This window comes from Tachypleus tridentatus, chromosome 13 (genome assembly GCF_004210375.1).
Source record: "Tachypleus tridentatus isolate NWPU-2018 chromosome 13, ASM421037v1, whole genome shotgun sequence".
Lineage (NCBI taxonomy): Eukaryota > Metazoa > Arthropoda > Merostomata > Xiphosura > Limulidae > Tachypleus > Tachypleus tridentatus.
Genome location: NC_134837.1, coordinates 17,978,129 through 18,050,217, shown reverse-complemented (window position 1 = coordinate 18,050,217; position 72,089 = coordinate 17,978,129). Strand labels below are relative to the sequence as shown.

The 72,089-nt window shown below is 34.3% G+C and overlaps 2 protein-coding genes across 2 annotated transcripts in view; one reads left to right on the top strand and one right to left on the bottom strand.

The window, feature by feature from the left end:
• LOC143239366 (uncharacterized) overlaps positions 1–7,279 on the bottom strand; it is a 7,817-nt gene extending 538 nt beyond the window's left edge. The window contains exons 1-2 of the mRNA XM_076480364.1: positions 7,199–7,279; positions 1–1,610 (exon numbers count right to left, since the gene is read on the bottom strand). The exon at positions 1–1,610 is cut by the window's left edge and continues 538 nt beyond it. Of these exons, the coding sequence (XP_076336479.1) occupies positions 144–1,610; positions 7,199–7,207 (1,476 nt within the window). The 5' untranslated portion in view covers positions 7,208–7,279 and the 3' untranslated portion in view covers positions 1–143. The remainder of the gene's footprint in view (positions 1,611–7,198) is intronic.
• A 35,521-nt stretch (positions 7,280–42,800) lies between these two features.
• LOC143236892 (lachesin-like) lies at positions 42,801–54,796 on the top strand. Its single transcript, XM_076475553.1, has 7 exons — positions 42,801–42,936; positions 47,304–47,413; positions 50,075–50,206; positions 50,729–50,828; positions 51,056–51,328; positions 52,805–53,092; positions 54,514–54,796. Exons 1-7 carry the CDS (start codon positions 42,882–42,884, stop codon positions 54,648–54,650), a joined length of 1,095 nt encoding a protein of 364 aa, XP_076331668.1. The 5' UTR covers positions 42,801–42,881; the 3' UTR covers positions 54,651–54,796.
• The last annotated feature ends 17,293 nt before the right edge of the window (positions 54,797–72,089 follow it).

Here is a 72,089-nt window from a genome sequence, read left to right as displayed (position 1 = left end):
CGGTAAATATATTGTATGAAAGAAGTTTCTGGAACTCGTAACTTGCAATAAAACCTTAAAATAATATATATCCATGCTTGTTTGTAAACATAGAGAAAAACTTTGTGGAATATTATATTTTATAAAATTATTTTGTTTAATAGCTATTTATAAATGCTTTGATACCCGTATCTTGGGTAATTATACCCATCATAGCCAAGCCCATATCCAAGACCAAAGTTGCCAAAGCCAAGGCCATGCCCGTATCCATAATTCCTATATCCATCATAACCAACGCCATAGTCACCATATCCGAGATCATGTGCACAATGGCGGAAACCATATCCATTATAGCCAAGACCATGTTTATATCCACCATAGCCGAGACCATATCTACCGTAACCAAGATCATAGATGCCATAGCCAAGACTATATTTTCTATATCCAAGACCATATCCGTCATAACCAATACCACGTCCATATCCAAGGCTGTGACTATCATAACTAATGCCGTATCTGCCATAACCAAGGCCAAGTCCATATCCATAATTATTATAGCCACCATAGCCTAGATTGTAACTACCGTAGCCAAGACTAAGGTCGTGTCCATATCCATCATAGCCAAGGCTACACTTTCTATATCCAAGACTATATCCGCCATAGCCAATACCACGTCCATATCTATAATTGCCATATCCGAGGCTACGACTATCATAACCAAGACCAAGTCCATATCCATAGTTATTATATCCACCATAGCCGAGACCATATCCACCATAGCCTAGATTGTAGCTGCCGTAGCCAAGACTAAGGTCGTGTCCATATCCATCATAGCCAAGGCCGTACGTTCTATATCCAAGACCATATCCGCCATAACCAATATCACGTCCATATCCATAATTGCCATATCCGAGGCTATGACTATCATAACCAAGACCATATCTGCCATAAACAAGTCCAAGTCCATAGTTCTTATATCCACCATAGCCAAGACGATATCCACCATAGCCTAGATTGTAGCTGCCGTAGCCAAGGCCGTACGTTCTATATGCAAGACCATATCCGCCATAACCAATACCACGTCCATATCCATAATTGCCATATCCTTGGCTATGACTATCATAACCAAGACCATATCTGTCATAACTAAGACCACGTCCATAACCATAATTGTTATATCTAACATAGCCGAGACCATATCCACCATAACCACGACCTTGTCCATATCCATAACTACCGTATCCACTGTAACCAAGACCATAGTTGCCATAACCAAGGCCACTTCTATATCCATAATCACCATAACCAAGACCATAGCTACCGTAGCCAAGACCACGTCGATATCCATATTTATCAAAGCCAAAACCATATCCAGCATTACCAGCACCATCTCTGACATAACCAAAGTCATGTCCATAACCAGAACTGCTATATCCGCCGTAGCCGTGATCATATCCACCATAGTCAAGACCATAGCCGTATCCTATGATAGGATAGCTAAAGCCATAGGCGACATATTTGTTACCAGGATAGTAGTCTCTGTATCCGTAGCTGGGATAACCGTAAACAAATTCACTTTGGTAACCTCCTCTGACGGTAACCACAGCCAGAAAGAAAGATATCACAAAGAGCTGAAAGAAAAAATAAATTCTACTTACCATAAGGATTCTTTATATTTATGAACAGTAAATGCTCTTAAAAAAACTTAATGTTTTTAAAGAAACACATTTTTTGTAACATATCTAAAAATACCATTTATCATGACACGTGACGCTATTTTTCACAAGTTATGTGTAAAAAGTAATTCAAATTTAATTTGTTACTCAATACAGGGAATACAATCTATTGAAAGGCCAATGCTACAACCTAACGTATGTTTAAAGCGAAGTAACTATTGCCTAGTTTTAAAACTAGTGACGTAGATTTCATGCAATAAGTTATTTCATTTAGAATGGGGGCGTTTAGAAGTAGCAATCAGTCTTCTGTTTTTCTGTGGACTTGTGATTTGAATACTATTTCAATAACGATGAAAGCCATATCACTGATGGACTTAAAGTGTTGGCAACATTAGCTCTTTTTGTTGTTTTTTTCTTAAATCTCGATAGAAAAGTTTTGCTAAATGAACCATTCTTTGAGTGTAGTCTGGGTTTATCTAGCATTATGTTGTTTAAAGGTTTTTTCACCTTATAAAACGTGTAATGTTTTGATTGTTTCTATCATGGTGTAGTTTGTTGGTCAGATAAATTATTGGCGACTTTTATAAACTTGCAAGTCCGATTTCGAACTTTATTATGAGTGGTACAGTAATATTGTGCAATTAGTTTTGTAAACAACTATATGTTTAAGGCTTTTGTAAATTTTGGAAGAAACAACAGAAATTCCAAGAATGAGTTGGTTCAGACATTCACTGATCTGTAGGAGACGGACACTTTTTTTTAACATTCGTGAAGAATTTTAATATATGTAACAATAATAAAAACTGTTAAGTTCTTGAGCAAACAACACGTGGAATTTTGAGAATTGTTTTCCGTTAGTTTTCTATTTCACAAACTTTATATCCAGTTTTTTCCGTTAGTTTTCTATTTCACAAACTTTATATCCAATTTTTTCCGTTAGTTTTCTATTTCACAAACTTTATATCCAATTTTTTCCGTTAGTTTTCTATTTCACAAACTTTATATCCAGTTTTTTCCTGGATATTTTAGCGTCACAGTGTGTTTTTCACTCGTTACTGTTAGCAGAAATGTCCTTTATGCAAAGGTCTTGACTATAAGTAATGCTTCTTTCGATGTGACCGGATGACAGTTTCAGTATTGAAAATACTATGATCTGACTGTGTGCTTTATGTACAAGTTACTTAGTGTGTAGACATACAACATCTGAGAATACAGTGACTTCAAGAAAATGTATTTGTTTCATAAAAATGTAAATTCTATTAATTGATGGAATCGTTTGCACATGAACACATTTTTGAGGTATTTGGTGTCAGCAGTCCAAATAAAAACAATGTCATCATTACTTAGTTTCCAAAGTTTCAGTTGGTGAAACCTTTCTCTAGCATTTGATTTTTCAATCCCATCCTTATATAAAGATGACTGCAAAGTTTATTGTCCTTAGCATTGTCATTAACTTGATTGTAGTGTTCACTATTAAATTCGAAATTATTTAGGGTTGGACGAACTGTGGATAAATAAACTACTTTATTAGATTCACGGCGAATAAAAATGTTTAAGACAGATTTAAGTGATTTTAAACTTTCATTAAAATAAAAGGTAATGTACAGTGACGAAACTTTTCCAGTATAGAGAAGATTATTATGATGAAGGGGGCCATTATTATTAATTTATACATATAAAAGTAAAAAAAAAAAAAAGTTTGTTTGTCCGTAAACTACTTCGTAGTGTTTGTATCAATCTTAACCAAACTTGGTATAATGACTCAGGAGTACGGCACAGACTTGTGGTAAGCCAGATTTACCCACCCTGAGCCACGATCACACCAAAAAGCTATTTGTTTAACCAATGATTTCAAAGTGCTGGACCAACTTTTATTCCTAAGATATTTTGAATTTTTCATTATAAATGTCAAACACATTTTTGTCAAAAAAAATGGATCCCAAGGCACAAGATCAGCCCCTTAAAGTGGTAAGACTGCATCTGGAAACCCTTTGTTTTTCACATGGTTGGTTTGAAGTTGGGTGTTCAATAGTATGGTCACCAAAAAAAAAAAAAAAAAACAGAAAAGAACAACTTTATTTTGGTCGAGAAAGAAAGAAGAATTTATAATGTGGTCTATCGCAAATATTCATAATATAAACGAACGCTGAGATTGTAGTGAAAGATCAGCACAAGTTACAAAGTAATTGGGACACCACTTCTCTAATAAAATAAAGTAGGTGTAAAATAACTTATGTGAACAGAACTTCTAGATTTAATTTGTTAGTTCAAGCTATACATTCAACTTTTATGTTCCCAGACGTCAGACAGGTAACTCAACTACTATGGATGATTTTGAGGAAATGATTAGTGTCTGATATATGAAGGAAGAGTGGGGAAAACAATATTATGTGGTAACCAACATAAGCAGATATCTTTCCAGCAACGTATTAGTGTTAGAAATAATGGTTTCTTTGTTTGTAAATTTCGCGCAAAACTACACGAGGGATATCTGCGCTAGCCGTTTATAATTTAGCAGTGTAAGACTAAAGGGAAAGCAGCTGGTCATCACCACCTACCGCCAACTCTTGGGCTACTCTTTTACCAACGAATAATGGGATTGATCCTCACATTATAACGCCCCCATGGCTGAAAGGGCGAGCATTTTTGGTGCGACGGGGATTCGAACCCACGACCTTCAGATTTAGAAATAGTGGAACAACTAAATTATTTGGTTTATGATTTTTTTTAGATTAAATAAAACCTTCTTGTCATACTTGCTTGGGTGGTAATTAGAAAAAATTATTTTTTTATCAATTAGACTGTTCTAAAGAAGATCTTTGAGTCGTTACCGGTCTTTGTAAACCTATTAATTAGATAATAAAGAAATTATGTGTAAAACATTGTATCACTGAGTTGTCGATGTGGTACAGCATTGCAGTCTTTTCAACCAAATGTAACAGTCACCCATAAAGTTAGCAGATTTTATAATAGTTAATATAATATTCCTGTCATCTGCTACGAGGTTCAATGACCTATCTACGGTTCAAACGTTCCAATGTATCGTTTTAGCTTCACAGTTGTCGAAATGTCATCTTTAGTTAACCCAGGAATAGTTCTTACACGAAATAAAACCTGGTTATGGCATCCTCCACTGACACGTGAGCACGTGTACCAAGTTTGGTGTTGCTAGTCTGTGATTCGTTGTTCATTCGAACTCTTTTTATAAGACCATGTCCGTCGATGAATTTCCATGTATTTTTACCATCTGATTTATCTTAGTTTCGTTGTGCATAAAATCTTATATTTACAAATTGTTCCTTCGTACGCACACAGATACAGATGTTCTTCTAAAATGTATTTACACATAAAATATACTTTTTAAATACAAAACTATTCAAATACCTGCAATTTAAGTTTTCTAATATTACATGGCCTCGTTCTCGTATTTAAAGCTATGTATTATGTTGGTAAATGTTTCCTCAAAGACAGTGTTAAATACCGGATGATGTATTTCGTAAGTACTTTACATAATATAGTGAGACAATCTGGGTTTTGACTGATATTAGTGAGCTCGCTAACAAAATTCGTGAATTTATTTTTGATTGCTGTGATCAGTAGATTTTGTGTGTTTAAGTTTTGATTGTTGTCATTGTGACTTTTGTGTTTTCTGTGCTGCACTTGTGTTGTGGTTTCCTTCGCTGTTGTTGTCGTTATACTTTCTTGTGCAAAAGTATATCTGATGAATGAAGCACAGGTCTCTGCTTGATCAGCTACTTTTGAGCTTGTGGAAGTAATTATGGAGGACTTTGCTTGTTTTCGTTGTCTAATTTGTGTTGATGGCGGAATTTGTTAATATATTGTAAGGCGTATTTGTTCTAGCTTATGAATGGAAAAATAAACGTAACTTTAAAACGACGCCCTCTAAATCCCGAAATGCAATCTTAGATTCAGGTTTAGAAATCCTGAAAACCCTATTTTAGACCCTCGATATGCCTGGGTGACCTTTCAGGCTCGTTGGACTTCCCCCCCCTCCCTCTCTCTCATAAAGGAAGGAAGAACAAGAACACTTCCAGACTACCCCGAGCCTGTACGCCAAGTTTAGTACTGGGGGCTCTAAGGTTTGGGAAGATTTAGAGAACAATGAAATAAACAAGACTACACACAACGTAAATCAGTAGAAGATGCTACTTTCGTATTTGAAGGGCGATTCCTTCTCTACGATTGAAATAAATATAAGTGTGTTTGGTGGATTTCAATAAATTACTTTCCAGTCAGCTAGGATGTAGTCTTATAAGTTAGTTATTTGTTGGTGGTGCCTTTATGTGTTCCTTTCAAAGTTGAACACTTGTTTCTAATTAGCAGAGGACAGCATGTCATCAAAGTATTTACTATATCTCAGTTTAAAAACAAAATTGTAGATTGTGTTAAGGTAATAGCTCTTATCCATTATCGAAGTAAAATATGTGTGTGTGAATTAGGACTCGCCTAGTATTAAGCTCAATATCCCCAGTTTGCTTCAGATAAAGACAGGTCCATCCTTTGAAACTGCTTCATATGCGTGTGTGAATTAGGACTCGCCTAGTATTAAGCCCAATATCCCCAGTTTGCTTCAGATAAAGACATGTCCATCCTTTGAAAGTGCTTCATATGTGTGTGTGAATTAGGACTCGCCTAGTATTAAGCCCAATATCCCCAGTTTGCTTCAGATAAAGACAGGTCCATCCTTTGAAAGTGCTTCATATGTGTGTGTGAATTAGGACTCGCCTAGTATCAAGCTCAATATCTCCAGTTTGCTTCAGCTAAAGACAGGTCCATCCTTTGAAAGTGCTTCAGTTATACAATTTATATTTTTATGTCATATGGAAATTTTAACCTACTTGGTTTCTTGTCGTCATAAATGAAGCTAAATTATGTTTAGAGTGAACTAAATCTTGGGAGGTGTTAAACTAAAGAAGATTGATAGTGGATCATTTCTAGTTCAGTGTTAAACTAAAGTGAGCGTAGAATAAATTAGCTCTTTTGTGTTAAATTAACGTAAGTTTAGAGTAAATCAGTTCTTGTCTTGTGTGAAACTAAAGTAAGTGTAGAATAAACTAGTTACCTCTTTTTTTTTAGGTTACACCAAAGTGAGTTTTTAGAGTGAATTAGTTCTTGACTGGTATTCAATTAAAGTGAATTTAGAATGGTTTGTTTATTTGTTTTTCGAATATCGTGCAAATCTGCACGAGAGCTGTTTGCGCTAGCCACTTTTAATTTAGCAATGTAAGACAATTCCTTGGCTATGCTTTTATCAACGAAAGGTGGGATTAACCATCACATTATAACGCACCTCAGGGAAAAAAGGAGAGCATGTTTGGTGAAACGGTATATTCAAGTCCGCGATCCTCAGCTTACGAGCCGAGCGCCCTAACCACCTGACCATGATGGGCCTGAATTTAAAATGAAAAAGCTCCTATATTGTGTAAAACAAAAGTAAGTTTACAGTGAATTAGCTGTTGGTTAGTGTTAGAGTTAACTCTAAAGTAATTTTCAAACTAAAGTAAACCAAGATTAGTACTTACCGTCTTCATTTAGCTTCGTCCTAAAATCACCTAGTGTTAGAATAAGAGAAACAAGACATGCGCTGGACAGGCTAACTATGCTATTAATGACAGTTTATTGTCTTTTATAGTATAACACTTTTTATTCTAATATCATTATTCTGGAACACTTTCTATCACACCATGACAAGGCATAATTGCTAAGTGTATCTTTAGTTACGTTTAAACGTCTTTGTCACTAAAATTAATTTCAAAACAAGATAATGTATGTAAATATTTCAAAATAAGGTTTTATTTCCAAAGTGGAGACTTGGCCATTCGGGACGACTTATTTTCTCGCCCATGGTAGTACCATAAGTGGTACGAGTTTAAGAAGAGAAATTATATCACCGTGTCGAAAACGGTAATATACCGATAGAGAGCGTTAAAGTTGGCAGTTGTTTTTAGAAGTGTTTCTGTACAAGTTTCTTTGAATACCTTATTGGTTGTACGTAACTCTGATGACCACTATATCTTTTCTATTGTATTGTAACAGTTTTAGTTTGCTATACATACAATCTAAAACTGTGTTACAAAATTGTACTCTAATTTATTAGTGAATCTTTCTCTTTAACATACAAAATTGCGTCATTTTGGAGGTTTAGGCTTATATCAACCAAAGAAGAAATTTTATCTACAATGTGAAAAACAGACCATGCTTTTTGAGCGGTTAATACCATTTCCGTATTTTCTGAAAAAGTAGTTGAGAGCGACGTCTAATGATAAGTTATTTTCAATATTATAAAATAAATATCAGACTAAACAAATAAACGCATTAATATTTCACTACTGATGAAATTTTAATGCTTGCTGAATATACGAATTGCATTTATTTACAACATAGCCCAGATAGCCCAAGTTTAGCTTTGCGCGAAATTACAACCAAACCAGACCAAATTTTCACAACATAAGACTGTGTTTATGACGATTAAAAACCTATGACAAACGGAAACACACAGTATTTTATGTGACATCTGTAACAAATTCTCCATTAAACCATTGCGATAGATAGTTTCTAATGGTGGCCAGTAAACTATAAACAAACATTACTTTTATAAATAGATGTGTTTGTTTGTGTTTTGAATTTCGCGCAGAGATACACGAGAGCTATCTGCGCTAGCCGTCCCTAATTTTGTAGTGTAAGACTAAAGGGAAGGCAGCTAGTCATCACCACACACCGCCAACTGTTGGGCTACTCTTTTATCAACGAATAGTGGGATTGACTGTAACATTATAACGCCACCAAGGTTGAAACGAAGAGCATGATTGGTACAATGGGGATGTGAACTCTCGATCCCCAGATTAAGAGTCCAGTATCTTAACCACCTGGCCATGCAGGGCCAAATAGATGTACGATTTTAAACCTGGAAGAAATGGGATTTTCAATAAATCTTGTTATGGTTCAGGTGATTAATTATTCTTATTAGAAAAGATAAATATCAAAGTTATGTTTAAGGATTTATTTTGAAAGAGCGTTACGAAACGTCTAACTATGTTAAATGGCAGAGTAATATTTTTTCAGTTCTATTTATGTACCAAGATGACGTGTAGGTGTTTGACAGAAGTTAGGTCAATTGCACGTGCGTAACCTATAATAATTGACTACTATGTAATAACGGTTAAAAATACCTTTATATAGCAATTTATCTATTTTTTGTGGATTGAACTTCAGTACGTATTCTGTCTTAATAACACACAACCTGCTTCCTCAGTACCTAACTGTAGAGAGTACAACACACAGTTCATTGTTTTAGCAACTTATCCTAGACAGAACAACACAAAGTTCATTGCTTTAACAACTTTTCCTATACAAAACAACACACAGTTCATTGCTTTAACAACTTATCCTAGACAGAACAACACACAGTTCATTGCTTTAACAACTTTTCCTATACAAAACAACACACAGTTCATTGCTTTAACAACTTATCCTAGACAGAACAACACACAGTTCATTGCTTTAACAACTTATCCTATACAAAACAACACACAGTTTATTGCTTTAACAACTTATCCTAGACAGAACAACACACGGTTCATTGCTTTAACAACTTTTCCTATACAAAACAACACACAGTTTATTGCTTTAACAACTTATCCTAGACAGAACAACACACAGTTCATTGCTTTAACAACTTATCCTATACAAAACAACACACAGTTCATTGCTTTAACAACTTATCCTATACAAAAGAACACACAGTTCATTGCTTTAACAACTTATCCTATACAAAACAACACACAGTTCATTGCTTTAACAACTTATCCTATACAAAACAACACACAGTTCATTGCTTTAACAACTTATCCTATACAAAACAACACACAGTTCATTGCTTTAACAACTTATCCTAGACAGAACAACACACAGTTCATTGCTTTAACAACTTATCCTATACAAAACAACACACAGTTCATTGCTTTAACAACTTATCCTATACAAAACAACACACAGTTCATTGCTTTAACAACTTATCCTAGACAGAACAACACAGAGTTCATTGCTTTAACAACTTATCCTATACAAAACAACACACAGTTCATTGCTTTAACAACTTATCCTATACAGAACAACACACAGTTCATTGCTTTGATAACTTATCCTAGACAGAACAACACACAGTTCATTGCTTTGATAACTTATCCTAGACAAAACAACACGCAGTTCATTGCTTTGATAACTTATCCTAGACAAAACAACACGCAGTTCATTGCTTTGATAACTTATCCTAGACAAAACAACAAACAGCTCATTTTCCCAGCAGCTAAACATGAACAGAACAACATACAGTGCATTATTTTAACAACTTATCATAAAACAACAAACAGAGCATATCATCAACAAATAAACAAAGACAGAGCACACAGCTTACTTCCTCAGCAGATAAATATAGGCATAGCAACACAACGCTCTTTGCTTGAGCAGCTAAACATAGAATAACATATATCTTACTTCCTCAGTGGCTAAACATAAACATAACACACAGCTTGCCACCTAACATCTAATCATAAACAAAACAATACACAGCTCGCTTTCTCGGCAGTTAAACATAAGCAAACGACACACACTTTATTCTGAAACAGCTAATATTAAGTAGAAAATATTTAATGTGTTTAGTACAGCTTTGATTAATTAGAAGGCAGGTTTTTCTACTTTTTTCTGACACTGTCATGACATGTGCTTAAGGGGAATTTTTCTGCCATACATGAAATAATTTACTTCAGAAGACATGAATAACAAATTATGAACTGGCTTAATGATATTTTAACTTCCAATATAATGATCTTATTTTTCTAGACTATTGTAAAATCACAAGGAGGAATATTTATATTACTTATGTCATGATAATGTTTGTAAACTATGTGCACAAACAACTTATATAAAGATATGTTTTATATTTATTGTTGTATTGTACTGTGAAATAAAATTATTGTTTTTTCTATACAAAATTGAAGGGATTTCAGTTGATTGTTCATTGCACACACGACAATCATTGGCATTTTATTAAATGTTATTCTTCTGTGTAAGACATTAGTATCTGCTTATTTAATATTCATTGGTTTGTTTGTTTATGAATTTCGCGCAAAGCTACACGAGGGCTATCTGCGCTAGCCGTCCCTAATTTTGTAGTGTAAGACTAAAGGGAAGGCAGCTAGTCATCACCACACACCGCCAACTGTTGGGCTACTCTTTTATCAACGAATAGTGGGATTGACTGTAACATTATAACGCCACCAAGGTTGAAACGAAGAGCATGATTGGTACAATGGGGATGTGAACTCTCGATCCCCAGATTAAGAGTCCAGTATCTTAACCACCTGGCCATGCAGGGCCAAATAGATGTACGATTTTAAACCTGGAAGAAATGGGATTTTCAATAAATCTTGTTATGGTTCAGGTGATTAATTATTCTTATTAGAAAAGATAAATATCAAAGTTATGTTTAAGGATTTATTTTGAAAGAGCGTTACGAAACGTCTAACTATGTTAAATGGCAGAGTAATATTTTTTCAGTTCTATTTATGTACCAAGATGACGTGTAGGTGTTTGACAGAAGTTAGGTCAATTGCACGTGCGTAACCTATAATAATTGACTACTATGTAATAACGGTTAAAAATACCTTTATATAGCAATTTATCTATTTTTTGTGGATTGAACTTCAGTACGTATTCTGTCTTAATAACACACAACCTGCTTCCTCAGTACCTAACTGTAGAGAGTACAACACACAGTTCATTGTTTTAGCAACTTATCCTAGACAGAACAACACAAAGTTCATTGCTTTAACAACTTTTCCTATACAAAACAACACACAGTTCATTGCTTTAACAACTTATCCTAGACAGAACAACACACAGTTCATTGCTTTAACAACTTTTCCTATACAAAACAACACACAGTTCATTGCTTTAACAACTTATCCTAGACAGAACAACACACAGTTCATTGCTTTAACAACTTATCCTATACAAAACAACACACAGTTTATTGCTTTAACAACTTATCCTAGACAGAACAACACACGGTTCATTGCTTTAACAACTTTTCCTATACAAAACAACACACAGTTTATTGCTTTAACAACTTATCCTAGACAGAACAACACACAGTTCATTGCTTTAACAACTTATCCTATACAAAACAACACACAGTTCATTGCTTTAACAACTTATCCTATACAAAAGAACACACAGTTCATTGCTTTAACAACTTATCCTATACAAAACAACACACAGTTCATTGCTTTAACAACTTATCCTATACAAAACAACACACAGTTCATTGCTTTAACAACTTATCCTATACAAAACAACACACAGTTCATTGCTTTAACAACTTATCCTAGACAGAACAACACACAGTTCATTGCTTTAACAACTTATCCTATACAAAACAACACACAGTTCATTGCTTTAACAACTTATCCTATACAAAACAACACACAGTTCATTGCTTTAACAACTTATCCTAGACAGAACAACACAGAGTTCATTGCTTTAACAACTTATCCTATACAAAACAACACACAGTTCATTGCTTTAACAACTTATCCTATACAGAACAACACACAGTTCATTGCTTTGATAACTTATCCTAGACAGAACAACACACAGTTCATTGCTTTGATAACTTATCCTAGACAAAACAACACGCAGTTCATTGCTTTGATAACTTATCCTAGACAAAACAACACGCAGTTCATTGCTTTGATAACTTATCCTAGACAAAACAACAAACAGCTCATTTTCCCAGCAGCTAAACATGAACAGAACAACATACAGTGCATTATTTTAACAACTTATCATAAAACAACAAACAGAGCATATCATCAACAAATAAACAAAGACAGAGCACACAGCTTACTTCCTCAGCAGATAAATATAGGCATAGCAACACAACGCTCTTTGCTTGAGCAGCTAAACATAGAATAACATATATCTTACTTCCTCAGTGGCTAAACATAAACATAACACACAGCTTGCCACCTAACATCTAATCATAAACAAAACAATACACAGCTCGCTTTCTCGGCAGTTAAACATAAGCAAACGACACACACTTTATTCTGAAACAGCTAATATTAAGTAGAAAATATTTAATGTGTTTAGTACAGCTTTGATTAATTAGAAGGCAGGTTTTTCTACTTTTTTCTGACACTGTCATGACATGTGCTTAAGGGGAATTTTTCTGCCATACATGAAATAATTTACTTCAGAAGACATGAATAACAAATTATGAACTGGCTTAATGATATTTTAACTTCCAATATAATGATCTTATTTTTCTAGACTATTGTAAAATCACAAGGAGGAATATTTATATTACTTATGTCATGATAATGTTTGTAAACTATGTGCACAAACAACTTATATAAAGATATGTTTTATATTTATTGTTGTATTGTACTGTGAAATAAAATTATTGTTTTTTCTATACAAAATTGAAGGGATTTCAGTTGATTGTTCATTGCACACACGACAATCATTGGCATTTTATTAAATGTTATTCTTCTGTGTAAGACATTAGTATCTGCTTATTTAATATTCATTGGTTTGTTTGTTTATGAATTTCGCGCAAAGCTACACGAGGGCTATCTGCGCTAGTCGTCCTCAAGTTAGCAGTGTAAGACTAGAGGGAAGGCAGCTAGCCATCACCACCCACCGCCAACTCTTGGGCTACTCTTTTACCAACGAATAGTGGGATTGACCGTCACATTATAACGCACCCACGGCTAAAAGGGCGAGCACGTGTGGCGCGACGGGGATGCGAACCCGCGACTCTCAGATTACGAGAAGCACGCCTTAACACGCTTGGCCATGTCGGGTCCGCCTAAGAAGGTAAAAACGTTGTTTTGAACTTTAAAGTTTTAATACCCATACCAGCCGTCTTGAGAATACAATTCACTTCTCGTGGGTTTCCCGTCATCATGAATATCCATATAAAGCAAAATACTGTCGCACTTAATACATTTTGTGGGATTTTACTCTACAGTAAGTCTTTGGAAACAGCTGTAGAAATATTCTGTTCTTTAAACTTTTGAAAGTGAGACAGTTTCACAGCAAACCCCACGCAGAGATCTTCGTGAACTGATTCTACTTGGTTCAAATCTCAACCAGAAACTTAGCAAAACCCAATATGAACTTTCTATTTCGGGGTGAAAGTAGGGGGACAGTATTTGCTTCATTTAATTCAAATTATTATCAAATAATTATCATATAATAATAATATAATATAATATTTATCATATCTTTCCAGATTAAGGAATTTTCGGTAACTCATCTTCTTACTGTATAAAATACACATATGAAACAAAGGAAAACATAATTATCACTGAAACACGAAGGAACGCAACTTGTATATATATCAGTAGTGCATCGTCTTTGCGCGTAACACACAAATTCTAAGTTTGTTATCATGCGTATACGAGTTTTTACCAGCTGTAACATTTGTCAGCCACAATGCTTCTGATCAATAGGAATACTTATATTTTTATAATGTTTTTGTCTAGATAGTAGAAATGACAGCCATATAACTTTTCTTCATGTATAGATCAGTACTGACTGTTTAGCAAATTTTTTTTTTTGTCTTTAAACATCGGAATTGACACTCCAACAAATGGTTTCGTACATAAAGCAAAACTGGCAGCCATACAACGTGTTTCGTATATAAAGAAATAGCCTTACAACAGGCATGCTAAAAACTATTTTATATATGAACCAAATGGCTAGCTGTTGTTAAGAACAAAACTGTACAAAGAGCTGTCTATGCTCTGCCCAACACGGGTATCGAAACTCGGTTTCTAACAGTATATGTCCGCAGACATACGGTAATGTCACTGCGGTTTTTTTTAGCATAACTGTCAGTCTTATCCTATGTTTGATGTGAGGTAGGCGGTAGCACTCAGTGCTTGTCTAGAGATAGCTCAGATCGTCGATGAAAATGTTATTTTAAATATATTTTCAACAGGTTATCAGAACTTTACAATACTATATAGTGTTTTCTGTTATAACAATATCTGTGAAGTGACTGAGTCAGAAGTTCTACAAGTGTAGGTAAATATCACAGAAAAAATTAAATTATTCGTCTTTTTTATTACATGATAAAAACAACGGTGTCAACCAGTTTCACTGAGGTGACATAGTTTTAAACGGAGAATCCGCTTTTATATGTAATATTGAGAGGTAGTAGTAATTTTCAAAACTAATAATTCTAGTGTAAACTACGTTATCATTACCCCTTAAAGTTCGCTTTCGCGCAGAAATATGCTGTTCCTTTAGACAGTTGAAGAACAAGGTGAAACAGGAAATACCAACCAATAATAGATAAACAACAAATATTACAGTTGTAACTTCATTGTATTTAGAACTCTGTTATAAACACAACCTTTCTATGTCTATTGAAATACTGCACTAAAATATGTAAAAATATATGTAAATATAGGGATGGTATTTGCATCAACCCTCATACAACCCTACCATGTTGTTTGTATTGTTTGTAAACATTGATACTGGCCATCCGTACATTTAATTCATTTTAGAAAGTTTTTCTTTACTTGTATGAAACAAGACTAGTAGTCTTACGACAGTCACGCTTACAAACATTTTATGTGTTGAGCAGAATCGGCAATCTTCCAACGTCTTTTTTAATGTATAAATCAGAACTGACGGACGCAGAACATTTTACTTCATGATGCAAGTATCACCATGGCAACGTAATGAAAGTTTCAAAGAGAAACAGAGTTAAATTCATAATTGTCACAATATCATAATTCATAATTGTTAGTGATTAGTTTACAAAAGGTTTATGTAATTCACTAAAATATTTTGATTGCTGATATATTTTTTACTGTTCTTATGCTATAGGTCTGGCATGACCAGATGGTCAGGAAACTCGTCTCAAAATTTGTATGTTACGAGTTTGAATTCTTGTCATTTACGTCGTGGCGGCGTTATAATGTCACGGTCAATCCCACTATTCGATGGTAAAAGAGTAGCCCAAGAGTTGGCGGTGGGTAGTGATGACTAGCTGTTTTCCCTCTAGTCTTACACTGCTAAATTAGGAACGGCTAGCACAGATAGCCCTCGCGTAGCTTTGCGTGAAATTCAAAACAAATCAAACCAAAATAAATGACATAATATCTAAACAAATCCTTCTATTGTTCGATAAACTATAAAATTCATATTTATATCTTGGTTCCAGTCGTAATCATTTAAAGATTTAAAAAAAAAAAAGCTTAAAATTCTTTGAATGTCTATTTTCCTTTAAAAATAAAATAGTAAAAGAATTACGTTAAGCAATGAAAGCACACACGAGTAATTATATAACATAAACTACAACTTGTAGTTTAACATCCTTCTAAACCTACAAAGTGAAAATAAAAGTTGTTTGAATTATTATATTAACATTTTATGTAATTTTCGGGTGGGTGGGTTTGGCGTTTTATGGCGCAAATCAACTAGGCTCACCTGCGCCTGTAACTTTCGGTAAAACGCTGTAACAATATTTTTCTTCCTGTTGCTCTAATTTTCGTTATTTATTCTCTGTAAAGGTTTGTTCGTTTGTTTTGAATTTCGCGCAAAGCTACAAGAGGGCTATCTGCGCTAGCCGTTTCTAATTTAGCAGTGTAAGGCGAGAGGGAAGGCAGCTAGTCATCACAACCCACCGCCAACTGTTGGGCTACTCTTTTTACCAGCGAATAGTGGGATTGATAGAAACATTATAACGCCCCCACTGCTGAAAGGGCGAGCATGTTTGGTGTGGCTCAATTAAGAGGCTTTATAATAAATTTTCTGTATGGTATTTTCAGTTGTATTTTACTCACGATAATGAACCTAGATTTATATAAAATATGAATAATGCAAACAACTGAGGTTACGAATATATTTCTTACGAATTGTTCAACAGACACTTTATTTACATTGTCGATTTCAGTTTTATATTTTTTTATAATGAATTGTTCTACAGTTTTACAGAGTACAAACATTTCATTCTACATTCATATCTACCCTTAGGTAAAACAATTTTTGGGACTTTGAACTAGAGTTAATCAGGTTTGGTTATGTATCTGATATATATCTCTGTTTCATCTGACACTTAAACTGAAATTTTAAATTACTAACCAAATAAGGGAGTCCAAATTAACCAAAGAAATCAAATGTCTAAAATTAAGGACATTTTGTTTTTTTGTTATCAGGACCGACGTTTTTTTTCGACACATATCTCAAATTTTGCTTTTTAAATTAGAAAGTTTAAAATACAGGTCAGACCACAGGCACGAGAAAAATGTATGTATGTCCTAAAACTGGATTACCAGTGCACAAAACAGTGAACTATTAAATGTTTCAGAATCATTATATCGGCCCTCAGGCTCTGAGTTACTTAGCTGGGTGTCACTCCCCTTTCTTCACGCCGGTTTCTATTCTTTGATAAATATTGATGAAGAAAGTTCATTCAGCGACGTCACATGTCCACTGTGGTATTTATAAGTATTACTGGCAGCTTGTGCCTGGTGGTGTTCTGTGGAATAAATGACACGATATTTACAAAAGTCTATACTGAGAAAGGATTGTTTTACTTTATAAACGGCCAGGTGGTTAGGCAGCTCGCCCCACATTTTGTAGGTTACGGGTTCGAGTTCCTGTCACACCAAACATGCTCACCCTTTCGGCCATGAGGGTGTTATGTGCGGTTAATCCCGCTATTCGTTGGTAAAAGAGTAGCTTATGAGTTGGTGGTGAGTGACGATGAATAGCTGCCTTCCCTCTAGTCTTACACTGCTAAATTAGAGAGTGCTAGCGCAGATAGCCCTCGTATAGCTATCAACAAACAAACAACCCACGAAGTCACTATCACATGTTTAGGTTGAAAAGGAACTTCTACACTTTAAAAATAATTCTTCAATATATAAAAGTTATACGCTGAAGAATAAAATAGCTGGATGTATTATCATGAAACAATGCTTGAAGTTAAAGTACGCGAAACTAAAGTAAGGCTATAATTTTTGTTATTTTGAATTTCGCGCAAAGCTAAGCGTGGGCTATCTGTGCTAGCCGTCCCTAATTTAGCAGTGTAAGACTAGAGGGAAGGCAGCTAGTCATCACCACCCACCGCCAACTCTTGGGCTACTCTTTTATCAATGAATAGTGGGATTGACCGTCACATTATAACACCCTCATGGTTGAAAGGGCCAACATGTTTGGTATGACGGGGATTCGAACTTGCGACTCTCGGATTACGAGTTGAACGCCTTAACCCACCTGGCCATGCCGGGCCCATAAAGTAAAGCATCTTAGGAAACAATGTTTAAGATTAAGGCACTTGAGCTCAGGGACCAATTTCAAAGTTCAGGATTTAAAAATAAGAATACTGTGTGCTACGACACGTGATTCAAGATTAAGCTGTTTTGAATGAGGGTGCTTAAGGCTATAAAGCAACTAACTTAAAAATGTCTGAAAACAATATGTATATACATCACGGGATTAGCAACTCCGCACCCTGTTTGAATTCACCTCCATTGTATATTAGTACGATATAAACAAATTACTCCAACGCAGTCCTGATCTTTGCTTAATCTGGCTTGTATGTTAGTTTTTAGTGGCTATAATTACTGTCTAGGGTTGTTTATTTTTTTGAAATTCGTGTAAAGCTACACGAGGGCTATTTGCACTAGCCGTCCCTAATTTAGCAGTGTGAGACTAGAGGGAAGGCGGTTAGTCATCACCACCCATCGCCAACTCTTGGGCTACTCCTTTACCAACGAATAGTGGGATTGACTGTCACAATATAATGCTCCCACCACTGAAAATGCGAGCATGTTTGGTGCGACGAGGATTCGAACCCCCGACCCTCAGATTACGAGTTGAACGCCTTCACCACCTGGCCATGCCGGGCCTTTCTGTCTAGGAGAAATGTGAAATAGAACGGACTTGGTGTCCTTAGTATCTTTATTTGCGGGAAGGTTCACTGTGGCTTATTCTGTACTTTTCGAACAATATTTATGACCTATGCACTTGGAAACATAGAACTATATGAGGTCTATTTTACCGACATGCATCTACACGTTTACATTCTTTCATCATTAGACCAGTTGATATATAGGTATGTACGATCTAGTCTTTCTATTGTGTAGATGAATAAGATAGATATAATGTACCGCAGAGTTAAATGAATAACGAAAGGTTTAGTATAATAATCAAAACACTCGAGCGAGTAATTGTTGGAGTGTGTTGATGTGGTGTAAACAGAGAATACATCATTATTGTATTTGGTGGTTATATTATGAACTGTAATGATGGATATTATAATGCTATGTTAATCGGTACTCAGGTGTGACTACCACGTTGGGTGGAGAGTGAGTGACAAAATTATAATTTATATTGGTGGCTATTATAAGGTTTATATTAATTGGTACTAAGGGGTAGCTAGAACAATGGGTGGAGATTTGCTAATTATATTGTAAACTATATTGCTGGGTATAATTGTGCTGTAGTAATTGGTAATACGAGATAACTACCACGATGTGTGAATGTGTATTTCTTATAGCAAAGCCACATCGGGCTATCTGCTGTGTCCACCAAGAGAAATCGAACCCCTGATTTTAGCTTTGTAAATCCGAAGACTTCCCGCTGGCAGCGGGGGGACTGATGTATGGAGATTGAGTGACTAAGTTATGAATCATATGTTGGATAGTAAAATTCTACATTAATTGGTACTCAGTGGTAACTATGAAATATGAGAGACGGAGACTGGATGGCTGCATCATGAACTATATAGTTGGGTTGGTGTTAAAAGTTAACTATTGTTTCCACAACTGACTATAGAGAACGGCCGTAGGGACATTATGGGCTACACGGCGTCATCATGCCACTTAAGTGATTTACCTATTGGTTGTCCACTAGCTTCTCACCCTCAACTGGAGATTAGAGACCACAAGAGTCAAATATATAACGAATAGTATCTTGGCTGTGCACTAACTGAGGAAGCCAGGACCATACGAGATGTAGAAAGTAGAAAATCCACAATACTGAAGAACAGCAATTACGCTGGTGGTCTCTAATCTCCAGTTATAAATCATTATTTATTAATTGTCGTCAAACAAATGATAATATTCGCGAATTTCATCTTTTGAAGGTAGTAAAATATTTTGTAAATACAGTTTCTTGAGCATTACTATTTTAAAATATTACCATAATACGACAAATATATAACATCCAAACACTGGGAATTCAAGAATCTTTAATTTCGCCTAACGTTTCGAAGGTTTTTAAAGCCAACACAGTAAGTAATATACCATCTTGGATGTGTTTGTATGATGGTGTACACAAACACACATATATAATCTGTATAAAAAACCAATTTGTGTCACGTCATGTAGCACGTGATTCCTCAAAAAATATATTGTAATAAAATCCGAAACGTATTCATCTAGAATCTAGATAGATTTTAGTCACAAAGGTGCAAGACTGTATCAATGTTGGTATATAAGCCTAAAGTAAAGTAAAGTAAAGAGCCAAGTGCATAAATTTTATCATAAAAATAAAAATATTTTTAATTTAAATTTTTTTTAGATAAACTATTTTCTGGTATATAAACTACGTTTTTAATCATATAAAAACTTTTCAGTTAACGGAGACTCTAAAATAAGAAATCAACATTATTTTTTTACCAGTTTTGATGTCCGTACATTTCATTTTATACTTTCAGAACATAGACCAACAATGTTAGGTTACACTTTTGTTGTAAAGCAACGTGACATAAAAACCATTGTTGGAAAGTTGTGTCACGAAAACACGCTGGCTCTTCTATATCTTAACTGCCCCTATTACTGCGGTAAGCTTACGGATTTAAAACGCTAAAAGCAGTGGTTCGATGTGGCTTTGCTCTTAGAAACCACACACGCATACCGAAACTAATATTTACCAATGAATAGTTTATGAATACGCCCCGAATTCATTTTATTAATGGTTTGAATTTTGATTGGCTCGCCAAGGAATTTACCAACATTTTGACTACCTCGACTGCACTTTGCTGCTTCTTCTTTGGTCAAGATTGACGTCGCAAAATTTATTTAGTTGATTTACCTATGAAATGTCAGTTTAGTGTACACTATGGCGTTGGAGTGGTACAAATAGACTCGTTATTTTTCATGGAATATAATACGCTGGAATACGTTTCTCTGTAAATTAAAAATAGAAACATCTGGAAACCAATACTGAGTTTAAATCTAAAACCAATTAGATAATAAATAAGTTACTTAATAATGCCCTAAGATCCATTAATGAAAAAAATTAGTTTTTAGTGATATATGGACAAAAGATTGTTTGTTTGGAATTTCGCACAAAGCTACACGAGGGCTATCTGTGATAGCCGTCCCTAATTTAGCAGTGTAAGACTAGAGGGAAGGCAGCTAGTCATCACCACCCACCGCCAACTCTGGAGCTACTATTTTACCAACGAATAGTGGGATTGACCGTCACATTATAACGCCCCCACGGCTGGGAGGGCGAGCATGTTTGGCGCGACCGGGATGCTAACCCGCGACCCTCAGATTACGAGTCGCACGCCTTAACACGCTTGGCCATGCCAGGCCTTTTATATACATAGTTCCCAACACCACTGATTATATTACACACAGCAATAATATGAATCTGAAATCATGTCTCTACACTACAGGGAAAGATCCTTCATTATACGTTGATGTCAGGTTCCAAGACTATGTTGTAATTAATCCAACTCGGAAGAACTCGTAGATGAGCAGTAAGATGACTTTATGGATATTTCGGAGGAAGAGGTACCTAAAAAAGAGAAAATCCCACCGTTTATTTGCTGGCTATTTTGTACGGTTCTCTTCGTCTTGTGTTTTTTCGCACCAACGTGTCTGGAAGCACGTGGTTTATGTTTCGTTTTAAATGAGCACGAGGTTTGTTTGATTGTTTGTTTTGGAATTTCGCACAAAGCTACTCGAGGGCTATCTGTGCTAGCCGTCCCTAATTTAGCAGTGTTAGACTAGAGGGAAGGCAGTTAGTCATCATCACCCACCGCCAACTCTGGGGCTACTATCTTACCAACGAATAGTGGGATTGACCGTAACATTATACACCCCTACGGCTGGGAGGACGAGCATGTTTAGCGCGACGCGGGCGCGAACCCGCGATCCTCGGATTACGAGTCGCACGCCTTACGTGCCCAAGCACGAGATATGTGATTAATTTGAATAAAGATGACAAGCAACTTTGGATTAAAATTATTAACTTCTACCCGGCGTTTCAGCTTATATCTTTTTTCAAGAGTATATAAATGTCCCAAGTTAATTAATGTGTTAAGTTACTATATTAATCTATGCAAAATGTCCTTATTTAGTCCATCAGTATTTAAATCGGAAAATGACGCCAATTATAAAAAGTTGTGTTTTTCATCTCCTGTTTTGTCTGTTATATGTAGTTTTACTCCAAACTCCACTGCTCGAATTAAAGAAGACTAGAGCAGCCATTTTGTTTCCATCTTATCTGAACAACAGTGAGTTATAATCTCATCAGCTGCTGTAATCAGATTCTATTTTTATGGACTAGTCATTATAAGTCACATTGCTTTCATTTTTTTATTACCATATTTTTGCGTCATTATTGGGTTTTGGCAGCAAAGATAGGTTACTTTTATAGAATTTAATTTTGAAGAAGTTTCATAGAACTGAAGTATAAGAAAAAAGGACTAGTCCTAAGTTAAGAAATGGATTACTGATTCCATTCTTACGATAATTTAATGAAAACGAACATCGTACGGCCTATTATTACTTTCTAACTCAATTGTTAAAAATAGAATATTATATAACACAACAAAGAAACTTTACATTACGTACTGCAACAGTAAAGTATATTACATATAACTTGCCATTATCAAAAATAATTTTTGTATAATAATTATTTCTTCGTCACATCTTAATTTATTTTTTAAAATATTAAAAATGTGTTTATTTTCATAAAGCTATTAAGAGTAACTTACTGGCTTGCTAAATATTGAATTACCAATTACAGAGAAGACAATTTGCAAGTAACACCCACTGTCAACTCATGGAGTGTTCTTCTACCAATAAATAGTAGGGCAGACTGACACATTATATCGCTCACCTGGCTAGGAGAGGACATTTCGGTGCTGAGTTTCCATCTCATGAATTGCAAGTTATGAGTCGAAGGTTCTAACTGTCAGTCCATTCCAAGATGAGTTTCCATCTCATGAACTGTAAGCTATGAGTCGGAGGTTCTAACTATCAGTCCATTCCAAGATGAGTTCCCATCCCATGAACTGCAAGTTATGAGTTGGAGATTCTAACTATCAGTCCATTCCAAGCCGAGTTTCCATCCCATGAACTGCAAGCTATGAGTCGAAGGTTCTAACTATCAGTCCATTCCAAGATGAGTTTCCATCTCATGAACTGCAAGCTATGAGTCGAAGGTTCTAACTATGAGTCAATTCCAAGCCAGCCAGCATTATCAAAACATAAAAAAGAGGAATATGCAAGAGTTAAAGTTCGAGAAACCTTGTGTTTCGTGAACATAACTTGCACGCTTTTACAAAATTCACAATTAATTCAATGCGAAATGGAATAATTCTGTAAGAGATACGTTTTATCAAATTTTCTGTAAACTTGAACTATGTATTGTTATTAATGTACAAAGATCATGGTGAAATGTATAAGTTAAATAACAAAGAATGTTTTTATTTGTGTTTTTAGTGTAGATAGAATAAGTAAAAGTAAAACTCTCGTACTTACACAGCATATCTCCAAAGATTTGTTTTTTGCTTTTCGGCCACATTACATAAGGTACTCAATTCGCGGAATCTAATTGTGATTAATTTGCGCAAGGTAACAAACATTATTGTCATAAAAATAATTTTTATATCGTAGTATTAAATTATAAGCACTTGTACCAATCATCTGTTGCTTCTCTGTACTTTATAATACAATGTCGTATGTAGTTCGGACAGAATTATTCACTCAAGTAATAATAATAAAAAATAAAATAAGTGAATGATGATTAGAAAATATCCCCATCTAGTGACAATTAAGCCTACTACGTGTAAATTACAAAACGATAAATTCAGTTCACTTCGAACGTTAGTTTACTGGTAGAAACACTTTTTCTTTAGGTTTCTTCATTGATGAACAATAAAGCGTTATATATTTTTAAAATAATATATTTCATTATCCATTAAACTCGTCTCCAAACTTTGTTTTATAAAAAACTGGCTTACTTGTTATCAAATTCAAGTCTGTGAAGCGAGTATTTTATATAGTTCATATATAATTTATTATTAATAGTTAATAGAAAGCTAAATATTCTTTCATATTAGGAAATAGATTATGAAATACCTATTCACGAACAGCTAAAATATCGGAGTTTAAAATGGAAACAAAATAGTATTATCTAAAACATATTAAATAACATTATTACGACTTTTTACATTTTTCAGAGGATTTATTTGTTTTCTTTGAAGTTATGCAGAAAGCTACAAAAGGGCTAGCTGTGTTGTGCCCACCTCTAATATCAAAACCTGGTTTCTACGGTATAAATCCGCAGACTTACCTCTGTGTCACTGGGTGGGGTGGTGATATTTGTAGTATTTATCTCAGAGTGAGAGGTTTTGTTTAAATTAGGTCAAATAAGAAATGTTCCCGTTCGTTTACAACAAATACAATTTTAGGCCGGGCGTGGTTAAGTGGTCAGCGTGTTAAACTGCCGATCAGGAGGTCAACATTTTGAGAACGTAAAACGCCGCTGGAAATGTTCATAATTTTCAGTTGTTCTGAAAATGATAACCAGTCTCCATTTATTTAAAACTATCCATGTAGATAGTAGTTAGTACTAACTGTGTTACTGACTGCTTCACCTCCTCTGATCAGCAAGCTTCCCCCCACCTGCTTACTTAGCAGTAAGACTGAGGGATTATAACACCGAAAATCGATTTACCATAACCGCAGTAGACAAAGCACAGATAGCTTTATGTTTAATAACAGCAATAATAACAGCGGATCACCAGTTGAAAATCAACCCTATCGCGACAGGTTCAATATAAAATATACAAGTTCTTATAAACATTTGCACACGTTAAGTATTTATAGATAACTTTCAATGCTGTTTGTGTTTATTTACAAAATTTTGTAGATTTTAAAAAATTTTCCAACTTTTTATTCATAAATATGCAGAATTTTTAACGAAGAATTTTTACTAAAGATTTGTTTGTGAAAATATCTTGTCTGTTTTGTTTCTAGTTCGAGTGCAAAATTATTTTAATTTTGAAGAATAGAAGCTATTTTCATTTTAAAGTATCAACTATTTTTGTGTAATTTCTAAAACCTCCTCAATGCGTTTCAAACGTTTATTTTTATGTAAAACTTTATATTTTTTCTATCCTAACTATAAGGGACTTATCAATTTGACCGACCTTGTAACCATCATAAAAATTAGGAAATTATGCTTTTTCTATTCTAGAAGGACTACAAATTATAACACGAAAAAAAGTGTTTAATCTAAATAGCTTAAATCTTATAACATTATACATTTATGTATATTTACTATTTTTATTATATTGACTTTCCAGTCGTGTCTGGCTATCACTACAGTAGTTACAATGACACGGTTCATGTGCACTCGTATTACCGTATCCAAAAATTTAAAACTGGTTTTTAGTCTTTACAAAGTGACCTATTTTGGCTATATCTAAATTGACTAGTGGTTTGTAAAATACTGTAACATTTCAATTATTATAGAGTATATATTAAAACAGATTATTACCATTTACAAACAAGCACTTACACTCATTCCTCTTAAAACACAGAACAGTAAATGAAGAAGTAAAGAAAGCAGTTATTTCTTCTTGTTAGAACCCTTTCACTCAGTCGCTGCTTAAGAAAGTTCCCACGTGGAGGATATGAAATTTAATTTTTGTTTAGGCATTATATACTCTTCAAAAAAAGAAACGCAAAAGGGATATTTTTGTTATTTTAAAGAGAAATATATGTAATAACGTTACAAGCTCAGAGTATGTGATGTTACACGTGTTAAGGCACTGATTGTCAGACCAAAATGACAATAAAAGTTGTGCACTTTGAAAACGGAGGAAAACATCGGATTTTTCGCCAAAACGCATTCGTGTCCAATAAATTTGTTTGAGATATCTACATGTTCTGCAAGTGCAACATGTGCAAAATCCCTATAAAAGTTACGGGTTCTCGGTTTCCATAGCTCAGTGTTAAGCCACCGACAGGCAATACAGTAACGCCAAGACTGACTGAAGCACAACGCAACAACGCAATTGGTCGCTTGGAAGCAGGCGAATCTCGATCAGATGTTGCCAGAGCTATGAATGTCTACCCAAGCACCATCAAAAGAATATGTAATCGTCACCAACAACATGGATCAACTCGTGACCGTCCACGATCTGGCAGACCTCGTGTGACCACGCCCGCACAAGATCGCTACATCCGGTTACGTCACCTTCGGGATAGGACCACCACTGCGACGTTTGCTGCCTCAACCATACCAGGGCTGCGTAGGATTTCCGATCAGACCGTACGCAACCGTCGACCAGATTCTTAGTCCCCAAGTGCAACCCATCATGGTGAACATCAACGACGTTTTTCAACATGATAACGCCCGTCCTCACACAGCCCGACTCACCACTGTTTCCTTGAGACACCACAACATCAACGTTCTTCCCTGGCCCTCCAGATCACCAGATTTAAACCCCCTCGAACATCTTTGGGACGAGTTGGACCGACGTCTGCGACGGCGACAACCTCAACCGCAAACTCTACATCAGCTTGCAGCAGCTTTGCAGGCTGACTGGACAGCCATTTCACAGGATGTGATTCGTCATCTCATCGCTTCCATGGGCAGGAGATGTCAAGTAGTTATTGACGCTCACGGGGGGCATACTCGTTATTGACGTTAAACTTCAACTAGTGAGCGTGGACTTCGCCTTTGCAGACTTTTGGATGTTCAGCAGTGAATGTGTAAAGTTTCACACATGTCATACAGAACTACCCGGAATAAAGTTGTTAACAATATGTCTCAAATTTTGCCTTTTGCGTTTCTTTTTTTGAAGAGTATATATACAAATGAATAACAAAAATTATAAATTATTATATCGATACCACATATTTCTATTATAATTCGTCAAGCTCAGTAACTAAGCTGTATTTTGTATTCTCAAGACGGCTGGTACGGTTATTAGCACTTTAATTGAAGTACAGAACAACGTTTCGACCTTCTTAGGTCATCTTTAGGTTAACAAAGAGAGAGTTTCCAACTGACCGTTGCCGGACACATGTCATAGAGACGTGAGTGTAAACGTGTACGGTATTACAGGGAGTCTTGATGTTAATAAAGTGTTGTTTTATTGTGTTAATGACGTGTGTTTTATTGTGTTGATGAAGTGTTCTTTTATTATGTTAATGCAGTGTTGTTTTATTGTGTTGATGACGTGTTGTTTTGTCTTTATGAAGCGTTGTTTTATTGTGTTGATGAATTATTGTTTTATTGTGTTGATGAAATCTCGTTTTATTGTGTTGATAAAGTCTTGTTTTATTGTGTTGATGAAGTGTTGTTTTATTGTGTTAATGAAGTGTTGTTTTATTGTGTTGATGAAGTGTTGTTTTATTGTGTTGATGAAGTGTTCTTTTATTGTGTTGATGACGTGTTTTTTGTGTTGATGACGTGTTGTTTTGTGTTGATGAAGCGTTGTTTTATTGTGTTCATGAATTATTGTTTTATTGTGTTCATGAAGTGTTGTTTTATTGTGTTGATGAAGTGTTGTTTTATTGTGTTAATGAAGTGTTGTTTTATTGTGTTGATGAAGTGTTCTTTTATTGTGTTGATGACGTGTTGTTTTGTGTTGATGAAGTGTCGTTTTATTGTGTTGATGAAGTGTTGTTTTATTGTGTTGATGAAGTGTTGTTTTATTGTGTTGATGAAGTGTTCTTTTATTGTGTTGATGACGTGTTTTTGTGTTCATGAAGTGTTGTTTTATTGTGTTGGTGAAGTGTTGTTTTATTGTGTTGATGAAGTGTTGTTTTATTGTGTTGATGAAGTGTTGTTTTATTCTGTTGATGAAGTGTTGTTTTATTGTGTTGATGAAGTGTTTTATTGTGTTGTTGAATTATTGTTTTATTGTGTTGATGAAGTGTTTTATTGTGTTAATGAAGTGTTGTTTTATTGTGTTGATGAAGTGTTCTTTTATTGTGTTGATTTCATCGTTAATTGTATCGGGTGAACATAGCTTTGTGGCTGTGTTTATTTGGTGTCTTAACATGTTGAGTTTTTGTTTTGTTTCATGTGCAAGGGCCCAGGGAATAAAAAGTCCAGTATTGCGATTTTTCTGTGGATTTTTGTTTTGAATTGTATATCGGTTCTTGTGATCGTGAGGTTAAGAAATGATATTTGATTAGTGTTTTCGTGTTTACAGATGAACTTAATGTTGGAAAGTACAGAGTTAACGCGATTGAAAAACTAAGTGTGTGTTCTGTAGATGTGAATCCAGCAATTGTATCATCAACATACTTGTACCAGTATAGTGGTGGGTGTGAGGCTGAATTGATCGCTTGTGATTCAATCTGTGTCATAAAAATGTTGACTAGAACTGGTGACACAGGATTTCCCATACTTAGGCCATTTATCTGTAGGTAGTGTTGGTTATTGAACATAAAGTTAGTTTTGGTGGTAGTGAGTTCTATAAGGGTTTCTAAATGGTTGCTGTGGATGTGTTAAAGCTATCATCTTGCAGGCTTCAGTAGTTATTACTTCTGTGAATAGGGAGATTACATCAAAACTAACCATTAAGAGTTTATGATTTAGTTGATTCTGAATATATTTAATGCAAAAAGAGTCTTTGAAAAAAGGAGTCGGCTTATTCAACAAGCTGTGACATGTTCCCACTAAGCCTACTAACTTCAAAACACATTTTATACAAATATAATTAAGCACGTAGCCTGAAGCTTTGCTATAAGAAAAAAAAAAAACACACACACAGACACACATAGACATATAATGTTTATTTCACAAACTTTAATTTTGACATCGAGTAAACTCTGTGGTAAATCATTTTGCTACAAAACAATGTGGTTAACCACTATTATAGAATAACAAAACGCACCATTTTCTTTCATAAATTTTTGAGAACTGAACTTTCTTGGACACTTGTCGACTACGATAATAAGTACATTATATACAATGTTGTCTACTCTTTCACGCATAAACAGGAGAAAATGGTCCTTGTAGAACTTGTTGTTGTATGTCTATGTTTGACAGTTCTTTTTGACGATTTTATTATGCTGAGATTATGTGAAGGAAGTCCAACTGGATTAAAATATTATCCTATTTCAACTCAACCAATGTAAATACTGACCCATTGAGTACCAGATTTATGAACTGAATCCAGACTATGTATAATAATTGTTTTTTTTCTGCATAATAAGGCACATGACTACAGGCAGAGCACACCTCCAGACTTCGTTCTCGTACAAATAAAAATGTGAAAATATTAAATAACTTTCTAAATATTTCATAGCTTCTTACAGACAATGTTCGATAGAATACCTGCTGTTTCGCTTTCAAAAGTCATCGAGACAACCATTATGACATGCTCTGTGTGGTCACTGATGTCCAACTAGTTATACTTTGACTGTTCGGTAATGCAAATATCTTCACATGATCACGCCCACACAGATATATAGTGCTTCTATAAAAGAAGGATGATAGTCTTATTGTCGTAACACGTCATCAACCGCGAGAAAGAAGTGCACGAGACGGTTTATTAAAATACAGTGTCACTATACATTTATACCACACTTAATACTGAAAATAAACTGTTCAAACTCTATGTACTCACGTGTTTTTTACCCAAATGTAACGTTCGTCATACTTTAACCAAAATGTTTATATGATATTCAATTTGAAAATCAGTAAACATAATTACTTCCCAATATACAGTGACACAAGATACGAAGTGTGTATTTACCATATTTGACGGGACATTTCAGTTAAGGCCCGGTATGGCCAGGTGGTTGAAGCAATCGACTCGTAATCTGAGGATCGTGCGTTCGAATCCTTGTCACACCAAACATGCTCGCCCAAGAATTGACGGTAGCTGGCGATGACTATCTGCTTTCCCTCTAGTCTTACACTACTAAATTAGGGACGGCTAACGCAAATAACCCTCGTGTAGCTTTGCGGAAGCCTGGCATGGCCAAGTGCGTTAAAACGTGCGACTCGTAATCTGAGGGTCACGGGTTCGAATCACCGTCGCGCCAAACGTGCTCCCCCATTCAGCCGTGGGGGCGTTATAATGTGACGGTTATTCCCACTGTTCGTTGGTAAAAGAGTAGCCCAAAAGTTGGCGATGGATGGTGATGATTATCTGCCTTCCCTCTAGTCTTACACTGTTAAATTAGGGACGGTTAGCGCAAATAGCCCTCGTGTAGCTTTGCACGAAATTAAAAACAAATAAACTTCTCAGTTAACATATAATGTTGCTGCATTTTCTTTCTCCCAATCCACAGCAAATGGTCAGACGTTCAAACTGTGTCAGTCAACTTAGAATATTTTTTGGCAAAATGCGTGATCTGTCCAATTATAATTCACGATATTTACATAATCATGTATAATGTATAAGATTTTATTCCACAATAAAACGAATTACGTACTTGAGTGTGAACAGATTTCGTTGATTTAAGGTAGTGTCTATAAACTAGTTCACAAGTTCTGTTTAAAACAAACAGTTTAATTTTTATCTAAATCTTAACAAGCTTCCAACACATGTTACATTTCTTCATGACTGTTTCATACTCAGAAAATGTAATTTTTTTTTTCCAAGCTGACATAGATTTTTGAAACAGTATTACAGTAAAATGTATTATTTTTTTCCGCGTAAGAAATCAGTGCTAAAACCTAACTTTATGTACAATATAATATTTATACGTACTAATTTAACAAAACATCGAACACATTTTTTTGTTAATAAACGATACTGGAAAAAGTAGTTGACAATCACAACTGTAAGTTCCCCGCTGGTACAGCCGTAAGTCTACGGATTCATAACGCTAAAATGAGCGGCTCGATTCCCTCTCGGTTGACAGAGTAGATAATCCCATGTGGCTTTGCTACAATAACACACACATAAAGAACGTTTCGTTAACGTGTAAAAGAACGTTTAGTTATAAATCAGGTGATTACGTTTCGACTATTTCGAAACAGGTAATTCCTCACGTGGATCTTGAAACAGTTGCCCTATGATGAATTATTATTTTCATAAACAGATCATCAATCATACAAAACCGTCAGTTACAAATCAGTGTTCTTCAACTTTCTTACGTAAAACTCATTTCTCATCACAGATTAATATACTGTCCTTAGTATATGTAAGTAAAATCTCAGTGTGAAGCATGTATATAAAACACATACTGAACACTTTGTTGATATGTCTTCAAGATAAACACATAAATACTCTTTCAGGCCAAGCAGCCCTAGGTGGTTAGGGCGCTCGTCTAACTAAAGATGTTCGCGTTTCAGCAGTGGGGACATTATAATGATATGGTCAATCCCACTATTCGTTAGTAAAAATGTACCCCCAGTGACACAGCGGTATGTCTGCGAACTTACAACGTTAAAAACCGGGTTTCGACACCCTTGGTGGGCAGAGAACAGATAGCCCATCGTGTATCCTTGTACTTAACTTCAAACCTATAACATACACGTATTAGTACATCTCGAAGTTTTATTTTTAAATGTTTCAGTATTTTCGTTATACGTCATTTTATTTACATATTAAAATCATATTACATCGGATTATCGCGTGTGTGTATATAGACAACATTGTATATATATATATTATATTTATTATCGGTATCAGTATGTGTCCAAACAAAGTTCAGTCCTCAAATATTTGTGAGAAAATGGTGGATTTTGCTATTCTTTAAGAGCAATTAAAAATGTAAACTATGATCTAACCCGTATAACTGATTACTTCAGATTTGTTAAATTCCTACAGACAGTAAGACTACCGTTAAAATAACGGTTTAAACGTAATTACATTTGGACATTGATGATGTAATCATATGAGGAAGTATAGTGTTCACCAGTGTAAAACTCACGTAAGATAAAACTACAAAGTATATTGTATAAAATGAAATAATATGTCAAGTTATATTGATATCATAAGGTGAAACTGGTGAAAGTGTAAGTTTTAATTTTTATACGATATTTAAATAATCATCCTTTTCAGGACAATTGAAATATAATTGGTTGGAAAGTGTAAAGATATGACTGAACTTAATGTTGTAAAGAATGGTTATTTTGTGTTTATAATTTTAGTTTGTGTGTGCGCTTGTTGTCTAATGATCCTATCAAAGTTTGGATCCCATAAAGTTAGTAATGATATCTTTGTTCATGATTTTGTTTTAAAATGTTTTCATGTAAATAAGTCCTCAATGCACATCTCTTTTTATGTAGTTCAGATAGCAAAATCTTTATTGTGAGATAGTTAATAAACTGCTAAAAGAAATATTGTGCTCTTATTTTACAATAAGGCACCGAAAATCTTTGAAATAATTATTTGATTTATAATTAAGTAACCAAAGCATATATTTTAATTATTACGTGATGTTTAAATAACCATCCTCTTAGGACTATTTATATATAATTGGTAAGAATATGTATAGAACTACTTCATTAGTGTTTTACACCGACTCCATTAATTACAGTCATGTGTAAGATACGTTGAAAAATGACGTGTGAATAAGCCGCATAGCAAGGCGCCCTTTGGTGGGTCTGGCGTGATAGGTGGTAAAGACGCTCGACTCGTAATCTGAGGGTGACAGGTTCGAATTCCCATCACACCAAATATGCTCGCCCTTTCAGTCATGGGGGCGTTATATAGTGACGGTCAATCCCACTATTCGTTGGCAAAACAATAGCCAAAGAGTTGGAGGTGGGAATTTCTGACTAACAGTCTTCATTCTAGTCTTACACGGCTAAATTAGGGACGGCTAGCGCAGATAGCTCTCATGTAGCTTTGCGCGAAATTTAAAACAAACAAACCTTCTGGTGATATTTTGTGAAACTATGACGCCATCGTCTTTGATTACATCATCCTCCATTTCTATACTTCTCGGAGGTCGACACACGTGTATCTCCCTCTGGCGGAATACCGGGGAAATGCGGGGATAGCTGCTTAAGATTAATGCGACTAAACTTTCCATCCACTTTTAAATCAACAGCATATAATAGAAGAATGAACACTACAATACCCGCATCTACTGTTTTAAGCAACACTATATAATCGAAAGATTAACACTTGTAAATCCCCCATCTAATTTTTTAGTTATTGCTATATAACAGAATAAGTAACGCTGTAAAGCATCTCGCTTATATTTAAAGTGAACACTACATAATAGTAAAATTAAATTTATAATCGTCAGTTACTTTTTAAATTAATGATAAATAATGGAAGTATTAAGGCAACAAGAATGAACTTACTTTTTGAATTTATTCTATATAATCGAATAATTAGAACAACTAAAGCTTTCATCCACTTTCAGGTTTGTTTTTTTTGTTTTTTGGAATTTCGCACAAAGCTACTCGAGGGCTATCTGTGCTAGCCGTCCCTAATTTAGCAGTGTAAGACTAGAGGGAAGGCAGCTAGTCATCACCACCCACCGCGAACTCTTGGGCTACTCAACGAATAGTGGGATTGACCGTAACATTATAACGCCCCCACGGCTGGGAGGGCGAGCATGTTTGGCGCGACGCGGATGCGAACCCGCGACCCTCAGATTACGAGTCGCACGCCTTAACACGCTTGGCCATGCCGGGCCCTACTTTCAGGTTGAGAGTATATAATAAAATAATTGATATAACAATATTCATACTTGTTTTTAAATTAGCACTATATAATCGAAGGGCTAACACTATAAACGCCAAGCTACTTTTTAAATTAATTCTATATAATCGACAGCTTCACGCTATGAGTTCCTGCTATAGTTTTAAATTAACAATGTATAACCTATAACAAAAGAATTAACGCAAGGAAGCGCTTCATCTGCATTATATAATAGAAAGATTACATTATATAATAGAAGGATTAATCCTACAACGTACCAACCTACTTTTAAAACAGCAATATATATGTAATAGAAACATTAAGATTAAAGCACCACGCAAGTTTTAAAATAATGCTACATAACAGAAAGGTGAATATTATATTATTTATTGTTCAACCCCATCCAACGTTTAGTTCAACATTATAAAATATAAGACTAAAATTACCTAAGCTACCAACAACTTGTTGAACTAAACTAACTAATAGATGGAATAGCGTTACGAAGTCCCATCTAGTTTTAGAAAATAAACACTGAATTAAGTTTGGTTTGTTTTGAATTTCGGGCAAAACTACACGAGGGCTATCTGCGCTAGTCGTCCACAATTTAGCAGTGTAAGGCTAGAGGGGAGGCAGCTGCTCATCACTACCCACCGCCAACTCTTGGGCTACTTATTCTTTCACCAACGAATAGTGGGATTGACCTGAACTTTATAATGTCCCCACGGCTGAAAGGCCGAATATGTTTTGGTGTGACGGGTATTCGAACCCGCGACCATCGGATTACGAATGTCTTAACCACCTGGTCATGAAGGCCCCATTAAGTTAGGATCTACACTACAAGATATTATGAGTTTTATTGAATTTTATCACAGTATACCTTATAGATTCTTTGAGCTTAACACGTCTGTCTATATATATCATAAAATCCAATATTCGAACTACGGTGCTGCTATAAACACTCGGGACTTTCAGCCGAGTGAATAAAGTAACAGTCAGTCTGTTATTCAATTCAAATCTAGGAAATTATTGTGATGACATGAGGCTATATTTTGATCTTAGATGTCTCGAATTTGGCCGTTCAGTTCAAGTGTCACGCGCACAAAATGAAATCCAATACCGAAACTATTTCTAAAATTTGAAATACTATAGATGTGTTAATATTTGACATTCATATGGTTTGCAGTTTTACTTCCAGCATTCACTGAACGATAATATAGTAAGGGTACTATCACCCGTTTTATGGAAAAGGAAAAGGTATAAGAAATTGTGGTGACACCCTGAACTCATGTTCTGATTGGATGTCTCAAGGGGAGCGGGTAGAGACGATGACACTACAGTCAGTGATGTCGAGAAAACCCACTTGTAGAGAAATATTTATGTAAAAACGGCTCGTTTGGGTTGAGAAAATATTTTACACAGAACAGCGAACAACGTTTCGACCTTCCTCGGTCATCGTCATGTTCACAAAGAAAGAAAGTTCACCCGAAACTGAGGTCTATACCATGTAAAAACTACACTGACAAACACCACACCAACATTATTTATAAAATACAATGTGATAACTGCCACGACTTCTATATTGGAAAAACAAGTAGAAAAATGGAAACTAGATTCAAAGAACATAAAAAGTCACCTTCACACGTTTTCGAACACTGCAAGTCAAATAAACACAACATAACCATAGAAAACACTCAAATACTAAATAAAGAAACAAACATAAACAAACGCAAAATTAAAAAAAGCCTTACTTATACAACAACTTAAACCCAAAATAAACCAATATAAAGGAACGCCTTTATACCTATATTAATATAATAAAATAAATAAAATTATATATTCAAACATCTGACACCGCCCTCTACATTCCGACACTCAGTTACACAGCCCCTTCCAAACACGTGGTCAGCTTCTGGTCAGTTACCTCTTTCTTTCTTTGTGAACCTGACAATGACCGAGGAAGGTCGTCACGTTGTTCGCTCTTCTATATAAAATATTTTCTCAACCCAAACGAGCCGTTTTTGCATATAGATGACACTACAGTGTTACACACCAGACATGATGACTGTCTTAGGGTCATAGTTCTACGAAGTGGTACCAGAGGATGCATTGCTATGATGAGTCTACAAATAGTTCACAAGCGAACCACTAGAGTGTGACGTAGATCAACATTACATCTACTTTACAGTAACGGTTAGTCTTAAAATTAATATTTTATGTAATTTAAATAAAAATGTTTTACAATTATCAGTACTGAAAAGTTTTATCACAATTACAGTTTTACTTTATAAGTAAAATATTCTAATCTTACCATCTTCATAGCTTTTCTTTCATGTTACACAAGTCTTACGAAGGTAGACTTTTTAATAAGTGGATGGTTATTGACCACTTACTCTACCAGTTTTAATAGTAGAGTGAGTATTACGTAACAACGTTTCCTACATTTTGTATTTCCTGATTTTACGGGCCCGGCATGGACAGGTGGTTAAGGCACTCGACTTGTTATCCGAATGTCGCGGATTCGAATCCCCGTCACACCAAAGATGCTCGCTCTTTCAGTCGTGATGGCGTTATAATGTGACGGTGAATCCCACTATTCGTTGATAAAAGAGTAGTCCAAGAGTTGGTGGCGGGTGGTGATGACTAGCTACCGTCCCACACTGTTAAATTAGGAACGGCTAGCGTAGATAGTCCTCAAGTAATTTCAGGCAAAATTCAAACCAGAACCTAATTTTATTTTAACCTGTTAGCTGTCTTCAAGTTTTAATGTTAGTTGAATATGTCTACTGGCATGTGTCAGTAGCAGGACTGAGAATGGGTCATATCTGTGTTAAACATCGTTTCTAGAAATTGTATGAATATTACTTATTGAGCCTCCATGTTTAAAACCGGCAAGAAACAAACTTTAAAAAAATATTTGTGAAAATATCTATAGAAAGGTAAGAATAATAATAGTTTAACATAAATATTTACACACTTGCTTTAAACCTCAATGTGTAAAAAAAGCAACTTATATAAATAAATATGAAAGTATTTATTATTAGTTAGAGATTTAAATAGGCATCCTTTTCAGGGCGAATATATCTTATACAATATATTAATTATAGAATTGAATTAGCAATAAGTGATTTTTCATATAAAACATCAACAAGTGCTTAAAGTACGTCGTGTATATCAGATGAAGCAGTAGTCTCTATAATAAATGAATATTAAGTCGATGCTTATAAACACAGTTGGCTGTATTAACTATCTTGTTCAATACTTATAAAATTATACATTACGTATGATCAAAACCCTTTAAGGACAAGTAATTGTGAAAGTGTGTACAGTAAATAATTGGCTATGCTATGATACTTACCTCATTCGAATAATGGATAAACTAAGATAGTTTGTTTGTTTGTTTTCTTTTAGCAAAGCCACAAAGGCTATCTGCTCAGCCCACCGAGGGGAATCGAACCCCTGATTTTAGCGTTGTAAATCCAGAGACATACCGCTGTACTAGCGGGGGGCAACTAAGATAGTATGTACGGTAAAAACCAACATATGTGACGTCATTATAATAGTTGTTTTCTTTGAAATAATCGTTTTAATTGTAATTTTTTTAGAACATACAATAAAATTTAGACTAGAATATTGATTGTGTAGCACATGTTGAGACATTCTACAAAGAACTCGTCATTCTATTGAGTTGTTCGCCTACACTTAAATAACCCCTAATGATACCACCTGCCTATAGTAACACTACAACAATCACCTTTGTAAAAACTTACACAATTAAATGTATAAATAAAACTACAAACATATGATGAGGCAAGTTGAAAGTTATATACAGACCTATGGGACTATACTAACAGTATCTAACTATAAAAACATAATCTATCTTTGTAAAAATACAGATATTTAATCAAATATATTTAAGTATGAAGTTGTCAGGAACTACAAACTCATATAGCAGATTTAATGTTTTATTTATAAGGTGAACTTGTAACTGAGACAAAAATTTTGCAGTACTGTCTATTGTAAAAACAATGTTGTGCAAATTAGTTACAATAATTTTAAGATTTTAGTTGTTACTATGAAGTTCATATTCACTGGTGTAGCTCACCCTTTTGGTGGTTTATTCACAAATTATTTGAATGTTTATCACACCAATTTACCATTTGGTACCACTTCACGAACCTACGGTGTTACGTCTCCCTTAAGACAGCAACGCCATTTTGTATCTACAATGTAACAGTTATGTAATCTTCATGTGTCTGCATCCTTTGTGCATTATGTAATGCTTATGTGTCAGTATATTACATAATAGTTATGTAACCCTCAGGTGGTATCCTTTCATTTTCCTAACATGACGACCCCTCCCCTCACTGAGGTGGCATTCTTTGCATGCCTAACAGGCCTGATGACAACTTGCGTATTCTAAGAAGAAGAATCCATGACATTTAGTAATCATCAACGTCAACAAAAATTTTACACAGATTTACATCTACGTCACGAAAGTGGACATTATTTTACCAAAAGTGGATGAATGTTGGTTGATGTGTACCGTGCACCCCTATCCCTTAACAAATTCTACAGATATAATTTTATAATTTTCAGTGGAAGTTGGGTTATTGTATAGACGGCATTCATGATATTTGAATGACAAATGAAATAACCACAGAAATTCTGATACTAGTCTCAAAAGACTGAAATTAGCTGGGCTTAAATCGATCTTAAGAAAATAAATGAAAGAGAAATGATGGCCACCCAGACTTAAAGAATCCACACCCTCCCCTCCCCCCAAAAAAAGGAAAAAACTAAGAATCCTCACTACCCACAAAAATATGGGTAGTTCACAGTTTTATAAGGTCTAATATCGTTGAAATTTTTCTTTGGTTTGCACCTTATTACAAATATTATAAAAGTAATCGGAAATGGCCATGCTTCTGTCACATTGTATCAGACAAGATACAGAATTTATGTGGTTTGTTGTTGGTGACTCCATATCATAGGCTTTAAATAACTTGTTAATAGAAGTCCAGATTCCAGGACAATTAGTTCACTATCGAGAAAGATTCTAATGTGTCCTTCGCCTCAACTTTCCACGCCAGAGAAACGATATTGACATCAAATCATCACAAAGATAAGAAAAATACTATTTTGAATAATGATATGATTAAATATTCGAAACCATTAGTGGCAGTGACCTTATCCATTGTAGCTGAAAATTGTATTTCATTTGTTATGAGGCCCAAATCACTGTAGTTAAGTTTTACTCTAGCTTTCATTCAGAATATTTCTTCTTGAGATGTTTTCCTGTATTATTTCTAGATGGCAGCACGCGTGGCTATACCAGTTTATTTCCCGATACTAACTAACTGCTTACAGTAGGTGTAAATAATTGCCATAGGTAATGATGTCATATCAGCTCAAATATTTATTTCTGTTGGTTGGGTTTTGTATGCGAAATTTGAGTATGAAATATTAATTCTCTTATATTCACAAGTTTGAAGTTTAGTTTTTTTTTTATATCGGCTTTATAAAACATGAAAGAAAAACCACAATAAATCTCATCAAGAAAGCAGAGAATCATTTATGGAAACAGTGTGTGGAAAACTTTGAAGACAAATAAAGCAATTTCATCACAGGTTCCTATAAGACAGTCAAAGCATATAGAAATTGTAAGGACTCATACAATCCAATAGAAATAATAATAAGAAAACAGTATAGAGAAAGAACCACTGACTTTGAAGAAAAAAATCCTAGACCATGGGAAAGAATGTTTTGAAAACTCTTCAATCCTAATAGGAGTTTGACAATAACACCATCTCCACACCTGAAACTATTATCACTTGTAAAGAAGTGTGAGAGTTACTTATCTTATATTGAAAGTACCATAGAACAGAGCAGTAAATATTGACAGTTTCACAAAAGAAATGGTAAAAGGACAAACTGAAGTAGGCGTATCTTGATTCACTAGATATTGAACATTGGGTGGAAAAAGCAAAGAAAACTTAAGGACTGGCAATATGCTCCGATGTAACTAATATCGAAGAAAAATAAAGGTATAAGAAACACTAGATAAAATATTAAGTTATTTTCCTAATAAAGAATTTTGGTAAAGTATATTCTAAAATGCTGAAAGGAAATAACGTTGTACTAATCCCATCTTTGTTCGTCGAGAGCTGCATGCAAAAAACTATCAAATATAACAAAGGACTGATTAATATCCGAATAACTTTTGATCTATCAACGATATAAACGCCTTTTCTTTGTTAATAGGGTTAATAGTTAAAAGGTATTGATGATGATCGTACAGTATGAAGTACAATTATAACCTAGAGCCTATAAACTAATAACAAAAGTGTAGTTAAAATAACAACAAGCAACTCACCATGGTTAATGTAACATCAGGAATAAGGCAAGAATTATTGTAAAGCTTTTCATTCTATATACCAATGGTATCTGTAAACAAGTAAACACGAATGAAAAATAGATTAATGAAATATTGCTTGCATGTATCAGAGTATTCTCAGCAACATCACAACTGAACCTCCAAAATCACCTGGAGTGACTGATTACGAGCTGTGACGTCATTAACACGAAAATTACCTTAGGAAAAAAATTGAAGTTGGAGCTACTGGACAAGAAATCGTCGATTTGAATATCATAGCAAACATCTACATATTTAAACAGTTTAGTATATTTAAGCGCCTAAGAGCATTAACAATGGAGAGAAAGAAATCTAAACGTGCCGTGTTTTAGTTAATGAAGTAATTAGATAGCTGTGTCTCCTCTATTCCACCATAAAAACTCCTATCAGTTACAAATGGAATCTCATATTCTTCCCAATGCTCTGCTATAATTAGAACATCCCTGTGAGTACCAATCATTAAAATGGTGTTTATTTATTCTAACTTTCTGCTGCCACTACCAAAATGGTTCTGTAGAAAAAATACCAGCAGAAAATCTAACAACTATACACCACGAAGCAAACCAAAACAAAGTTAGACAGATAACATCAAACACTTTCTCGACAACCATGACCTGGGCAGTTCAAAGGTGAAAGAAATAATGTGGTCAAGAAATATACATCTCCTTACCATGCTCGATGACAAAACGAGGTAAGAAAAGTAGTTCAGATTTGTTTGACTTTTAGAAGCGTAGTGATGGATGACGGTGGTTGGTCCACTTCAGTACATTTATAAGCACAAAATAACTTGGCTTTTAGGTAATGTTAACATACATCTTATAGCGTCAGTTTATACCACAAACAAAAGACAATTCCATATTTATGCTCGAGTTTTGTTTTGTTTTTTGGCAACTTTATTTAAATTCTACCTTGAACAATGTGACCAAAGTTACAAGTAATCACCTCTGGGGAAGGCGATTAATTACTTTGAATTATCTCGCCAGTTTCCTAGTCCATTATCCTCTTCCCAACTTCAATTCTTACATTTTAGTATAATATAATAATTTGAAGTTGAATGCTCGGTTAATGTTATGTAATAAGTTTACAAACGAAATGAGCTTTCCTCATGAGTCAGGCATGATGTTCAAAATAACATATCTGTGGCCCATTTCAAGTTTTTCTTTCCTTCTGTTTGACGGGCCTGGCATGGCCTAGCGCGTTAAGGCATACGCTTCGTAATCTGAGAGTCGCGGGTTCGCGCCCGAGTCGCGCCAAACATGCTCGCCCTCCCAGCCGTGGGGGCGTTATAAAGTTACGGTCAATCCCACTATTCGTTGGTAAAAGAGTAGCCCAAGATTTGGCGGTGGGTGGTGATGACTAGCTGCCTTTCCTCTAGTCTTACACTGCTAAACTTAGATCTACTAATCTGTTTCCAATTTACTTTATAACAGGACCTAGAAAAATTCGTCGTAAAGTGTGAATAATAATATTAGCACTAACAGTTACTTAGTGCTTTTAAGATCAATGTTAAGCTTAATAGCAATATTAACGCAATTTTACAACTAGCAATTTCGAAATAGAACGTAACTGAGGTTAATGATCATGTTAATTTTTCTAAAAGCTTATTTCTGTAATCATTATACTGTGTTTTATGTGAATAGATTTTTTTTCTTTTTCCTTGTGTGTATTATTAAGTACTTTGAAATTTTGTTCGGGAATATTCAGCAAGTAAAATAAACAGTGCACTCTTTTAAAAGTAATTTGTATAAGCAATAAGGGTAAAGTAAACATGACTTTAATGTGATAATCTTGACCGTAGAATCTGCTTGCAATGCACTTTATGAAATTTTGAGACTAAGTTATTATAATTTAAAGCTGTGGTTTTAAAAAGAAAATAAAACATGTATAAAAATCAAAATGCTTCAACTGTTTACGAAATGAAAATATTAGATTTTGTTTTTAGAAACTTGGTATCTTTTTTTTTGTTTGTTTGTTTGGAAATTTCGCACAAAGCTATTCGAGGGCTATCTGTGCTAGCCGTCCCTAATTTAGCAGTGTAAGACTAGAGGGAAGGCAGCTAGTCATCACCACCCACCGCCAACTCTTGGGCTAGTCTTTTACCAACGAATAGTGGGATTGACCGTCACATTATACACCCCCACGGCTGGGAGGGCGAGCATGTTTAGCGCGACGCGGGCGCGAACCCGCGAATTACGAGTCGCACGCCTTACGCGCTAGGCCATGCCGGGCCTAGAAATTTGGTATCAACAAATTCATGAAAATCGCTGCACTTAGGTTTACTCGCGTGGTGTTATTCCAAAGCGCCATTTTTTGGTGACGAGAAACCCATTTGAAATAAAAATGTATCTCAGAACGGCATCTCGTACTCGTTTATACTTTGGTCCCTAATAAATGTGTCCAGAAACGGTCACTTCCAAACTATCTCTTCCACAAACTGAAGATGACCTAAGAAGGTCGAAACGTTGTTCTCTCCATACAATAAAAGTGTAAATTTTCATACCATCCGTTCTGATATACAAAGCGCCATTTTTTTTTTTTTTTTGACAGGAAATGTGCAACAACTGGTCTTTCAGTGCAAGTGAATAATAACTGGGGGTGTTGTAAAAGTTCATCCGCGCATTATTTTTAAGATTTTTGCAACATTTCATCCAGCCAATGTAAGAAATTAGGCTCGTCATTTTGTCATATGTTATTTTTAATAAACAAGAATAAGTACAATTAACTAAAAGTTGAAATATACTCATATTTATTTATTTAGCGGATTAACACACTGAGAGTAGTAGTTGTTAGTTAACATATTTTAAATAGTCCCGGCGTAGATTTAAAAAATCGTTTATAACGTTTCTAGTGTATTTTTATATATGATATAATAATTTGTAGAATGTCAGATTTCAGCAGTATATTTGTCTTTGCTATTTTGACTTATTCGTTGACAGGTAATAACGTTATTTATGTTACTGATAATTTAAAATATAGATAAATTTGTTATCGAAGATGTAACAACAATAATAATAACACCAAGGTTAGAAATGAGTAATAAATGAGTAACTAAGTAACAAGGTACTTTGAAGGCAAATTTTAGGCCTAAGTAATATTAACGTAACTTTAAGACCAAATGTTTAAACATTAACCATAAGTGTGAAGTGGTAATAGTAGTACTGGCAGTTAAAACAGGTAGTTGACAAATTCAAGTAATCTTTTTGGGTTTAGCCTTCGGGTACTTTATGATATAGGTTTACGAACTGTGTTTGTAACATTATCTGTATTGCAACACTTCCCATTAACACGGTAATACTAATAGTTGTACTTTTCGCATACTTCCACGCAAAAAAATGCTACTGCTGTATCCAAATTCAACGCAAGAAAATTTTTACGGCTAGGGTTGTCACTTGACTGGGTTTTTTGTGGACTTGCAGATAGTGATAGGCAGAATAACAGTTTAAGTTTACCCTGCATAATGATTTTCATTGTTTTGATATTTTAACAATAGCGTATTAATGTCTTTGCCCAGCAGAGAGACAGTTTTGGAAATGTACTACTGTAAGTGTAAGTGGCTGTTGTAAAACATTATTATTAATGTATTTTATTGTACGTTTGTCTTTTTAAGCCCTGTAATACAGTGTTTGAGTTGTATGTGGTTTCCAGTAGCCTTATTAAAAGAGAAATCTTAAGTTGCCCCACTGTTGGCTGTTTTAATATAAATGAAGTTATACTAGTAATTGACTCATTTATTAAAACATAACTTGATAAAGCAAAATGTGAATGTGATATTAGGGAGTGTATATTAAATGATTTGGAATCGTTGTAATTTCATCTGCAGTAATACAGAGGTACGGCACAAACAATATTTGTAATCGTAACAGAAATATATACATACTAAGTAAATAATTTGAATATACAAGTATAACATAAAAAATGAAGAAATTGGCACAAATGAAACAGTTAAATAATTTGTATGAAGACTTATTTAGCGACAGAAGAGTCTTATGTGTAATGTTTCTTTTATAAGAAATTCAGTACCTTGTTTGGCTGTTGAGAGAATTTAATAGCTGGAAAGAGAAATTGGTTATCTTGTTTATGAATTGTTCTGATAGATAACAAAGAGTTAGAAGAGATTGTAATCTTTATTCCAGTTCTTGTAAGTGTGCCAGTGTGTTAATATTCTTGTACTTTAATGCAACATTTGGTTTCACCATTATAGGAGGCCTTACAGTCTCTACACATGTATATGTAGATGAGATGTGGACAATGGGAAGTCTGCAAATGATATTTATAATGGGAAAAATTTTTGGTCTGAAATTGGGTTTCCTAACATCATTCAGGCCAATTTGGGGATTAAGTGTTACATTGCTGTGTTGTTAGAGATGATTGGGGGAGATCTTGCTGTGAATTGTGTTAGAAAATTTCCTTTATTTAATATTCTTTGTTTGTTCATGTCTAACAATTTTGTTCTCAATATTTTAGTTGAAGTCCACTCATGATGCAAAGTGAGAGATGAATTCAGCTTAAATGAGAAATGATACTTATGTCAGCATTTCCTACTAAGTTTTTCTTCAAATAAGTGCTTTTGACAAGAGTGGTATGCTCTTAAGTTTTGAAGGTTTCTATTAATGAATTTGAATTGGAGAAACTTCAGTGTTAATGACAGGTCTTTGTATTCTGTTAAAATGTAGCTGTCAAGATTTTTCTGTTTTGCAGTGCAATTTTTCAGTCATCTTGTAGGTTTCCAGACAATCATTTCCTTATCGTTGTAAGAAAACACGAGTAATTGACTCTTTTTTTTTTTTTTTGAAAACGTAACTTAGCGATAAAGCAAGACAAATGTGGCAATAGGAAGCATTTATCAAACTTTTCAAAACCATCGTTATTCCATTATCAGTAATCTAGAGGTAGAAAACAAACAATATTTGTAATTGCAATAGGAATATGTACATAAGAAATAAATATTTAAAAAAAACAAATACAACACAAGAAATGAAAAATGTGGCACATGTATTTGCTATAATCATCTTGACTTCAGAATTAAATTATTAGCATCTTTGTACTGATGGAGTGCCAGGTGTAGATTTTAGCACAGACTTTGGGCCTTCAATATGATTGTTTGCCATCATTTTTATTTGAAAAAAAGGTACAAGGCCCTAATATGTGACTAGTTCTTTGAAGTAGGAATAACACAAATTGATACCAATAAATTATAGACCCTAATGTAGGGTTATGCAAGGTCCAAGTGTGATTAAAAAATTTTGGGGCCCTAATTCTGGACCATGAGTAGGAATGATAATTAGACAGGACCTTTAATTTTACTTGAGTTAACCTGTATTATATTTGTGATGTTCAATATGTAATTGTGATGTCTCAAGTACAAAGACAAATTTTATCTGTAACTGACTTAGAGAACTGGTTTGATTTACTTTGTTTCAGGTAGTATATTATTGGAAGTGTATAACACTCCTACGAAAAGTGGGGCCTAATAGGCCTCAGAGCAACTTGAAAGGTTATTAATATTAGGCTAATAAATTTGTATTTAAATGAAATTTCCATTTCATTTGATTTCATTTCATTAAATAAGGTTTAATGTGATTAAATGTGTACATTTAATGAAATGAAATGAAAAAATTTGATTTCATTTCATTAAATGAAATGGCAATTTCATTTAAATACAAATTTATTAGCCTAATATTAATAACCTTTCAAGTTGCTCTGGGCCTATTAGGCCCCACTTTTCGTAGGAGTGTTAATTAATGAGGTTGCTATAATTCAGTTTTGCACATGAGAACAAATGTTTTATTTCTATAAATTAGTGGAATATGACTTCAATGATAAGTTCTATTTTTTTTCTTTTCCTATTTGAAGTCAATACCTATGTTTTGTGGCTTTTAAAAAAATAAGTCTACTTGCATAGTTATTTGTGTTATTAGACATATACTTGTGAATATAAAAGTACTGTGAAAATCTTGTACTCATAAAAACTTCTTGCATGTTGTAAGGAATTGTTTGTAATTTGTTATATCATTTTAAAGATTGTAGATTTTATTATTTTTATTAACTTGGGATATCACTTTGAAATGGACATGAGTTCATGCTCACTGTCCAAGAATGAATGTTACAGTTCAGTGACCATTACTAAGTTTAGTCATGGTCAACTTTGTGTTTTTCAAAATGTTCAGGAAACCTTGACTGTTGAAAAGCAGTACATCCTTTACCTTAATCAGTCAACTGTGAAAGTGTATATTGACCTAAACTTTATATTAATATATTTAGATATTGTACTTTCCGTGTTTACAAATTGTAGTGATACTTGACCTTATTTGTAAAATTAAGTTCCTTTTGTTTATCTACATTTATAGGGGTTGCTACAGGTTTTGTTTGAGTATGTTGATTGGCTAATTTTGTTAATAATGGAAGCATAGTACAGTTACTTGAGATATATGTACTCAATGTTTAAACTAAATGACCCAGCATGGCCAGGTAGTTAAGGCCCTTGACTCATAATCCAAGGGTCGTGATTTCGAATCCCCATCACACCAAATATGCTTGCTCTTTCAGCTGTGGGGGAGCTATAATGTGATGGTCAATCCCACTATTCATTGGTAAAAGAGTAGCCTAAGAGTTGGCAGTGGGTAGTGATGACTAGTTACCTTCTCTCTAGTCTTGCACTGCTAAATTATGGACAGCTGGCACAGATAGCCCTTGTGTAGCTTGGTGTGAAATTGAAAAAAAAAACCAAACTAAATTTCTAATAATATTTACTTAATAGATACAGGGTTGAAGTTCTTAGATATTTCATAACATGACATTCTATGAATTGAAGTAATAATATATAGCTAATTATTTCTGCTTAAGATAAATTTAGGTATTAATCACCTGAATTGTAGTGCTTTAGTGGGTTAATGGTTTAAAAATAATCTGATAAACTTATTTTCAGTATGGATGAATGTAAAAGTTTTGTTTAGCTAAATACATTATTTGGGTTATTACATGTATGTTTCAGATTACAAATTTGGTATAAGAAAAGTATAAATTGTTATTCCTTACATGGTTAGAAACTAAAACTCTAGTAACATGTTGTATTTCACAAATGGGATAAATAATGTATGAATGGTATATTTATTATGTTTTTTTGTTGTTTGTAATTTGAGTATTCTACTTTTTTATAAATATGTTTAATGACATGAATAAAATATTCTGAATTTAATTATTTCTTGTGATTTTAATCGTTAAAGGTTTCTGGTTATACTGTATATCTGTACTTTTATATTGTTCATATTATTAATGTATTTAATGATACCTGATTTTCTTACAGCTAATGCTCAACAGAACCCAGTTATTTCCTACATCTCTAAAGAGAGAGTAGTTAACATAGGAGATAATGTTGACCTGCAGTGCTCTGTTCAGTATGCATCAAATTATCCTGTAAGTATTTTAATCATATCATACATACAGACTTGTGTACTGTTGATATAAATATCTAACAGCTGATAAAAGGAAACACAGTTGTTGAATTATTTTTAACCAGAAAATAGCTGATAAAGCATATCATTTATCATGTAGAAACAGTTTATTTCGTTATAAGTTGTAATGATTTTATCAAACATTCATTAATGTGATATCCATAGGAATTACACAAATTCATATCCGAGAACTGCACGTCTAAATTTTTAGAATTGCTTCTGGTGCTCTGTGCATGTTTGTTTAAAAATACTAATCAAATATGATACACTTAGTTAAATTTGGTAAACTTTTTACCAGCTTTGGATTAGCAGTAACAAGATAAATTACAAACTTTGTCTCCAATATGCTGATGAAATAAAAAAGAAAGTTTACTATTTAATAAATATGTTATTTAACTTTATGCATGTACAGATTTATAGTTTATTTGATATAATAAATTTATTAATATTGTATTTGCCTAATAAAGTATAAGTCAGGTTTTCAAATTAAATATGCTAATATCATATCACTGTTTAGATATAGTTTGATTAAATATAAATTATGTACCTAGTCTAATTATCTAGACTATTATCAGTGCTTCTCCCCCCTCCCCCCAAGAAATAACTTGGATGTGATACAAAATGGTTTGCTGAAATACACCTATAAACTCTGTCTAATTCAGTGCTGTAAGTTGTCCTTTTTTAGTACATTTATTATTTAGTTGATTACGTTATGCATATTGAATAGTAAATTTAACATAAAATATTCCTACTGAAAGACGTGTTAAAGGTTATAAAGTTTAAGTGTTTTGTCAAATTAAGATGTTATTCATTCAGTTGAATGCATGTAGTCATGGAAATGACAAGCGAATATGATTTTGTGAATTTAATGGAAATGTGTTTGAAACATTACACACTTTAACCCTATATCTATGAGCAGGTCTACTGGGTATAACTTTTAGGTAGAATGATAGCATTTTGTGGTACATATCACAACTCTGAGTTTGTGTAGTGTATCTTTGGAAAACTAAAGATTTTATTTAAGGCTACAGATATTTGTTTTAAGGTAAATATTTAAAATTGTAGTTACATACCACATTAACTAAGTATAGCTGTTATCACCCATATATTAGTGTAATGAAATTAAGTAGTGTATACCTTTTTTAATTGTTTATTGAATTATCCAAAAAGATTTTCAGATTCATAACTAGCTTAAAGGCCCATAAAAAAACTAAAGAAAATCACTTGAAACTAAAACTATTCTGTCTGAAACTGGCAATACACAAAAGAAATAAAGAAAAGACAACATGCTAAACAGTGTTTCTGAATCCATTACATAGAAGTGAATAAACATGCTACATATTGGTGTATTTGGATGAAAGATTAAAACATATGTTGACCATGTAATTGCATGCACACCTGTTCTTTTGAGGAAAAATCATTGTCTTCCCTACAGTCTGTTTTTAACAAAGGCTTTTCCATAATAATTCTCAAGTATGGATCTGCACTGATTGATTTTGAGCAAGCATCAATGGAGTGAAGATGTACTTTCATGTCTTCAATTATGGGAGTATTCCTGGCTCTCCTGTTCAGATCTTACCGAACCTGACCTCATAATGTTGTGATGTCACACACAATGTCATGCTTGATTTGGTCCTGGGACTCCATCTTTGACAGGTTTTTATATATCAGAAAAATTCCTAGGGTAGCAATTCAGTTCAACTAAAATAAAAAACAGTTGTCAAAAAAGGAAGTATTATATGAGAAAAGTGGAACTAGAGTCACTCGTTAAATTTGGAGAAACTGAGCATGACTAGTTGGCTGACTGACCAACTGTATCATGTCTTTTTACATGTATTTTATTCTTTCATGCTCTTCAGTATTTCTTCTTGACACATGTTAACAGGCAATTGCAAGAAATATTTTGGTATTATTGATGGAGCTAGTTTAGCCTTTGGCAGAATGTTTTTGCACATGTGCACCACTTTTAAGCCGTACTAACTGAGGTAAAGTTTGGGTAATATTAAGTATTATTAAACCTTTCAAGTATGCATCTTAAAACCTGACATTTTAATTAACTAAAATATTAAAATAGAACTTGAATACAATTTAACTGTCTAACTAATATCGTCCAAGTCCTGATAAGGACAGAAGTGACATAAATGCTGAGTGGTTTGATATTGATGCTGATGTCAGTTTGAAAATAAATATTGGAAGAAAGTAATTTAAAGTAAGGTCTTAAATGTAGTTGTAAGTGTATGTCAGATAAGTATGTTTTGCAGATCTCAAGTCTAAGTTTACATGGTGGATGTGGCTTCTGTTGGGTTAGGTAAATATTTTTTTCCCTAGGAATTGACCCTAAGGAATTTTAAATTTTAAACAGTGCAATAAACTTTATCATGTCTAGACATTAGATGTAAGATATGTTTAGTAGCTTTCAGGTTACAGAAACCATAAGTTGCATGGCAACAAAAACTAAAATGTAAGTATTTTTTTAAAAGGTTTATTTTGAGTTGTAAAATGCATTCTAATTTCATTTACAGACATTGTTTAGTTTAATTTTGAATGTAACTGTAAAACCTCATGACATGGCAGGAAAGGGCCAAGGACCTTCTCATAGTGGTTTTTATTTTAAACAATGTAGGTATTGTGGACAAAGATAAACTATGAGAATCCATCAAACAATCTTTTCATAGCAAAAGACAGCACCCTGATTGTTCCAGATCCAAGATACTCTATTCGTCATGATGAAGCAAGCAAAACTTATACACTGCAGGTTTGAGCCTCATAATGTTATATTTTGTACTTTTTGTTAGGTACTATTTCTAAAGAGAAAGCTTGATAGAAAACAAAACAAATAGCAGTATTACCTTTTTTTTCCCTTAAAGTACGGAGTGATTGCAACCAATCAGAATAAAGCTATAAATTAAAAAGTCAAAGGTATTGTTTTAACAAAAATATACCATGCGTAGTGATGTGTTAGCAGTTACAGAAATACACTTAGTATTTTCATTTGAATACATTTTTAAAAGCTGTGGTAAAAAATATATTAAATATTGTTTGAAAGCTGTGTGTAAACAAAAATCTGCAACAACAAAAAAGCAAATAGACATGTTGAACAACATTGAAACTGAATTTGCAGAATTCATTTTGGGTAAAAATGATGAATTTAGGAAATACTTCCAGATTGTTGTTAATAATGTGTATATTGTTCTATTTTGAAACTCAAGCTGACACTGCTGAATCCTTTTTCATTTGTGGTATAATGTTGTACAGTTTTCACTCTATGTTTATCTAGATTACAAAGATCCAGGAAATAGATGCTGGACTTTACCAATGCCAGGTGATCATTGGATCAACTAGCAAGATTACTGCTGATGTCCGTATGCTTGTAAGAAGTAAGTTGGAAGTGCTTCACATTTTGAGAAGCCACGGCTCTCGTGTATATTTTCAGCATGAAATATGACTTTTCTGTTCTCTTGTGTTACAATAATATCACTTCTCATTAACTTCCTGTGTTAGCTTTTTTCCTCTTCTTCTTTCTTGGGTTATTCTCAGTTGACAGGAAAAAAAGCTACAAGCAACCTATTCTATTTTAACTTTATTTATTTCACTTATTTTCTAGTTCCTCCCGTGATAGCGGACAACAGTACGCGATCTGTCATCACAAGTAGCGGGGCCACTGTATCTCTGCATTGTTATGCCTCTGGGTTCCCAAAACCCCGTATTTCTTGGAGAAGGGAGAACAATGATCTGCTTCCAACAGGAGGTGCTGTGTACAGGGGTAATGTTCTGACTATTCATGGTATCACCAAAGATGATCGTGGCACCTACTATTGTGTTGCAGATAATGGAGTTGGAAGGGGTGCTAGAAGAAACGTGGGCGTAGAAGTAGAGTGTATGTACATCATTGTGGTTGTATAACTATTCAACAAAATATTTACTTTGCGAGTGTGATGCAGTAATTATAATTATTTTAAGTAATTCTATCTATTAATAAAGTTTAATACCACATTTAATTTGCATGACCGTAGGCACCTGAGGTAAAACTTTTAAAATGTTGAAATTTTCTTTTCATGTGAAAGCTGGTTATGTTTCAGAAATGTTTGTTAATAATATTGTTAAAAATCTGACTTAGTTTCTGAATTTAAATGAAACTGACGTTTTTCGCTTTTTAATATAGCGCGTCCACATCTAACAAGACGTTTTTGTTAGGATATTGAAAAGCATTAGTGTGTATGTGTGATAGTCTTTTCATAGATCAGTGTTTTGTTACTGTTTTTCTTCTAATTATTTACATGAATTTTTTTGCTGTTGTTGGTTGATAATGTATTACATGGTCTGAAACATTATTTAATGTTGCTCTCGATAACTGGGCAAATAAATTAGTAATATTAATGTTATATTCTTCTGTTATCAATATATTTATCTTACTTTCTGTGTTCCAGATGTATATTTTTATTATTACCAGTGGTTGTACAAGTATAGCACATAAACACATTTAATAGAAGTCACATGCAATAAATTTGGTTGTTCGTATACTGTTGTGTATTTTTATCATTGTCAGTACTTTATTACCTAATTGTATTATTAAAGCATAGAAACACTTACTTTGGTTTGGTGTTTTATGGCACAAAGCAGCTAGGCTGTCTGTGCCATTTACCCAGCTGCTTTGTGCCATAAAACACCAAACCAAAGTAAGTGTTTCTGTGCTTTAATGATACAGATATGTAATAAATAGTCTTGTGGAATTGATGTTAGTTCTTTTAATCATCTGTATCTTCATTTTTGTTATTACTGAAGTAGTTTTCATATATTAGCATATGCATGTGCCCAAAATTAGGAGTTGTGTAGAATGGATGTTTGCACCTTGTACACTTAAATGTTTTGTTATTGTAAAAACAAACAAACTTGTATTACAATGACAGACATTTTAGAAATGCTGATAAAGTTTTTTAAACCATTTTTATGCATAAAACTTATTGGGCTGGTTCCTGAAAACTGTCAGTTATCTGCCAAAAAAAAGTAGATTGGGAATTTGATCTTTCTAGTCTTTTATAAATCCATGTGGGTAAATGTGATTATTGTACTGGAAGGAAAGGATTATGTGAAGACAAATGGTAAATATGTTTGTCACATCAAATGACCATAGATGTCAAAGTGAATATACCTGCTTGATGTATTATAAGAATTGATCAAGTATGTTCTCGATTAACACTTTTAGTGCAAATAAAAAATTAAATAATTTTGACTAATGAGAAACATAATGACAATTATGCAGTAGACACTTTGTTGTTTCTCTTTAATTATATAAATATTTTGTATACTTCTTTTGAAGACCATTTTAAAAAATCATGTGTTTATTTTTCCCCAGTTGCTCCTGTTGTAACAGTAGATAGACCACGTTATGGACAAGCTTTACAATATGACATGGATCTTCAGTGCCATGTAGAAGCATTTCCTTCACCCTCTGTCATTTGGATAAAAGATGGATATCAGTTAAATGACAACCAACATTACCAGATTTCCATCTTTGCCACGGCAGATGAATTTACAGACTCTACACTGCGAGTAATAACCATTGAGAAAAAACAGTATGGAAATTACACCTGCAAGGCAATCAACAAACTAGGGTCAGACCAGATGGATATTCAGCTCATTGGTAGGTTTTTAATAATATTTAAACATCTGATTATGATTAAAATGAATTTAAAGTCATCCAAAAGCTGTCCAGTTGTTCATTTTCTTTCTTTTGACATTCTAAAACAAAAATGGCTTATTATGTTGAATCAAAACTTTTGTAGAATACTAAATAAATGCCATAGGGGTGTTGAAAACTCAAATTGTTTCTTCTGTGTCTTGTGTAAAAAACAAAAAACATTTTAATTTTAGTGAAATGATGTTATCATTAACTCTGAAAGTTAAGATTTTTAAAGGAACACCAGATATTTGTAAGAAAACTAAATATTAAACAGAGCCAATATTAGATGATTGTAAAATCTGTATACTCATTGCTTTATATGTTATACAGTTGGTGTCTTTTAAAGTCATCTACTATATTGTGTAAGACGTGAAGGAGTTAAAAAACAAAACAGTATAATATTATGTTAGACATATTTGTAGAATTACTACTGTCAGAGAGAGAGGTTTAGCTACAATGACATTTTGGACAAATTTAATTTGAAAATGCTTCTTTTCTACTGCTGATATTTTGTGTATTTAATGGAGGCCTTAGGAATATATTTTCTAATTGCTATGTATTATATATAGAGGATATAGTTACACAGAAACTATAAATGCTTACTTGTATTCTCAAACAAATCTTACATATTCTTCAGCTTAACATTTTACATCTTGAACTGATGTGATCAAGTAGTCAATAGCTATAGTAAATCATCATGAACTGTATCATTTAGTTACTAGCTATGATTATTATGATTACAGTGAATAAAGCTAGCTACCATATCAAATTCTTTGCCATAAAAAATACCAACAAAATAGATAAATGACAATAAAAGAAAATTGGGAACTTAAAATATTGCAAATGAGATTATTAAAAAAAAAAAAAAAAAAAAGGTAGCAAGGTCTGAAGATATTATAGGCATTACGTGTATTTACTTGAATTACAAAACCATATTTTGGCTCCATGCTGTTACTTAGAATTACATTTTTTGGAGTCAGATAGGGATTTATAATTTGATAAAATAATGCCTGCAGTAATTATCTATGTATTATTATTTTTAAGTCTTATTTAATAGGGATTTCATGCTTATTTTAAAGACCATACACTTAAGATAATTGATTTTAAGATATTAGTTTCTGTTTTAAAAATTATAATGTGGGTGTTGTTTTACTTGCTTAGTATCATATTAAAATAATTTTTCATAAAATTAGAAAAAGACAATGCTATAAACCAACTAAATTCTGAGATATTTCTCAACCTTAGTTGCAGTTGTGCTTAGATTGTGAAAACTGATTTGTTGTTTTCACTTTCTGTATTTCCATTTAATCAGATGTATATATTAAAGTACTGTCAAAATAATTGTTTAATAAAAGTAATTTTCTTTTCCTTCCCACGTTTAGAAACGGTGAATGTGATATGTCCTCCTGCCTGTGGACTAAGTCTGCTTTCAGCTGCTGTGTCAAAAGAGGCATCTCTGTTTCCTGTTGTTTTTACTGTTGCTGTTGCCTCCTTTTTCATCCATCTTCAGTCATATTGATTGTCTTGTGACCTGATAAAAAGTTAGAGTATATTAACATGTAATATAGCCTCTTAGGAGTATTATACACAATAGTTTTGCATTTAATGTTCATTGCCAAAAGTTCTGTAAAGATATGAAGCAATGACATTGTTTTATAGTATTGTTTTAGTGTAGTTTGTTTAAAATTGATTTTGTTTATATATAATCTTAATCACACATGCATATTATTTGCAAAAAGGTTTGTTTCATTTTGCGTAATATTATTTCAAATCATGTTCACGAAAGACTACACTTAGTATAAATTATCAGTTTTTCCAACTTAAAGTAATTAAGGTTTTAGCTGAAACTCTTACTTAAACATTTAGTAGTATTAGTAGTACTACTACTTGACGTACTAGAGCAAGTAAATATTTTTATTATTAGTTACAAAACTTGTCAAAAGTATACTTGAAATTTTAAAAATCACAGTTCATCTAGTGATTCAAATAATTTTTATGTAAACTGAGGTTATAATCTGTTGAACTGCTTAGAAGTTTTGTTTTATTGCTAAGTTGTTTGAAAACAAAATAAGGTTTTACATTTATTGACAAAATCTGACTGTTAAGATACGATTTGTAATTCAAACAATTAATGTCTTTACAGGTTTGAAGGTTTTATGCTAACTAACTAACTACTAACTCACTTTTGCAAGTGAGTTTTTAAGCCTAACATTGCATCCTGTAACCTAGTAAAGATTACAGATTTTGTGTATGAAATGTGTATTGTTTATTGTGTTTCCTGTACAGTATTATATGTTTTGGATTTATATTTTATATTTTTTTTTGCCATTTCATATTGGATGTTTTGTTATTTCCTCCCTCTCCTTGAGTTAATTTTATGATATTTAATGACAAGGTAACTTTTTTTAATACATTGTTTAGACAGAGTACTGATGATGAAACTGTAGAATGGACGGTAACTGTCAGTTGTGGAGACACAACTGTATAGGATGATGTCTTGAATGTCTTCCACCTTTTGTCTTCAGGTTAGTGTGTGTGTTGTTGGTCTTTTACAGTGTCCTGGTAGGTTTTAGGAGAGCATGTTATGATTGGTTGGATTATCACTGTTTCTGGTTGGAGGAGAGATAAGAGGTGAGTAACCTGTGGCTGCCATTGGTAGAATGTACAAGAAATTTCTTCTCCAATCAAAAACTCAGAAACAGTGATAATCCAACCAATCATAACATGCTCTCCACAATCCACCAGAACACTATCAAAGAACGACAACACACACACACACATGGACAGACAGTGAGAGAGAGAGACCTGAAGAAGAAAGGCTGAAGACTTTCAAAATGTTGTTCTCTACATTTGTGTCTCCACAACAGGTTATTCCTGTTCATTTTACAAAGGTGTATTGACAAGGTAATGTAATGAGCATACTAATTACTGCATTCATTGTATTGAAAAATGATGGTTTTACTTTATGTACACATTCAATAGTAATGAAATTACTAACATTAGTATATCTTTTTTGTTACTATTTATTTAAAAATGAATAATGAAATTAAGTTTATTGTCTTTTTTAAATTTAATTTAGTTTTTAAAAAATGTATGCTGCTATTTCACCTTCTTGTCTTTTAAGTTGAGTTTGGCTACAATAATACTAATAATAATGAACTTTCATTTGCTTATAAATTGGAAGAACATACAATCAGATGACTTCTCATTAGGTTGAAGATGGAAGTTATCTCAAACCATTTCACATTGTTTTATTTTGTATGAACATTACCAAGTAGGATTTAATTAGAATGAACGACTTGAATATTGAAATACGATACATACTTAATCACCTTGTGAATCTCGGTAATTTTTGTGATGAACGTATTTTACCTCAGAGTTAAATTCTTTTTTCTCAAGCACTTTTGTTTTTTAATAATAAGTGTGAATTTGCTGTTCCGTCCAAAAATGCACATTTATACGAAATATTTTTATTATATGCTGTGATATTTTATACATTCATTCTATAAAAAGCATTCCATATTTTTTTATTAGAATCACTAACAAATGTTTTTTAGCAATTGTAATGAGGAAAAAGACAACTTAGTTTTCTGGTATGATGGTGATTTACTCATAACTGTGATTGCAAAACAACTATCATAATAAAATACTACTCTGTTACCTTTTTAGATCTCAAGATCAAAAATGTTTAGGCATTTATAGGAATATTCAGTTATTAAAAAAATTAATTTCTTGGTGACTTGTGTCTTTCGGAGGTTTTTAATGCTAAAGTTTCAGGGTTTGGTTATTGTGAATGGTTGAAGCACAAATAAGTCATCATGGAAACATACTAAACATTTTGTATAAGTTTGTTTTTTATAACAAATACTTTCTGAAAGGAAATAAGTTTTTCAATGTTGTGTTGAGACTAAAATTTCATTAACAATTGTAAAAAGGAAGGGTACTTTGGAGAAATTTAAACCATGATGTATTTGAATAGAATCTTTCCATTCTGTAATCCGTGGACAATTTCTAACTTCTTTGAGTTGTGTTACAATGTATGTTGCATATTTAATTTTTCATAAGTGACTGATATTTCTGAGTAAATTGTATTAATTTTGTTCAAATAGTCTTTTAAATCTAGGTGTCTTGTATGTCACATGAAAGATTGCTTGTAAACATTTCTTCAAACGAAGTCTTAGTTGTTGATTAAAAATACGAATATTAAATTGTTAAAACTTTAGTTAGTATATGTGAGGTAGTTTTAACACACCTTTTATATATACATATACTTCAGTTAGTATATGTGAGGTAGTTTTAACACACCTTTTTATATATCTTGTTTCTATTTGTGAAACTTTTCTTGGACCAAATAGTTGATGGTTATATTTTATGACAGAGTAGCAAAGTTGAGGCAAAATAAATGTTTTATTACAAAAATATTGAACTATTTTCATTGTGCTTATGTATATGTATATTATCTTACAATTTTTGTATTCTTTTTTAATAGACATGGATATTGAAATACAAAATTATCAGTACTAAGCACATGCATCTTTATTTCATGTTGCTGTCAGTTTAATTCTAATAGTGTAGTTTTTTTTATTAAGATAATTTTATTATGCATGTTCGTTATTTCAAAACTGCTAAAATTATTTTTTTATACTATCATTGATTCTTAAATGCTCGCCAGGGGGACACCAAACAATTGGCAACAACATTGCCAGCTCTTGGGTTACACTTTACCAATGTCTTGATGCATTCATAGCTGAAAGAGCTATTACGTTTGGGTTTGACTCGTAAGTCAAGCCTACTTAGTCCCCAGGCCACTAAGATAATAGACAGTAGACCATGTTTCTGTTAGAATTATATGCTTTGTATAGTGTTTGTTTCTTTGTACTTTTTTTATGAAATTAGATATTAGAATTACTTTTGAAAGAAAGCTGTTTTTGTTTCACTAACTATGGGTGTTCTTATACACAATTGTGCATCACTGATGTGACCACAAGTATGGTAGTTGTTGAACATGATGAAAGCTTATGATTTTCAGGCATTAATGTGCAGAGAAAACTAGTATTAGCTATTGTATAAAAAGCATTTAATAATTTTACCGCGTTTTGTATAGTGTGTATATTTAAACGTAATGTATTGTTTATCCAGTCAAAACTAAACAGTTCTGCTTTGCTTCTGGCCATTGTCATCCTTGATGCATGCAAAGTGTCATTAGTGATGTCATTTTCTATCGGCCAATCTAGCTTTGTATTGTAACAGTCTTGATTGAATGTCTGAAAGTGAAAAAACATTACATAGTTAAGAACAGTAAGCCTAAAAACGTCACGCAAGTGATTTTTGGTTGCTAGCAAAAGATAAATATGGCATTGCGATCAGATGTCAAATTATAAACAATCTGGTTTATTGGTTTTGAAACTGTATCGCAATCTTGAACAAGGTAACAAAATCATCAAAAATAATGCCACCCAGTGGCACAGCGATATAAAACTGTGGACTAACACTGCTAAAAAACCGATTTTCGATACCCATGGTAAACATAGCATAGATAGCTCATTATGTAGCTTTGTACTTAATTCTAGACGAACAAACCAACCAACAAAAATAAAACACACCATGTGTTGTGCATCACTAAATGGGTTAAGACTATTCTGTGTAATACATCATAGAATATTCCAAGTATTTCCATAAAACTAGTGTTTCTAATGATGTATTAATGATTTTAAAGAGTAAAGATATAAAATTATCGTTTCACTGTGTATTTATTTATGAGTAATGCACTGTTCTTCACTTCTAAATTTTGTGGACATTTCAGACCATGATAAAGATTTTTCTTTATTTTAGTCTACACGTCATATAAAGATAAAACATCGTTTTTTCCATATTACTAAAATGGTCAGTTGACAATATTAAACTGAAGGGAGTTTTATACTAAAGTGTCATGCAAGATTTAACACGAATTTTAATCGAGGAACAAAAGATGAACACATCTATGCGGACCTCGTATGTTTTATGTACTGTAAGAACGTATGCCTTGATGTGGTGTACTTATTGAGTACTTTATGCTTTTGTCTTTTGACTTCTGTGTATACAGAACTGACGAAAATAATCGGATAAAATCATTCATTTTCTGAGTGAAATGTTTTGGGAACTGCTTCAGAAGTGATTGTAATTAATTACAGTATTGCTGGTGTATATATTCAAGGACTATCTAACCAATAAAGTAACAAAACCAAAGTTTCAAGCAAGAAGTAGCCGGGGAAGCTTTCTTAAACCATTATCACTACACTTTACAGAGTAGTGTTAACCGTTTATTTAGTAGACACTATAATGGTATCACATAGAGAAGCCAACGTTAGAATTTGTAACGCATGCCGTGAATCACGAAAAGAATTAGGTACTGAAGGCAACAAAAGAGTTTAACGTGAACTTCAGACGCAAAAAAATAAAAGTATTTCTTACTCTTACTTCTGATTTTATTTCCTTTTGAAACTCAAAACGTTTTGGCATCCTGCGGAAATGCGTCTAGTCTGTATCACTAACAGATGAAAAGTTATTTATAAATGATATATTGTTTATTAAGCTTTCTGTTAACTTGTCTGTCTTTGGTTTTAAATAAAATTCTTATACACAAATTTGTGACGACATCTTAAGCTGGCTAGCTTGAGTTCATAGTAGTTAGAAGTATATCCATAAAAAACAAAGTGTATGGAAGGTATCAATAAGACAGCTGTCATCAAAGTAGACGTTAAACTTTCATGTAATTTAAAAAACAACTTTTGTGAGAGGCACCCAGATTATTCAACAACTTCTGCAGAACTAATCGTAGTTTTCGCAATCTTTGTTTAGAATTATTTTATATTAGGGAGATAAAAGGTAAAAGGGGACAATATTTTTGTCACAGCACTATATGTTAATAATTAATTAATTCTGAGCATGAATAACACGATGTAACAAAATGTTTACTTTAACTTGTTCTTGAGCGAAAAGTGTCATTTCCCAATTGCTTAAGCTTAAAATTAATGGAAAAGACCTATTTTCTCTTCAAACTTTGCTTTTGTGACCTGGGTAGTGAAATTTTCAAATTTACCCATTTTCCAGAGCATTCCAGGTAGATTCAGTGCTGACTATCTGATAGAGAATTTTCTCGAACTTACAAGAATTTTCTAGAATGTTGTAGAACTTCAGAGAATTTTCAAGAACCTTTTAGAATTTTCCAGCGTCAAGACCTTGCTAGAAGCCTTGAAGTATGATGAGTATGGCTGGGAGGTTATCGGAGACTTCAAAATGGTGGCATTTCTGATGGGTTTCCAAGGGGCTTTACCAAGTTTCCTTATTATCTTTGCCTTCGGGACACCGCATCGCACTGCAACAGGAAGCACTGGCCACAACGGACCGAGTTCTCTGTGAGGAGGCATAATGTCAAGTGTGAGCCACTAGTGTCCCTCCAGAAGGTGGTGTTCCTACCATTGCACATAAAATAGGGTCTCTTATGAAACAATTTGTCACAACTCTTGATAAGGAGTCTGCAGCCTTCAAGTATCTGTCTGAGGCAAAGGTCAAAGCTGGTGTCTTCGTTGGACTACAAATAAAGAAGATCCTGAAGTGCACGGAAGTCCCTAAAAAGCCCAGTAGGAAGGAAAAAAAACTTGGGGCAGCTTTGTCGCAATGGTTCGAAGTTGGAATCACAAGGCCGAAAATTATGTGGAACTGATGAGGCTGTAGTGAAGAACTACAGCAAAATTGGCTGCAGGATGCCCCTGAAAGTTCATATCCTTGACACTCATCTTGATAAATACAAGGAGAACATGGGAGCATACTCAGAGGAACAAGGCGAGCGCTTCCACCAAGATATACTGGACATTGAACGCTGCTACAAATATGTATTGTAAATATATATTTACATATATCAGGTCTGCCAAGTTCGACCAGTTGACCCGTCAGTCGATCACTTATTCTTTTGTCTAGTGAAATACTTCGTTAATAACGTGAAACCCGTACTGTTTAATTCAAACATTAGAAATTTAAAGTTGTAGTTTAAGTTATTACAGTTTACATCGCCAGGTGGTTAAGACACTCGACTCGTAATCTGAGGGTCGCGGGTTCGAATCCCCTTCACACCAAACGTGTTTGCTCTTTCAGCCGTGGGGGCGTTATAAAGTGACGATTGATTCCTACTATTCGTTGGTAAAGAGTAACCCAAGAGTTGGCGGTGGGTGGTGATGGCTAGCTGCCTTCCCTCTAGTCTTACACTGCTAAATTTGGACGGCTAGCGCATATAGTCCTCGTGTAGTTCTGCTCTAAAGTCAAAACAAACAAACACGCGTTTTGCATATTTTTTTAAGTAATACAACTATATATTAATATAATATAACGCATGCGCTTAAAAACTGCCTGACCTTCATCTGCTAAAACCTTTGTATTTTTATGCATGGATTATATTATTTTATGCCATATTATAATATCGTTTAATTTTATGGAGCTAAAAGTTGTTATTTTAAATGTGCAACTTAACTTGATAATGATGGTAATTATATAAAAATATTGCGTAACGTTTTTGCAGGTGATAACTGGGAGGAAACCTCTAATACTACGGAGCTATAACTTAACAACATTAGATACTAGTTGGATATAATTGTTTTTGTTTGTTTTTGAATTTCGCGCAAAGCTACTAGATGATTATCTGTGCTAGCCGCCCCTAATTTAGCAGTGTAAGACTAGAGGGAAGGCAGCTAGTCATCACCACCCACCGCCAACTCTAGGGCTACTCTTTTACCAACGAATAGTGGGATTGAGCGTCACATTATAACGCCCTCACGGCTGAAAGGGCGAGCATGTTTAGCGCGACGGGGATGCGAACCCGCGACCCTCAGATTACGAGTCGCGCGCCTTAACACGCTTGGCCATACCTGGCCACGGTTGGATATAAACACACTGCCACTTAATGTAATAAAAACGAATTATATCACATCGCCATCCACTGCCAACTCTTGGCAAAGAATAGAGAAATTGACAGTACATTATAATGTCCACACAGCTGAAATGGCGAACATGTTTGGCGTGATGGGGATTCGAACTCTCGAATTATGAGTCGAGCGCCTTAACCACCTGGCCATGCCGGGCCACTACGCCTTTACCAGCAAATAATTGAGAAGTAAGTTGAAATAAAAGAGACATATTTATAGTTTCGTTTCGAGTTGACTTACCGATTAATTATAATATACTACAAGTTCCAATTTTTATATTTTTTGGAACAGGTACAACATTTTGATCATTCTCAAGCATACAAGTTTTAACGGTAAGAACTATTTTACTATTTATGGCAACATTCAGCAATTTAACAGCATACGTAAAAAAAAAAAAAGTGTCATTTACTTTTTTGTAAGTCTACCTATGAATAAAGCGCCCACTGTATTGTTATATCGATAAATGTTAAATTCTTCAAAGGCTTAAAGTTATTTGGAAACAAATTTGTTACAATTATCAATATTAAAATATGTTTGTTTTATTTTCCAAAGTATGGTAGTGTCAATAGAAACGGCCGGTATGGTCAGCTGGTTAAGGCACTCACTCATAGTCTGATGTTCGCGTGTTCGAATCCCCGTCACACCAAACATGCTCGTTCTTTCATCCAGGGGGGGGTTATAATGTGACGGTCAATCCCACTATTCGTTGGTAAAAGAGTATCTCAAGAGTTGGAGGTTGGTGGTGATGACTAGCTGCCTTCCCTCTGGTCTTACTTACACTACTAAATTAGGGACGGCTATCGCAGATAGCCCTCGTATAGCTTTGCATGAATTTCAAAACAAACAAACAATGTGAGAGCCGTTTTTACATAGATATTTCTCTACAAGTGGGTTTTCTCGACATCACTAATGTGAGAGTCGGTATAGAAGAATATATAACGAAACGAGCACTTATATCTAGTTCTCGGTTGTAAAAACGAAGACTGCTGCTAGACCGTTTGTACAATAAAAGTGAGGACCAATATTAGACTCATCAAGGATCAAAATGAAACTTGTAAAATATTTTCTGCATTATGACTGGTTATTCAAGTCGATCAACTATTCTTCACATCATGACTGGTATATATAGTCTTAAAATCATGACTTACATGTCGTGAAAACGGAAGACTAACTTGTTTGCACTTCAGTTTCGTAACTAACTAGTATAACAGTAGTATTCGTTATAGCACGTGTATCACTTAACAAATGATAACTGCATTGGCACGTGCGCCACCTTGATAACTGAAGAGTTGGTGGCCATGAATCAAGATAAACAATCTTTATTTGAAAGCGTTGTCACGTGTTGGAAACCGATAATAGAATGCTGTTTTCTTTTTAGAAGCTTTTCCCGAAGGATGGCCATACGTTTTGTTTTAGTTTGATGTTGTGTCCAAGCGAAGCTTGCCTCTGTCTGAACATCTTGACGTTAAGTTTGACCTAGTATCTAATAATGTTTCTAGAATCTGTATGTTGTGGATATGGTCCAAAAGAATGGTTGCTGAGACTCTAACATCTACAGTAATATTACAGCGTAAACAGACGTATTACAAAGGGTACAAACAAATTTGCTGTCAACAGTGCCATACCGGTCAATAACACTGTAAACAAACGGTGCAAAACTTAGCACCGAGCATTTAGTGTGACAATATGATTTCTTCTGGGTTCTTGTGTTTCATTAACTTATATGTAGCATTTCGAGATATGTATTGGAATTAAAATCACGTGTAATTCCACTGAGAAATGTAAAACAATTCGTTATCATAAAAACATCAGCTGTATATTTAGGGTAGCTGATACTTATCTTGCACAATCTGAAATATTAAGTGCTGTGACAACTTCCAATGCTAATTCTAAGCCTAATTGTCTTGCTAGTGATGTACTTGTAAAACCCTATGTAAATTTTTGTGGACAACTTTGTGCTTTCAGTAGAGCTGTACTGAATTAACAGCGTAGAAGACTAGAAACTGTACTGATGTAGTCCGTCAGTCAGCCTGATTTCAGTCATTAATCAGGTGATCTTCTTTACATCTGATTTATAGTAGTTTGCAGACATATCACTGTTCCACTAGGAATCATCACTTTATGTTATGTTACTTGCTTATGTGTTGAAGAAGGTAAACATTAGTTGGCACTCTAATCAGATTAACGTTAAACCACAACTGATTTCAACTGGTCCGTTGTCAAGCGTGATACAGGATCATTGAATTCCCTAACATACTGATGATGTTGAACCAACTTAACCTCACAGAGACACCAGGGATGGTACGTCTGCTGCTTGTGAAATATCGTAAAGGGACCAAGTGGTAGCGATACATATTGTTCCAAAACTTAACCATTTTATCCATTCAATCGAAACATAAAAGCACACCGAAAAATTAGGAACAATAGACAATGTGTTGTAATAATGTAGTGAACCTATGCACTGACTGAAAAGTTACAATTACGGAATATGATTGTAAATAACGGGCATTTTATTTTTTTCTTGCCAGGAGCAGGAACCATCACTGTACCTAGCACCCCACCTTCCCTCAACAGTTGAAATTACACCCAAAGACAAACATGGTCATTCAGTTTTATACGTTAAGGGAATAGTTATTAGATGAACACGATCCTTTCAGATCCCATGAAGGACCTGTGCTCTGATCCAGATATCTTTTGTTGTTGTTCATTCTGTTAACTTGCATGTTGCTTGAGGTGCAGCAAATAAAAGCTTTTCTTTTCAAATGCTTAAATTTAAATTGAATGACTTGGTTTAAAATGCGGCAATACCACCAAGTTTGTTTCCTAGAAAAAAAAACAGGAAGTTTTGTCAGCATATAAATAAAAAAGGGATACTTTTGACTTTATGTCTTCTTTGAAAAATTAAAAGGCCCGGCATGGCCAGGTGGTTGAGACACTCGACTCGTAATACGAGGGTCGCGAGTTCGAATCCCCTTCACACCAAACATGCCCTTTCAGCCGTGGGGGTGTTATAATGTTACGGTCAATCTTACTATTCGTTGGTAAAAGAGTAGCCCAAGAGTTGGCGGTGGGTGGTGATGACTAGCTGCCTTCCCTCTAGCCTTACACTGCTAAATTAGGCACGGCTAGCGCAGATAGTCCTCGTGTAGCTTTAAGCGAAATTCAAAACAAACAAACAAACACTAAAAAGCGATTAGGCAAATAATTTATTTATTAGTTTTATTATTATTGTGTGATTCGATATGACCTCATTTTCATATCATGAATTACATGGATAACAAAATAAAATTACCAAATAGTTATTATCTGTTTTATGATGTTTCATGCACGTGGGTTAGTGTGAATGCTAGCACTGTGATGGTTAGCATAATTTTATTTTGTATTTCGCGCAAAGCTACTCGAGGGCGATCTGCGCTAGTCGTTCCTAATTTAGCAATGTAATACTAGAGGGAAAGCAGCTAGTCATCACAACCCTCCATCTTTTCTTAGGCTAATCTTTTACCAACGAATAGTGGGATTGATCGTAACATTATAACAACCCACGGCTGAAAGGGCGAGCATGTTTGGTGTGATGGGGATTCAAACCCACGACCCTCAGATTACGAGTCGAGTGCTTTAACCACCTAGCCATGCCAGGAATAGCATAAGTGAAACGCAAGTTATGACATTGCGTTAGCCCATATTACGAAGTGCTCATTGAATTGAATGAAAGAAAGATGAAAGGTGAATATTTTATTATTTTATTTGTATTTTAGTAGTTGCTCTATCGAGTTTATAATTGATTTGTTACGTGAAAATACACGTTTAGTTCTTGTAATATTTTGTAAAATATTATATTGCATATATAACAGCCCAACTCGTGAATTCTAGTATTGAACAAAACGATTTATTGCGCAGCGACTTTATGAATTGTTTGTTTATTGAATTTCGTACCAGCCGTCCCTAATACTGATGTGATAGACTGGAGGGAAGATAGCTAGTAAACACTTCCCCTACTGCTAATCCTTTCTAGAGAATAATGGTGTCTAGCGTCACTTCCAAGGTTGAGAAAGTAATGAACGAGTATCTACGGTCCAAGTGTGGCTTCTCAGAGATAAAATATGGGTCTCAAAGTTGTACTAACCTCTGATTCTGAGCTACATTTGACAATTTAAGATGAAAGTGGGTGTGGTCGGGGAGGACATTTGCAAGTAGCTTATTTTTATAAAATGTGATATCTGTTTTATTTTGTTTTTATAACGCCCGATATAAAAATTCAATGTTGATCTACTCGTGTCGTCATCTACTGATCTGTTATTTTTAAACTAAGGACTAGCTTTTACACTTCACTTTATATATATTTGTTTGTTTTAATCACACAACTGCATAATGGGTTAACTGTGCTCTGCCAACCACAAGTATCGAAAAACCAGGTTTTTTTAGTGGTGTGAGTCCACACATATTGAGGACGGGGGGGGGGGGCTTTACATAAAACAAATATACTAACTGGTAAAATTTTTTAATGAAACAGAGACATAGAATTTTTTTACTGATTTATAACTATTTTTTACTCTTCAAAATATTTTTATTTTCAATATATTATTTATTACAAAAAACACCTGATATACAAGGATGGCTTTCAAAATTTTTTAACTGAAAACCCTAGTTTTCTGTAAAGTTACAATCCATGCTCTTTAATAACTACCAAAACTTCCATAATTCATTACATAAGACTTAGATATCTAATTCTCGGTGACGCCATAGCAGTTTTTTTCTTATTTCCTTGGTAAATAAGGTGAAAAATCTGTTCAGACTATCTGATATGATTCCATAAATAACAACCAAATCAGCTACAGAAAGTTTGTTTGTTTGTTTTTTGAATTTCGCACAAAGCTACTCAAGGGCTATATGTGCTAGCCGTCCCTAAGTTAGCAGTGTAAGATTAGAGGGAAGGTAGCTAGTCATCACCACCCACCGCCAACTCTTTTGCTACTCTTTTACCAACGAATAGTGGGATTGACCGTCACATTATAACGCCCCCACGGTTTAAAGGGCAAGCATGTTTGGCGCGACGGGGATGCAAACCCGCGACACTCGGATTACGAGTCGCACGCCTTAACCACCTGGCCATGCCGGGCCCCTACAGAAAGAAAAGAAATGTTTACGTAATGCAAGTGAAAGGTTTGCTGTTTTCTGTTACATTGTTGTAAGCAAAATATTGATACCTTTATATTATGTTGATGTACATTAAATGTTTTACATTTGTTATCATGTTAAACTTGTTATCAAGTTTTCATTGTGACCCTTTCAAGCCCTTTTCAGACTTTGTTTGGGAGAATGAAATGTTAACCATTTTTCCAAATTAGGCGTTTGTTTCTTTGTTGTTATTTTTGTATTTTACACAAAACTGAAGGTGAGATGTGTTGTTCGAAACCTCTGTTTCTATATACACTGCTGGCCAAAATCTTAAGGCCAATGAACAAAAAGACAAAATATGCATTTTGCGTTGTTAGACTCCTTACTAATTTGATTAGAGCTTCAAATGATGAAAATAAGAAAAGGGAAAATAAAAATAAAAAACTTTTTAGCATTTAATAGGGAAAATGTGAACACTATGAAATTAGCCTAAATACTAGCTGGTCAAAAGTTTAAGACCATACCAAAAATAAGTCCTAAACAGGGTAGGAAATGCCCAATAAGAGGTCTCAGTAGTGAGTTGCACAGCCGTTATTGCGAATAATTGCAAACATTCGCTTTTGTATGGTTGATATAAGTGTTTACAGAAGGCTGGCTGGAATGTTATTCCAAGTGGTGAAGATGGCTTCATGAAGATGATGGACTGTTTGGAAGTGACGTCCATTTCTTTAGACTTCCCTTGCCATCCACCCCAAACATTTTCAATAGGGTTCAGTTCAAACGAACACGCTGGATGGACCAAAGAATCACATTATTTGCCATGAAATAGTCCTTTGTCCTGTAGGCATTGTGGATTGCAGCATTGTCCTGCTGAAAGATCCAGTCAATTTTACACAAGCGAGGACCTTCAGTCAATAAGGATGCTCTCTCCAACATGCCAATGTAGCCAACTGCTGTTTGACGCCCTTGTATAACCTGAAACTCCATTGTTCCATGGAAGGAGAAAGCACCCCATATCATGATGGAATTGTGTCGTGTATAAAATGTCTAGATATTCTTATCGTGCCAGTAACGTTGGAAGCCATCTGGACCATCCAGGTTAAATGTTTTCTCGTCAGAGAACAAAACCTTCTTCCACTTTTCTACGTCCGATGTTTGGTGCTTCTCAGCAAAATTTAACCAAGCTGTTTCGTGGTGTGGAAGGAGGCGTGGCCTTTGAAGACGTTTACGGTTTTTAAGGCCTTTCTCTTGAAGGTGCCGTCTTATTGTTCTTGAACTGTATTCTGCGTCCTTAAGGGGCCTTGATCTGGTTCGACGATCGGCTGGCGTCTTACCAAACAACCCGTTGAATCCTCCTGCTCAACGCCGGCGACGTTTTCTTGAGCCGATCACTTGAAATGCTTGTTCCGTATCCCTCAGGGTCTTTTAAGAAATTTGCAAGAGCAGTTTTACAACGCCCAATTTCACCAGCGATGGCACGTTGAGAAAGACATTGCTTTTGGAGTTCGACAATTCTGCCACGTTCAAACTCTGTCAACTTGACAAAGGCTGAATAGTTACTCACTGTAACACAGGAGATGTCAGTGGGAGATGCTGACAACGCTAAAACTTGAACATAAATGACTAAATTTCGTTATGTGTTTACCGATTAACGCTTCGTTTCAGTATGATCTTACACTTTTGACCAGCTAGTATTTAGGCTAATTTCATAGTGTTCATATTTTCCTATTAAATGCTAAAAAAAGTTTTTATTTTTATTTTCTCTTTTCTTATTTTCATATTTCGAAGCTCTACTGAAATAAGTGGTTGAGTCTAACAACGGAAAATACATACGTTTTCTTTATGTTCATTGGCCTTAAAATTTTCGCCAGCAGTGTATACGTTATATCGCGAGTGTTATTTTCGTTCGTGCAAAAACAAACAAACAAACAAACAAACGATCTATTTCAACAAATTTTGTTTGTTTGTTAACTTGTACGTCGTCAAATTATTCGAAGTCTATCTGCGCTAACCATTCGTAATTTATAACTGACAGAGTAAAGAGAAGGTAGCTAACCAATAACATTATAACGCCTCCATAGCTGAAAGAACATCATGTTCGGTGAGAGCATTCGAATCTGCCATTCGCAGATTGCAAGTCGAGTGCGCTAATATTGCGGACCTGGAAAATACCATCACATTGAGGTGTATTTGTGGTTTGTAACACATCAATAGTTTGGATTCATAAACATATTTTTTTTTATTTTTTAATAGTATAGCATGCGCAAAAGTCTTTGTAATTGCACGTGTAATTCCCGCGTGATTTATCCTCATCAGCTCGCCCTTCCCTTTCCCTCTCAATGCTGAGGATACTGTTGAACACGCATAATTAGTGTACCTCTCTTATCGAGGTTTGTATGGTATAAAGACGTATGACGACATACGAGACAATGGCTGAATATATAGAAAACATTTCCGAAGCCGTGGGTGAGTGTGTTGAGAGTTTCTGGGGTCGTAATTAAATAAAAGGAACGTTTCTGGTACAAGTGACTGAGTGTACACTGAAAGCTTCGTGCTGCAGTTTTCACACCATATTCAACCATAGATGTGAGTCTGTGTTCATGGACAGCTTAGGATTTCTACTTTATTTTTTACATTAAGACTATCTGCGCTGTGTCCACAGCATGAATCGAATATCGAGCTCTAGTACTACCAGTAGAGAATAGGTTCGTGTCGTATGAATTTTTTTCTTTATCTTTGAGATTTTGCACTCCAAGAATGCAACATGGATGATAGGTTTTCCTTTGATGTGTGCTCTAAGTTTTACACTAACATCAAAATAATTATTATGTTATTCATTATTATTACCATGGTATTTTTCGTTGCATCGATGACATAAAAGAACACACCTTATAATATTTTGTTTTAAATTCTGCTCACAGCTACACGAGAGCTATTTGCGCTAACTGTCTCTTATTTAGCAGTGTAAGGCTAGAGGAAAGGCAGCTGGTCATCACCAACCATCGACAATTCTTGGGCTATTCTTTTACCAATGAATAGCGAGATTGACAATCACATTATAACGCCCCCATGGCTGAAAGGGTGAGAATGTTAGATGTCACGGGGATTCGAACCCGCAACCCTTAAAGTCGAGTGCCTTAACCACTATTCTATGACGGATCTTACGATGTACGTATAAATTCTGTCGGATTTAAGGTAGATTATAATAGAAAGAACTAAACCAATGTTTCACTAAACTGTTTTATCTCTGATACTGATATATTCTTAAGCATATACTAACATCTTTTTACAATTATATTATGAGCCTAAAGTAGCGAATAGTTTGCCGGTTTATGAATTCAAAGAGTCCAATGTTCGCGTCCCGTTGATGCAGAATTATGCTCAGCACTTTAGGACCGTGGATCCCTCACAAGAATGATGATCAGAGTTTCTAGTCAAATGAGGTATCACAAAAGGACGAACATGTTTAGTGGGGCCAAGACTATCTGTCTGAGATAGATTAATTTGAACTTTTAATGTATATTTAATACTATCTATAAAATACAATCTTACATTTAAACAAATATTCAAATATAAATATTCTTTCTTGGATTGAAGAGTGAGAGTTGTTATGTTTGAAACCCATCTGAAAAAGTTTCTTAGTAGATCGATACCGATATTTCTTATCCTATGCTCACAGGGGCTAAACGGCAAGTCAGAGACCCCTTAGTCCTAATTTACAAAAAACAAACTTGTTGGGTACTATATTTTATCGCGGACGAGTCTTCGATTTATCATGTTACTTATTGCGATTTAATGACTGTCAACATGTGTCAAGTTTATGATACATTTGCCAACATGATTGAAATACATACATTTCTTTCTTTACACGAATATATATTTTAATATACAAAAAACAATACAACTTATAATGATGGTTATTAGAAATAGTGATTACAAATAATGTTTTATATATATAGGTTTTACAAATTCGCAAACATTACTGAGTCTTATATCTGGTCTGGAATTGAATATTTTATCGTCTGTTCACGGAGTTGATGGACGTCTTTTGACGACTAGCTAGCTGACTACTTCACTGAGCACACATAAGTTTTCAACTGACGACAATATTTAATGTTTTGGTGCTAGTACTAATGTCTGAAATTAATTCTCTGAAGTTAAACGGTTTCTAATGTTCGAAAAGCATAAACGTTCCTGGTCAAATATACGTAGTTTTTCGATCAATAAGGGTTAATCTCAATTATACCTTCCAAGGTTTATCGTACACTGACTGTCGTAAACCAACAATATTATTAAAACTGTCTTCCCGTGTGTTGCGATTTATATACATTAAGGCAGAACTCGAATATTCAGCTGACAATTATATTCGCAGTCACTTATATCTTATGTACACAAAACGTGTTCTGTTGATTCGTACACTCGATAATCTTCTGCAAATTCTGTGAATAAGCGAGACTTTCGCAATATACATTTAACAATCGAACTTTGAACAATACTACCTGCCACCCTGCACAAGTAACTATTAGCCAAATGAGCCCCATCTTAGTATAAGATAGTAAGCACAGCCCCCCCAGTGGCTCAGCGGTATGTTTGCGGGCTCACAACGCAAAAATCCGGGTTTCGATACTCGTAGTGGGCAGAGCAAAGATAGCCCATGGTGTAGCTTTGTGCTTAACTCAAAAAACAACAAAAACAAAACAACAGTAAGCACAAATGTTTGTTTTTTGAATTTCGCGTAAAGCTACACGATGGTTATCTGCGTTAGCCATCCCTAATTTAGCAGTATAAGACTAGAGGGAAGGCAGCTAGTCATCACCACCCACCGTCAACTCTTGGGCTACTTTTTTACCAACGAATAGTGGGATTGGCCATTACATTATAACGCCCTC

Excerpts from the sequence above, each read along its gene's own strand:
- LOC143236892 (XM_076475553.1), top strand. The coding sequence starts at position 42,882 with ATGTCAGATTTCAGCAGTATATTTGTCTTTGCTATTTTGACTTATTCG. Across the intron at positions 50,207-50,728 it reads GCAAAACTTATACACTGCAG|ATTACAAAGATCCAGGAAAT; the intron begins GTTTGAGCCTCA and ends ATGTTTATCTAG. Across the intron at positions 53,093-54,513 it reads GATGGATATTCAGCTCATTG|AAACGGTGAATGTGATATGT; the intron begins GTAGGTTTTTAA and ends TCCCACGTTTAG.